Genomic DNA, 57500 nt, shown 5'->3' with positions numbered 1-57500 from the left:
ATCACAATAATACTAGTACTTTTCGTTCATTATTGTTTTACGCTTATTTTAAAAATTATTTTTAACTTTTTAGTTCGATGTTCTTTAAAAGCGTGTTTTTTAGTTTTTTTAAACTATATTTATTTTTCACTTTTTAGTTACATGTTATGATAGTAGTTACTATCAATATCATGGTTGTAACGGGTAAAGGGGAATCAGGGTTCGATTCCGGAGTGGGAGTCTGAGAAACGGCTACCACATCCAAGGAAAGCAGCAGGCGCGTAAATTATCCACTCACGGAATTTGGAGGTAGTGACGAAAAATGACGATATGGGAATCATCCTTTGTAATCGGAATGAATACACTCTATATCTCTTAATGAGAATAAAGCGTGTTAATATATATTTTTAATATTAATTAGATATATATATATATATAAAGCGACTTAAGTACGTAAAAATATCATGCACAAGGTATAGCTGTATTTTGTGGTCGGGCGGCGCGCGGGGTAACGTTGTACGCGAGGCATATGTGGCGGCTGTAGGAATATATATAAATATATACACATACATACTTACATATATATATTAAGGCGACATAAGTACGTAAACGTATCATGCACTAGGTATAGCTTTGTTTTGTGGGTGGGAAGTACGTTTTACCTAAGGTATAAACGGTGGCAGCGGCGGTAGGAATATATAAATATATATACGTAAGGCGTATATATAATTGATGACACGCACGCGTGTACGGGTACGAATACCAAAAATATAACATTATACAGGATTAGTGTTGTCGGCGAAAGGTGAGCGGGGTGGGGTGAATGCGTTATGACGTCTAGTCTAGACGACGAGATACGCGAGAATAAAAACACGTGCCGCGTGGAAAGTTACAAACACACATCACACATCACACATACAAGTGAAACTAATAAAATATAGTTAAAAAAAACTAAAAAACACGCTTTTAAAGCACATCGAACTAAAAAGTTAAAAATAATTTTTAAAATTATATTTATTTTTCACTTTTTAGTTTCATGTTATGATAGTAGTTAATATCAATATCATGGTTGTAACGGGTAACGGGAAATAAGGGTTCGATTCCGGAGAGGGAGTCTAAGAAACAGCTACCACATCCAAGGAAAGCAGCAGGCGCGTAACGTGGAGGTAGTGACGAAAAATAACGATACGAGAATCATCCTCCGTAATCGGAATGAATACACTACATATCTCTTAATGAGAATAAAGTGTATTAATATATAAGTTTTAATAGTAATTAGAATATATATATATTTAAAGGGACTTAAGTACGTAAACGTATCATGCATGAGGTATAGCCGTGTTTATGTGGGCGGGCATGGCGGAGGGAACATTATACACGAGGCATATACGGCGGCAGAGGCGTCGGCTGTAGGAATATATAAATGAATATTAACATATACGTATATACGTATAAATATATATATATATATATATATATATTAATATTAGCGGTGGCGGTAGGAATATATAATCTTCGCATAATATCGCGGCACTTTTGCTGGCGTCGAAGACGCGATGTCCGGCGTGATCCTCGGGCGTCAATAGGTTAGCAGCGTAGATGACGACGGTGCGCGAGTGCGGATCAGTTTGTTGACGATGTTATTTTGACAATGGGAAGAAGACTACGGTATAGCGGCGGGACGTCGTCGGCCGTGCGGCACTTGCTGGACTTTGCACCGCGTCGTAAAACGACGCGGGGCTGTGTCAATTACAATAAAAATTTGTTATATATATATATATAATTGATGATAAGCGCGCGTCTACGGGTTGGAAAATATTGTTCTCTATGATTGGTGAGCGGGGTGGGGCGAATGCGTTACAACAGTATAGTCTCAAGGTCATACACGACGGGATACGCGACATAATAACACATGCCGCGTGGAGTTACAAACTTACAAACGACAAACAACAAACAACAAACAAACAACATACACGTGAAACTAATATAAGCGTGTTAATAAGCGTGTTAAAAAGGATGTTATGTTCTTATTTATTAGAAGTTGCCTAAAAAAATATTTATAGCACTGGTTCAAGGGGGGCCCATATCTCCCTTAAATACACCCTTGGTATACACAAAAATTATTGATATTCTAATTATAATAATTGTGTTTATATTATAGAATAATTACAAAAAAATTCAGCAGGTTATTATACGTGGGACCATGGAAAAAAATTAATTTTATTCTATGTAACTTTTAATTAAAAAATGCTTAACAAACAAAAAAAGTTATTTTAATTGATCCAATGATGAAACTGCACATACTGTTTATAACAGGACTTGAAAAACAATTTTTTAGTTTCAAATACTTTTTCATTGATTTTTATTTCTTTTTGTTTCATTAAAAAAAAAAATATATATATATATACATATATAATATTTTATTTTGATTAATTTAATTTATGCTGTATTTAAATATATATTAAAGAACTTAAATACTATTGATACGTTGCTTTTAACATATATATATATATATATTATAAGAATTGGTCAATCTGTTTAAGATATAAAATTAAAATTAATGATTTTTTTTTTAACGATAAATATAACGGTAATACTAAATAATAAAAAACTTATTTTATGAGGTTTTCAAGTAGAATACAAAATTTGTATTTTGTTTTTTTATTTTTGTAATTTTTCTTTCGTGTTATGTTTGTATTTAATTTTATTATATTTAATTTTATTATAAAAATTTAACCTTTTTTTATTTAAAAATTATGCTTCAACAAAAATCCTTTGAAAACTCTAAAATATATTTTAAACTATAAGAGCTGTTTTAAAAAAGATTAAACTTTTTATTGTATTAATAAAATAGTTTAAAACTTTGTCACACGAAGTACATAATCATTTTAAATGATTGGAAAATTCATTGATTATATTATTCGTTCTGTAGTTATTTGTAGGGACGAATATAGCCTGGCAAGTACTTATCAGCTAACACAATCAGGATATTAGGAAAACCCGTTAAACTTCCTGCATCCCAAAAATATTCTTCCGATCAATATTTCAAACTTCTCTACATGATTGTTTTATCTATTTCTCTCCACCACCAAGATTGAAATATAGTTTAATTGCATTGACTACGAATGTTTCTAAGGAAAGGTGAAGCTCCTATGCAAACTAATAATTAATTATCATCTTAATTTAAGATATATATAAAAGTGTTAATATTTCCTGAACACTTTTAAAAGATAAGTTGAAAAAGTTAATTTTTTTGGAAAGTTATCATTTTGAATCCACTCTTTGTTAAGGATTAGATTTTTATCATATTTTTTTCTTTGGTTACTTGATGATAAAACTACTACTTGAACATTTCATACAGTTTTCATAAAAAGGTACAAGAATTTTTGTAGTTTTAAGGACACTTATTAGTATGTTTTTTCCACTTATATTATACACGTTTTAATTCCATTTACTTAATTCATAATACATATTAATTAGCATAAAGAGAGATGTGACAATTCTATTCAATAATGTAGCTACTTTAAATTTAGTATATAGTATATTGTTGTGATCGGGTTGGTACATAGGCAAAATGAAGAAATAATGCGTTTGATAATTATCAAACTAATTATAATTAGTTGCTATTTATTATATTTAAATATATATTTACACTTATTGACTAAACGACTTTAATGATGTGATACTTAATTAATATAACAGATTCATTGAAAGAGAGTCGTCCTGGACCCTATGACTATATGACTCTTGAATGAGTAGCTGACTATTACTGGCGCGTCGCCTCAAGTGGCGGCGGCCGTAGGCTTAATACATTGAAAAGGGCTGAGAAAGCATCGAATGTTCTGGAAGGACTAGATGCTTGCCTGGTTAATACTTTATATNAACGGTAATACTAAATAATAAAAAACTTATTTTATGAGGTTTTCAAGTAGAATACAAAATTTGTATTTTGTTTTTTTATTTTTGTAATTTTTCTTTCGTGTTATGTTTGTATTTAATTTTATTATATTTAATTTTATTATAAAAATTTAACCTTTTTTTATTTAAAAATTATGCTTCAACAAAAATCCTTTGAAAACTCTAAAATATATTTTAAACTATAAGAGCTGTTTTAAAAAAGATTAAACTTTTTATTGTATTAATAAAATAGTTTAAAACTTTGTCACACGAAGTACATAATCATTTTAAATGATTGGAAAATTCATTGATTATATTATTCGTTCTGTAGTTATTTGTAGGGACGAATATAGCCTGGCAAGTACTTATCAGCTAACACAATCAGGATATTAGGAAAACCCGTTAAACTTCCTGCATCCCAAAAATATTCTTCCGATCAATATTTCAAACTTCTCTACATGATTGTTTTATCTATTTCTCTCCACCACCAAGATTGAAATATAGTTTAATTGCATTGACTACGAATGTTTCTAAGGAAAGGTGAAGCTCCTATGCAAACTAATAATTAATTATCATCTTAATTTAAGATATATATAAAAGTGTTAATATTTCCTGAACACTTTTAAAAGATAAGTTGAAAAAGTTAATTTTTTTGGAAAGTTATCATTTTGAATCCACTCTTTGTTAAGGATTAGATTTTTATCATATTTTTTTCTTTGGTTACTTGATGATAAAACTACTACTTGAACATTTCATACAGTTTTCATAAAAAGGTACAAGAATTTTTGTAGTTTTAAGGACACTTATTAGTATGTTTTTTCCACTTATATTATACACGTTTTAATTCCATTTACTTAATTCATAATACATATTAATTAGCATAAAGAGAGATGTGACAATTCTATTCAATAATGTAGCTACTTTAAATTTAGTATATAGTATATTGTTGTGATCGGGTTGGTACATAGGCAAAATGAAGAAATAATGCGTTTGATAATTATCAAACTAATTATAATTAGTTGCTATTTATTATATTTAAATATATATTTACACTTATTGACTAAACGACTTTAATGATTTGATACTTAATTAATATAACAGATTCATTGAAAGAGAGTCGTCCTGGACCCTATGACTATATGACTCTTGAATGAGTAGCTGACTATTACTGGCGCGTCGCCTCAAGTGGCGGCGGCCGTAGGCTTAATACATTGAAAAGGGCTGAGAAAGCATCGAATGTTCTGGAAGGACTAGATGCTTGCCTGGTTAATACTTTATATACAAGACAAAAGGAGCTTCCGTTCCCATGATTAATATATATACTATTAAATTACACAATTACAATTAGGCAGCAAAAAGTCAGTTCACAACATACCCCCGGAGTAAAACTGAGCAGTCCCTGCAACTAAATCTAACTCAAACTAGTTTTGTACAATGTCTTAGCTTACGGTTGCGCTAGTTACAATACCGCCACATGCGCTTTGATGATAGTATCTTAGCTCTAAACTTACGTCTACGGGATACAGAAGTTTGATACAGTAATGATTGAGTAATACTAATTTTTCCAAAACAATTTACCAATTCATATCAATTCTATTAAAAATAATTACATGACAGATATTTATTTAAACAAATAGTGACCACTATAAGGGCGGCTGTTAGTGATGCTAGGATAAGGATAATAGGAGAAGAAAGTTTCTTAAGGTTGTAATACTTAGGTTGCTGTAACCGATTAATATACACGTAATCACATGTTAAACAAGTTTGGGGACACCCAAGCATACTTTTAGTAACCTTAAAATCTGAATAAGGTAATGACAACAAATTAAATTATTTATATTAAGTCAGTTTTCTCAAAGATAAAAGACAAAGACAAAAATGAAAAAAAATGCATCTTCCACCAGAAATAATTAAAAAAAGAATTATGTCATCCAGTTAATTGTAAATTAAGCTGTAAGACCTAACGGTCAGTATAGCGAGAGGCTTCTGATTTTGTTCGTGCGTAACTGTTTCTAATTAAATTGTATTGATCCAATCATATATAGGATCGAAATATTAAATCACATAGTAACGAAATAGCAAGTGAAAAAGTGAACGAATTAGTAAATCATATATTGAATGAAATAGTAAATGAGTTAGAAAACGAAGTACTAAACGAATTAATACATGAAATAGTAAACCAAATAAGGAATTAAATAGTAATCTTAGAAAAATGGAAAAGGCAGTTTCGATTAAACGTGATGTTTATTGTCACTCTAGTCCCTCCCCGTCACCTTTAGTCGCCTTTTATGACAGGCAGGACACACCGATGGCCTATTCTATACCCTGACCAACAGGGGGCTGGTAAAAAGATGATTTAATTCATAAATTTCTTCAACAGGTTCTTGTGGATCTTAACACTACGTCGTCCTTTTTGAATCGTTACGTTCTCATATTCGAAGACTTCAATCACAATAATGGGCCCTGTCATTTAGCACTGAATTTTACCTTTCGGAGATGGTTCTTAAGTAAGACCACATGCATATCTACGGGGTGAATGGTTTGATCATAGATAATCTTGGTTTTGTGCTTCTGTTTTAAGAGCTTTTCACGTGCGATGCTTTGGCTCAGTTGAAGTTTTTTTTTAGTTCGGCATGAAAATCATCATACTTGTCCCGGAGTTCCACTGCTCTACTGAGAGACGTAGGGACGACTAAAGTACGCCCATATAGCAATTCGTATGGTTGTTTCTTAGTAGATTGATGAACCGAAGAATTGTATGTAAACATAGTGTAGGGTACATAGTGGTTCCAATTACGCTGGTTCTTGTCGACATAGTGGCGTAAATATTCGCCCAGGGTACGATGGCTTCTTTTTAGAGCACCATTAGCTTGAGGGTGGTATGGAAAAGTATTACACTTTTGAATTTTGAGTAGATTGCACGTCTCGCTGAGCACGCGACTGAGGAATTTGGTGCCTTGATCACTGACTAGGGAAAGATGTTGACTATGTATACATACAAATGACACTACGAAATGGTACGCTACTGTGTTTAATTCGTGATTTGACATAGGCACAGAAATTGAAAGCTTAGTTAAACCACATTGCATTGTCAGGATATAAGCATTACCCGTATCCGTGCGTGGAAGCGGCTCAACGACGTCTATGAATACTTTCTCAAAGGCTTCAGTAGCTGTTGTAGAAATTTCCATAGGCTGTTTTGAGTTATGAGAGTCGTGCTTGTTAATTTGGCACGAACGACATTTAGAGATGTGGTTTTCTACATCCGCTTTGATGTTTTCCCAAGTAAATTGTAGTCGAATACGTTGGATAGTTTGTGAAACACCTCGGTGTCTTCCCAAGGTCTATCGTGATGTTCGGCGATGATTGCTTGTTTATCTTCTTCAGCTAGTTCAAATTTATTGTAAAGCAAAACTTTAATATTGGCGTCCTTAAATAAAAACCGAATCATCGTGCGGATATTGGGCCAGTCCGAGTTGTTCCTTCTATTGTTAATACATTGGCATAGCCAATGTTTTGACTTTAAGTTCTTTGCATAAAGAAATAAGATATTACAGTGTTCTGTACATGTCTTCGGCTGTGGGTTCATTCCAAAACTTATTTTTGATTACTAAATATAAGATATATCGAGTGTCGATTTTAACATAGTCGACCTCCCCCACTTGGAGATTTTAAGAGCGGAGCCGATCAGAGTTCGGGAAACGGCGGTTGGGTTCCTGAAAACCCAACCATTTTTTGTTTCATGTTCAGATCTTTTGAAATACAAACGGCGAGATGTACATCTGGAGAAACATCGAAAAGTTGTCCTTCCTCCTCGCGTATCGCAGGGTTTAGTATGACTGACGTGGTGACGATGTCTTGATATTCGTCAAAAGTAATTTGTTTTTGAGGACTAACTGATCGAGATAGCATTACTTGTCCTATGCTGATGAGAGAATCTGCGTTTGTATTAGTCGCACCGGGCTTGTAGATTACTTCATATTGATATTCAGCCAGTTTAACTTCCATCTCATGAGTCTAGAGCCAGGCGCTCTTTGACGTTAAACTGTAATAAACAAAAAGAAATAAAAATATGGTTGTAGTATTTAGGACGGTAGGAGAAAAGGATAGTATTGAGGGACGCTTGTAGTAAACAAAAGTAATTCAGGTTGGAGTAAGGAAGGAAAAGTGATATAGCGCAGGTGGCCAATGAGGAAATAAGAGTCGTAGCGGGCTTAGTATAATGAAGGATGGACAGCAATGGAAAGTAAAAGTGGCTATAGGTACCAGGCAGTGACTATAATAAAATGAAATAGAAAGGGATCTCGGGGTTTGTATGCTTGCGTAAACACGTATAATATATGAATAAGGTGGAATTACAAAGAAGGGTCACTACCTAGCTCCTGTACAGAAACGCGTACACGAATTTCTGGCGAGTCACAAATATCGTATTTCTTTACAATAATATTTTAGTTTATTCTCGATGATCTATATTATTCTAATTGTTTATTACTAAAAATTCTTCAGTAAATGGTTTATTATAGATTTATTATATAAATAAATGTTTTCACTTACCTCTGATTATCCTGATAAGACAGATATTCTCTTGAGATGAATCATGTAGTTGATGTAACAATTATCGATATGCATCGATGTACGCATTTGAAATTATACGGTTTATGTTATTATTAATTCGCATGTAACTACTTTTCTAGTGCAATTCTATATTAAATCTACTCAAGGTGAAACCTACATTTATTATACCTCTTTTTTATGTCTTTTATGTAAAACCCTTTTGTATATTTATGTGGTATAGTCTTTAACCTTGTGTGTGGTGTTTTACACTAATGTATTTATTATTTAATAATTTATAAAACCAATAAAGGAATTCTAAACAACATAACTGTCCTGAGCAATAAATTATTTCCAAGTGGCCTACGTCTTTTCAGTCGTCCAAAGAGTGATCTAGGGTAGATGCGAGCTCAATTTCGGTTCTTTGCACAATAGATTATACTAGTGTCCTACACTCCGATGGCCCGCACTGTGGCAGAGATCAGACTGGCTAGTCAATAACTGGAGAGACACTTAGGAGAACGCTTATAATTAGTTAGAATATTAACTATGATGTTATTGTGCTAGTATTCTGTCCATATCAGGTTGTGGCGCTTCAATAAATAATAGAACACAATGCAATCTAGTCATGTATTTTTTTAGTGTGTATATATATATATATATATATATATATATGTGTGTATAGATAAAAAAAAATAAATACCAATATTTTATGTGTGTTAGAATATTTGTATCACTAAATGTATTTGACCGAAAATAAGATGTATAATTATTTCTTTATAATTATATTTCTTTTAGATCCCAGTGATTACGAAAGGAGCATAAAAATCGTGCAGATTTGATATAGAATTGTAACTAAGAGCGAAACATACACTCACGCACATTAAATTTGTGTATCTTGGTTGAGAACTCCAGAGTTTCAGAGAGCTTTTTTCGGTACTCATAATGGTTTTATCTGTGGAGAACGCCGTTTTTGGACAGTCCTCAGGACGGATGGGTACTTGATGATATCCACTGGTAAGGTCCCAGAGTGGTGTAATATCGGGATCTTCCCAACTGGTCCAAAATCTCGTCGATTCTAGGAATAGGAAATGCGCCTCCCACTATTAGTTCAATAAAGCGTCGGAAATCGACACACACTCGGTATTTGCGTTGTCCATCTTTTCCAGTTTTTTTAAGTACAACGATAAGTGGTGCATTCTGCGAGGAATCCGATGGAAAGATTATCTGGTCTTTTTCCAAATGTTCTACTTGTCGGTCAATCTTCTGGAGGTGGATTTGAGGTTGACGATACGGTCTGATGTTCACAGGCTTGGCGTCTTCTTTTAATGCTGGATGGCTGTAGTGGAATTTAATTTATCACCTTTTAGATAAAATTACGCACTGTCTTCGTGATGCTGTTTTTTTCTTCCAAGGTTAGATGATTTGTAGTAATGGCTTTTATGATGCGTTGGACTCTGTCCCTTTGATCTTCACTAATGTCCGGTATTAAATTAACTACTCGAACTGCCGCGCTTTGATAAATTTCGTATCCTATTTGTGAAAGTTACATTGGTTCCAATTGGATAGGATACTCAGTAGTGTTGATGGCTGATACTAGCATACGCTGTTTGTTGACGATGTTGACAACATTGCCCAGTAATACGTGTCCATCATGCAATGACTTAGAATGAACTAGTAGAACAGTACCTTCAGGTTCTTTCATATAAATTGGTACTATAGACCTTGATCGTTGTGCCAGGATGACGAGTCCTGTGTAAGGGGCTGTTATTCGAGAAGAAAGAGTCTGACATGTGAAATCTATAGATAATTTATTTTCCGCAAGAAAAGGGGTTCCTATGATACCATCTGCGGTATGGGGAAATCATCCTTGACAATTTGAAAAGACATAGACCGTGTGATAGTACCGAGCTGCACCTCCAACACGTTCTGGCCTAGCATATTTCATGAATACCTTCCAGCCGAAACGAATTCGTTTCGTCGACTATTAAATGTTTTTAAAGAACGTTTAACTTTATAATATTTATGTCAGAGCCCGTGTCCAGTAAAAGCTTAGCGGATTGAGTTACACATTGAAGTATTTTAGAGTGACGTGTCCTTTTTCTACCTGGGCTTTGAAGTAGTAAACACATGCAATTGAATTTTCTTGAAGATGCCCTACGGAGCGCCCTTCGTTATTACTTTTTGGTGCTCGATGCATGCTGCTGATTTCGATATTGTTGATAGTTGATTCTTCTTTTCATTGGCAATTTTTCTTTTGCGACAATCTTGAATAAATTAGTTTAAACTAAATTAGTTTGTATTAAAATAACAAGTACTAAGAATTCAAATAATAAAATAAAATTTAAATTAAATATTCTTATACATGAGTTGAAAAAGAAAAACTTTAAATTGAAATATATCAGTTATTCCGAACTTACTATTAAGCACATTTTTTTTTTTTTTTTTTTATATTCGTTAGCGCATCGANTTTTTTTTTTTTTTTTTGTAATATTCTAAAACAAAACAATATGTATGGTTACTTACAGTACGAGATACATAATTACGATGGATTGAAAAAACAATGTTGTTGAAGTTGAATGAATTGGATTAAAGTAGAATAACTACATGGCTTAGCTTTTGAAATTACGAGTGAGTGAATAAAACATCTCCTTTAAATGAAATAACTTCCTTGAAATGACACAGTGAATGAAATTATTTCCTTGAGTTGAAATAGTGAATGAAAATAATCTTCTTTTAAACGTAGCAAAAAAAAAGTTATAATAAAATAAACACTTCTTGATTATTTGCTTTCTTGTTATAGTTGATGATTAAAACGCCGGTAATGATTGGTGGCGATGACGGCCGGATCAGCTGGACTCCTCCGGACAGTGATAAAAATGATACAGTAGTCTGACGATAACGATGGTGTTTCATAAATTTAAAAAACTTTTTTGATAGAGCGCGTACCCAAAGCGTATGGGTAAGGCTACTATATTCTAGAGTGCGCGTTATCCACGGTTTGGATTTTTCGATGAAAAATGTATACACTAGATGGCGTCAGAATTAGTTGTCGCACGTGTAAAATTTCTGACAGTTAACCAGAGACGGATGCGTGTGTATTGTGCTACCCAGATGGCGGCCTTGATTAACGAATACGATACAGCCAGAAACACCGATTCAAAGAACTTTTCGAAATATTGAAATTTTGTAAATTAAAAAAAAAAATACGATATACACAAAAAGTAAAAATAAAAATAGTAATTAAAAATTACTAGAACGCACTGGATTAATAAAATTTTTGTATAACGTACCTCACAGACACGTGGGTATCATGTCAACACTTACTGAAGAAACACGGAAAAATGAAGTAGAATGTTGACTGTAGTTGATTCTTCAGTATAAAATAAATGTTGATCACACCGCTGCCACCAAATGTTGTGACCGGGTTGGTACAGTAGATAAAATGAAGAGATAAAACGTTTGATAATTAGTTGCTATTTATTATATTTAAATATACAGTGACACTTATAATTGACTAAACGACTTTAATGAGTTGATACTTAATTAATATAACAAATTCAGTGAAAGTGATTCAGTGGAGAGTCGTCCAGGACCCTATGACTATATGACTCTTGAACGAGTAGCTGACTATTACTGGCGCGTCGCCTCAAGTGGCGGCGGCCGTAGGCTCAATACATTGAAAATGGCCGAGAAAGCATCGAATGTTCTGGAAGGACTAGATGCTTGCCTGGTTAATACTTTATATACAAGACAAAAGGAGCTTCTGTTCCCATGATTAATATATATACTTTTAAATTACACAATTACAATTAGGCAGCAAAAAGCCAGTTCACAACATACCCCCGGAGTGAAACTGAGCAGTCCCTGCAACTAAATCTAACTTAAACTAGTTTTGTACAATGTCTTACAATAATATATACAATAGTATAACTTTATATATCTCTTTAGCAACTAAGGTACACAATTGCTTGTGTCTCCTTCTGGTAATTAAAACTTTTTTAAGAAGATAGGAACAATATTTGTTTCTGACGTAGGGTAGCTCCCGATTCTTAGTTTTTTCCAAGAACCTCAAGTAATAAATTAATCCCTAACAGTATATAAACGAATTTGCAAATATATTTGTGTGATACAATATAGATTTTATACCGGGAACATCGCAGATCTGACAATCACTTTTATGGCTGTTATCTTAGAGAATCTGTACTGTGACGTATTCCTGGGCCACGACTTTCTAACAGAATAGGAAGTCTCCTACGCTGTAGGTACAATTCAATTGGGCGCGATGCGATGGATTACAGCTTGTTGGAAAGCGAGTACTCGGCACACGCTATCCGATCTATCAACGCTAGACATAGCAGGCGACCCACACACGCGCGAACTATCATCACAGATAGCGAAAAATTGCGCTACGGCTTTAATGACACGGTGGGACGCACAACGCTCATTGAACACACATCACTCACATTACTAGTGCCAGCCCGAGAACAGAGGCTGATACCACCACACTTAGCATCAAACACGGAGGAGACATCGCTTTAACAACAGTAACAACAGCACAGTAGCAGCAATAACAACATTCAAATCAGCAACGGTGAAACAACGACCAGCGGAGAAACCCGTGGAATTGGAATACACGCACTCACCTCATAGATCACCCACAAACAACGTGAGTTTTGTGGCCTTTACTGCGATACGTGGTTACCTTCCCGGCCGTCATTAAGTTGACCGGCAGCTTGGCGGGGGGGTATTTGACACGGCCCGCGTCGCTTCGTTATACACGATGCCCTTGACTCGTGCCACCTTTATCAGCCGTCGTCCTATTATGAGTATTTGACTGACCAACACCGCTTGTCATACGCTACGGTGCAAATTCCAGCAAGTGCCGCACGGCCGACGACGACCCGCCGCAACTAATACGGGAGTCTTCTTACCGTTATGAAAGTGACAACGTTGACGAACCGATCCGCACCCGCGCCCGTCGCCATCAACGCTGCTAACCTTTTGACGCCCGAGGATTACACCGGACATTGCGTCATCGACGCCAACGAAAGTGCCGCGATATTATGTCAAAATTATTATTATTGTGTTAATCTTTTAGGTTTTTTTTATTTTTTTTTGTTAAAATAACCTGTTGTTGCTCATTAATAAACAGCCCACGGGTCTTTACCCTCAAAACCAGTCTCGACCACATTTTTGCGACGTAAGTCGTGTCAATATACAAGTTGTTCCACAGGTTCTGACAAATCCATATACTTTTCTAATGGCGATTTGTCAGAACCTCCGGGACACAATATACTTTACATAAAAAATAAATATAATTTCTTTAAAATAATTTCGTAAGTTAAAAGTTCAGTTTTATGTTTATATAAATACGTTGGTTCAAGTAATATAAACAAAATAATTTAATGGTGATTTTTACATGTAATAATGATTTCAAAAAGTACAACTTTGACAGTTTTTTATTAAATTATTTACTAGACATTCATAATTTTATATATTTTATTGTATCATTTATTTCTTATGTTAACGTTTTACACTATTCAGTGCTCAAAATTAAAGCGTCCCCCGGCGTTTTTGGGATTTCACTTAAAGGGAACGCTAAATTACACTCCAAATAAGAAGAGGGACTCCGTCCCCCCACTTAAACCACTGCATACAAGTTATCTCAGATCTAACAAATAATTCTTATAACTTTTGATCCAATTATATAATTAAATTATTTCATTCTGTTGGTAAAATTCACAAAAAAATATATTATAATGGAATGAAAATTAGATCAAAAGTATATATATTTTTATTGACTTTTCAAATTTTCATGGCGGAAATCCTCTTCCAAAAAAAAATTTTTTTGGAGCATTAGAAACATTTTTACAAATATCTTGTAATGAATTACTAGATTATCGTACATAAAATTTTTAACAATAAATTCATTTCTATCCTTTATGGTTTCTTTCCATCTTGTATTACCACATTTTAGTGATACTAAATAATAATAATTATAAATTAGTAAAACCCAATCAAAAAAACAAAACTCGCCTGAAATTTGTTTATTAATTTACTACCGGGGATGTCAATTTTAAAACCAGGATAATATATATTTGTATAGAGAGAGCAAAATGGATGCTGAATATTTAAATTTATAGTTAGTAACAAAATTACAAATATATAATTATCAGTAATACGATTTTCTTTATTTTTTTTATATTATGATATTAATCAACAAATAATTGTAATAAAATCTGATTTTCAAAAGACGGTTAACTTTTTAATTATGTTAAAACGAGTAAATTGTACTAATTGGTTGGGTACACGTATACTATAAGTATAGGATTTATACCCATAGTTACAGATATAATATTTTATCATAAAGTAACAATCCTACCGAATAATTGTCCTCATTCGTACGCGCCACCTCTATATGAGTCTAATGAGCCAAAATCATTGATATTAAAGAAATTAATCACAGAATTATGATGTTATTATTTATGATAAGAAAAACACCAATGATAAAGGATTATGAAGATAAGGAGGCACCAAATATTAATAGATAAGATCTTATCTAAGAGGATTTACATCCTCTAGAGTTGATCATGTTTAGTTTTAGTATTCAAAATATATTTTACTATGTGTATACTTTTACATAGTATAATTTCTTATTATATTATTTAAAAATTAGACTCTGTTTTTTTTTTATGATTATAGGTATATATTTTTAATTAAATATCGCGAGAAAATTATTAGCCTAGAATGAAAACTCGATTTTCCACAATAGATGTTATGTGCATCGTTAATGAATTGCAAAAGTGAGTAAAAATTATTTTTTTGTTATTAATCTGGCATTGCTTAATGAATGTAAATTAATTTTTATATTTTTAATAAAATAAGTAAACTAAATAAATTGTAACTCTTCAAAACGTTCAAAGAATATTTATTGAATAGATTATAATACTAAGTATTAGAATAAAATTTTTTATATAATAATAAAATTAAGTATCTTAAATTGGATTTTGTAATTATTGTAGATATAAAGGAATGAGACTACAGAGAGTTTATGATATCGACCATAAAACTTATTTATTTAAGCTACAGCTCAATAATGAAAAATGTGTCCTATTATTAGAGTCTGGTATCCGTTTACATGCCACTAATTATGAATGGACAAAAAATGATGCACCAAGTAGTTTTAGTATGAAGGTTAGTTAAATATTATTATAAGTATATTTTTAAAATTAAGAACTGTTTTTTAAATTCTTTTAACATTTAACAAATGTAAATATTATTACATTATTTTTTTATTTAATGTCTTCCTATGGTGATAGTTACCGCACTTCTCACAAATATTTTTTATGTATTTTTATTATGCTTTTTTCAAAATTATTTGAAATAATTTGCAGAAACTATTGGTTTAAAAGTTACAGCTTTTTTTAAGTTGTTGGGGTGGCAAACTAAAAATACCTTCAAAATTTGATTTTTTGTGATTTAAATTTAAGGTAATAACACTTGTTATAAAATGTACTTTTACAAGTGCATTCACAAAAATGACATTATTAAAATATTATTGTATTTAATTAAATGAATTTCGTAGCTAAAATACATTTTTCCGACATCTCTTGAATTTCATATTCTGAAATGAATGTAATAGTGAATTCAACAATAAAAAAATTGAAAACCTCCATATTATAATGCTATTTTAAGAATTAAAAAAAAAACACGATGGTTGGGTGAGGTGGCTGGTAAATTTTATTTGTATCTCACTAGAGACCAAAATTACCGAAAATTTCTGGGAATTTTGGGGAAAAAACAGTTTTTTTCCTGGCATCTAAGAAAAATTGAAATAAATTAAAAGAAATATTTCAAAAATTGAAAGCATAAATGAACATTATTTATTTATTCAAACTTTCTGAAGGCCATGAAACATTTTCAGCAATTGAGAAAGATGTTAATGTAAGAATGGTCCCTTCTAACCACATCTTATGAAATCTTTAATAATAAATAAAAAAAAAATTGCTTATATCCAGTACATTATACTGATAATTTATTAGATCCTAGATATAAAGGTATTATATTTATATGTATACAAGTTATTTGGAATTTTTCCTATTTTTCTGAAAGAAACTTTTTTTTTAAGTTTCTTTCTTGATATCAATTTTTCAGGAAATTTTGGATCTCTAAATCTTAGTTTTACTTATACCTATATCCAACAGTTCATAATAAATAATTATAATTTAATCATCAATACTATAATATTCTCATACTGACTACTGTTAAGATTCTTATGCTTAAATTTAAGTCTTTTGATCCTTTCAGCAACTTCTCCCAGTTGGTCTTGCAACTCCTGGTCTACATCTGCTGACATCACCTTTTTGCTAGTAAAAGATTCATTAAAAATCTCGCTATTCACATTGAGGTTTTCAGTTTCAAAGATTCTTATGTGAAAAGCTGTCTATTCACGTTATCCTGGTGCCATAGTGGATTCTAATGGTCTCTTTACCTTTTGACTAACTATCCTATGATAGGTTAACAACCCTTTTTTATTGGTATGGCTGTGTTAGGACGACTCATTCGCTATTAGCATGTAAGCATGCCTAGGCCTACCAGTCCCAACTAACCAAAGTCATGTGCGGTTGAGAGCAGTGGTATATATTACCATCCCCACTGAGATAACTATGGTTTGCAGGGTTGTTATAACTGTAATCTTTGTATTTCATTTTGCAGTAAAGCTCTCAACAAATAAGCTGATTATAGAGTGTTGCTTTATATGAACTTACATGCATTCATTTTAAGTAATAATTGTAATTGATTTAATAAAATGTGTGTTTTGTGAGTAATTGCTGATATCAGCAATTCAGTATAGTAGTATTTCAGATTACACCATACTGAATAACATAATATTACTTTAACTAGTATTGAAAAACATAACTGGATTTAAGAAGAACACAACAAAAATTAGCTTATTAAATATGGCTATGGACACTTAGTGTTCCCGGGTTTAAAAATTTTTTTATTTTAACTAACATGAATTGCACAGATGTTAGAATACTTAATTGCAAATTACATACATATTACTTAAAAAAAAACATAATAAGTATTAGGATTCTTAATTAAAATGTGATTTAATATTAAGCAAATAATAAAATTTAAAAGCTTGTAATATTTTAACAAATTGTTTCTTTGGAAAAAAAATTGTATATTTATAATAAGGTAAAAAAAAAACAAATTAATTTTGAAATTCATGAGTGGAATGGTAAAGTTGAATGTTGAAAGATGAATGTTTTTTTAAGAAAGTCTTAGAAGTAAATCACTATTTAAAATTAAATATCAAAATTTATTCTTGGTAGCAAAATTTAATAGGTAAAAAAATTAAATTAAAAGTTTAATATATAGTCTTATAAATGATTGAAAAAAATATTTTATAAGGTCAATAATGTTATATAAGTACATTAAAACTTTTTTTATATCAATATTTCAGTTAAGAAAACATTTGACTAATAAACGGTTAGAAAATTTAACACAAATGGGATTTGATAGAATTATTGATCTTCAATTTGGTGTTGGAGAAGCAGCTTATCATGTTATATTAGAGTTGTATGACAAAGGAAATATTATTTTAGCAGATAAAGATTATATCATGATAAACATATTACGTCCTCATAATGAAGATGAAAAACAAAAGTAAAAGTTTTCTTTTTGAATAAAATATATTAATTTTTAATTAATTTAATTTTCAGATTTTTTGTTAAAGAAGTATATCCAAATTGTAGACCTAAAAATCGTCTAAGGCCTCCAACTGAAAATGAGTTAAATGAAGTTTTTCAAACAGCGAAACCATCTGTTAACCTTAAAAAGTTCATCTTCTCTAATTTTCCTAATTGTTTAGGTATAAATTCATTGAATAGTTTTTAAATAAATTAAACTATTGATGTATATTTCTGATATCTATAGATTATGGCAATTGCTTATTAGAACATATGTTAATTACTGGTGGATTTACCCCTAATACCAAAATTGGAATTGATTTTAATATAAATACTGATGTTAAAAAACTTCTATATTGTTTCAATATTGCTGAAATATTTTTAGATAATATAGCCTCATTGAAGAATGTAAGTAGTAATTAACATTTAATAAAAGTGTTCTGCAATAATTTTTTTTGTTACTATTGAATAATTTTTATTGAAAACAATATGCCAAGGCTGCAGTATTTTGTGAAGCCTATTAAATTTAATTTGGTTGAATCCAGTTTTAGTTTTATTAAAAACTAAAAAAAATTTTATGCTTAAATTTTAAATCTAAATAAAGAATAAATATTCAAATTTTGTTAATATACTGGGTGTGATACAGGTGTCTGAAATAGTTCCTGTATCACACAACCCTCCCTGTGGGTGGTGTCCCTCTGCCGTCTCCAGGTGGCGACCGTTCCTTGGGTTTGCTCTCCACGTTTCCTTTTGGATCCGTGGAGAGGTTCTCCTCAACTGTGATCGTTGTTGAGGATGACGATTTCCTAGGTCCCTTCCCCTTACGTAACCCACTTCCTCCCTTCCTTTTCGAGGCAGGAGTGAAGTGGGTCCGTTTATTTCTTATCTGTGCCTTGCCTCCTTTCCCTAGTGGGACTGGTGGTTCTTCAGCCTTCCTCTTCCCAGATTTTTGAGGAGCAGATTTTTTTACATTCTTCTGGGTTGGTGGCTGCTTGGCAACATAGTTCGTGAATCAAACTCTGCCCATTCTAAAATATGGAATGTGCTTCAGTTTATCCAGTTTGACTATGCTCTTCTCATCCCCACATAGGAACAAAGTTTGTCCTTCAGGCCAACCTTTGTCTCATGGTGGACTTTCCAGATCGCCATGTTCAGCCCTGGGTTCAGTTTTGTCAAAATTTCCAAGATTTTCTTCAATTCTTTTGGCAGCCCTGGTATATGAGTGACCATCCGTTTGTACTTGATCGGATTGTAAGCTTCCATTTGGATTTCTGCACTGTCCCAAGGTTTTATTAGGTTGACATGATCAGTGAGCCACTTAAAAGAGCTCTCTTGGGCTGTTCTGATCACAAGTGCTCCATCAATGAGTTTGGTGTCTTTAAACCTTGGTATGTCGGTTCCATCAGTACCCGACAGTATCAAGTCTCCAACACAAGATTCTATGAGTAGCCTTTGCTCTGTGGTCAACTTGTTAGTGGGGTAGCCTGCGAGGACCAGAGCCACTTTTTTATTATCGATTACCACATCCATATAAGTTGGTACCCAATGAGTTTTCTTACATGGAGGTTCTTGACCCTTGTCTTTAGGTTTTTGAGCTTTTCTATTCTTTGACTTTTTCAAGTCATCGGTTCCATTGTCTCCCTCCTTTGGCAGGTTTTTTTGCCCCTCTATGATTGCCCGGCTCCTCTTCAGCTTGCGCCTCAGACTGCCACTCAGTTTCTCAAGTCTAAGTTTTAGACCTTCGATTTTGTTAGCTACTGCTGATCCCAGTTAATCTTGTGATTTCTGGTCTGCATTTGCTGTCTCTTTGCTAATAGACTGTTCACCAAGTGTCCCGTTGTTTGCATTGAGACATTTAAGTTCGGCAATTCTTCTGCGACGAGTCCCCAGTTCACATTCTTATTCCAACAGGTTGTATGATCCCTGTTCGTCTCATGTTCGTTATTTTGTGGTGTTTGTATGTTTTTATCCATATAGTTCCCACAAGTAGTTGAGAAATAAAGGTCCATCACAGCAGAGCTTGATACTGTGATAAGGCTGTATACTTCATGGTGCGCTAGGTGCCATAGAAGATCCCAATGGTCACTTTACTTTCCGGCTAACTACCCTGTGACAAGTTAGCAACCCTTTCATAGCAAGGTAGAACCCCTAAGTTCATTAGCAACTTGGTATGGCTGGGTTCAATATTTGTTACTGAAAAAAAAAAATTAAATGAGAAGTGTTCAAAAGTATTTCTAATATTGTTTTCATGATAGTACATTCCTAGATATTACTCAAAAATACTATTTCTTGATCATTTGACATTAAAATGTCTTGCTCATCGGAGTTCTTTAAGATTCCTAGGCATTTATTTTGAATTTCCCATAACTACCCAATTATACTTAATCAAATATTTTATCTGATTTATTCCTACTTGAATAATGTCTCATTCTACTAGAAACAATGAAAACAATTAAAATAACTTCAAAAGAAAAACAATATTTCATTTTATTGATAAAAAGTTAGAAAAAAAGGGTTACTAAATTTTGTAAAATTAAATATAATTTTTTTTTATTGATTTAAATAAAAAAAAAAATTTCTAAGGTTATTGATGTATTATAATCTTTTATATGTAATATATCTACATTATTTGGATAAAGCACATAACTTTTTTTAAAAATTCTTAAGTTTAAAATAAAAAATAAATGATGTATCACATAAATTGTATTATTTAATTAACAGTTTCATAATATTATAACTAATGTCATGAATAATTTTTTAAATTGTCATGTTTTATAGTAATAGGATTAAAAACTTTAACTTGAATTTTGCTTAAAACCAATATTTTGTTTATAAGTCTTTCGTCTGGATTATGCCTCAATTTGTTATACAAAAAATTTACTTTGAATAATAATTTTACTGTATATTTTGTAGGGTTATATTATACAAAAGATTGATAAACAAGCAATGCCAGATGGAACAATAAAAGAGTTATGTACTAACCAAGAATATCATCCATTTTTATTTGCACAACATCTAAGTTTACCTTCTAAATCTTATGATACCTTTAATGTGTCAGTAGATGAATTTTATTCCAATTTAGAAAGTCAAAAATATGATATTAAATGCATGCAACAAGTTTGTATTAATTTATGAGATTTTTATTAATTCATATTTTATATTATTACTGGTTTATTTTACTATTTTCTAATTCATATGATTTCTATATTTTTTCTAGGAAAAAGGTGCTGTTAAAAAACTTCAAAATATTGTTAAAGATCACGAAGAAAGAGTAAAAAAACTACAAGAAGCTCAAAATGAAGATAAAACAAAAGCTGAATTGATTACAAATAATTTAGATATTGTGGATAATACAATAATGTTTGTAAGACAAGCATTAGCTAAACAGTTACACTGGGATGAAATTTGGGAAATGATTAAACAAGTAAATATTGAAGATGATGGTGAAACTTATGCAATTGTTAAACAGTTAAAACTTAATGTTAACCATGTAATGTTAGAATTACAGTAAGTTACTTGTATATATAATTTAATTACTGTTAGATTTTGTTTAATTATATTGGTTGCATAAATGAGAATTTAAAAAAAAAAATTATTATTTTTTGGATAATTAAAAATCAATTTTTTTTGCTTTAAATATTATTTATTATATCTTATATCTAAGATGTAAAATTATTTGCATTTTTAATTTTTGTTTAAGTCACTTAGAAGAGTCCCAAGTTTATGTAACTTTGTCATATGATTATATAGTGCTGTAAAAATATTTTTCGTTTTTCGTTACCTATTTAAAAGAATTTTATTTTTTTTTATCTTATTTAATTAAATGTTTAAACCTCGAATATACAATTTAATACATTAAAATTTAAATGTATTTTTAAATGTTATAAGATAATAAAATTATTAATTTTATATTTTTAGTGATCCTTATGAAGATGAAGAAAAAAGTAAATTAGTGGACATTGATTTGGGGCAGTCTGCTTTTGGAAATGCTCAAAAGTAATCAAGTCATTCAGAATTAAAATATGTATTATTTATAATATAATAATTATAGGTATTATGGATCAAAAAAGCAGTCTGCTGTTAAAGAAAAAAAAACTATTGATTCTTCTAGTACAGTTTTAAAAATGGCTGAGCGTAAAACCAAGCAAACCTTAAAAGATATGCAAGTTGTAGCATCTATTAACAAAGTTCGCAAAACATACTGGTTTGAAAAATTTTACTGGTTTATTTCTTCTGAAAATTTTTTAGGTATTTATTATTATTTATATATTTATTTTATTAAATCGTAGACTTTTAATTGCTTACTTTACTGATTAGACTTACAGTAAAACTTCTTGTAAACAGTTCTTTATTATCCAGTAATCCTGTTATAAGTATTTTGAATATAAAATTGTGTAACTTATATTTTTATTATTTATGAATAAATACAAAAAATTATTTTTAAGCAAAATAATAAATAATCGAATATTTTAAATATTTCATGCATTTATCATACATAAAATATTTTAATATTTTGTTTGTTTAATGTAATTTTTACTTTTTATTGTTAACATTATTATCCTTGATATCTGAGATCTCATTGCATTTATTTTAAGTCATAAATTATATAATATTATTTACAATTTTATTTAAATTGAAACTTTACTTTTTAATTAGACATAAAAATTTAAAGTTACAAATTTTTAAAAGAATATACATGTATAATATACGAGGGATTAATATTATAGGTAGATAATTGGTTTTTTATGAATTTGGTACACATTTACAGAGTGTTTATTATCAATTATGACTTTCAATAGATATGCTTTCTTTATTGCCAGTTAGTGTATTTATAAACTTACAACAAAGTGCCTTACTATCATTGATATAAATGCTGCGTATCTGCGAATATCGATGTCATAAAAAATTAATTAGCTACCCGTATTTATAATTTCTTGTGCATTATACATGTATAATAACTTAAAAATATGAATTTTAAATTTTTTAAATTTTATTTCTAAGAAGCGAATAAAGTTATGTTAAATATTCAAATATCATTTATTATTAAAATAAATATATGATAATAATTATTTTTATTCTGTAAATAATTGAATGGGTTATGAAAATAAAATCACACTTTACATTTCTTGATTTATTAGCTATTAATTACCTTTTCTAATCATTATAATTTATAGGGATGTAATTTTTTTTTTAATGATAATATACATATTTAATTAGCATAAAAAATAGAAAATGATGAAATAAGAAAATGCCTAGTTAATAACAACTTTTGGACCAATACTTCAGAAGTTATTCTCCTTTTTATACCTTAACAAGAGGAAAAGTATGAGAAAGAAATGACTAGTGATAAAAATAACAACACCCTCGTTTCACCTTCAGACACCACTATAAAATGTTAATAACTTTTGCAATATTGGTTCAAAAGTTGTTATCGACCTGTCATTTTCATAATTAGATTATTTTATAACAAATAAAAGCTAGTAGTCAAATAGTATATATAAATATAATTTTTTTTTTTTTAATAGTTATTGCTGGCCGAGATGCTCATCAAAATGAAGTAATAGTTAAAAAGTATATGAAGGCATCTGATGTTTATGTGCATGCTGGTTTTAGTGGTGCAACTACTGTTGTTATAAAAAATCCTACTAGCCAACCAGTTCCACCTGCAACATTGAATGAGGCTGCTATAATGGCCATTTCCTACAGGTACATCAATATATTTTAGTTATGATAAAATGTAAAATGTGTAAAATTAAATTGAATATTGAAAGGCAATATTATTTATAAAGATTTTTTTAATAGACAGGGTGATTTACTTATCATAGACCACTTAAATAATCCAAAAATTAAAATAATATTAATAATTTTTTGAAGTAAAACTTACTTCTTTATACATGGTTTGAAAAAAAAGATTATTGTTTATCAATGCTGTAACATTCAGGTGTAACAGACGGGTTCTATTGTTTATTAGCTTTACAATCACAATTCTAATATACATTTATTGAATAATAAAATTTTAACTGTATACTTAATATAATAATGGAATCCATTTACGTTTATGTTTGTGGAACAATAGAATTTTGACTGTATACCTAATAAAACAATAAAATCTGTTTGTCACTAAAGGGATGGTTTGTGATATGCGATTATCATGTCAAAGGGTTTCTATTGTTTGATGAACGTATAAGTTTAATAAACATGTACATTTTATAAATGTGCGCGTTTCATAAACGGTTACGTTTGCAATTAATTTTAATAATATAAATAAATATTTTGAATTTTAAATTCATACAACTTGATTTTTAATACTAAAATATTTATTTTTAACTAATATATTACTTTTTAATAACAATAATTTATTACTAATATATATAAATTTATAATTTGTAATTAATAATTATATAAATAACTTAATTATTCAGATTAAAAAAAAAAAAAAAAATGCACAATTCCATACATTTTAAATTAATTAATGCACTTTTAAACAATAATACTCTGTAATATTCAAAAATAAAGGGATACATGTATTTTATATTATAACTTAATTAAATATATTTATTTTTATAATTATATAATAAAAATTATAAGTATACATAAATAATTTAAGTATAAAAATAAATAAATATAAATTATTACTTAAATCATTATTCTTATTAAAAAAAATAGTAGCATGTGAGGTCGTAGCACAGTGTGGACGTGCACATAGTTGGGACAAGTATAGATGATATCTGACAGTGATTAAAATCACTATCAAAAGAAACCCTTCAATGTAAATCTGTAGATACTGTTTAATTTTAAGAAAATGGTGGATTATTCCAAAAGCAAAATGAACTCCTATTTCCTTGTTTATATACTGATTACAAGTTTTATGATATATAAGTTTAATATATGAATAAATATTAAATGAATTTAAATTTATGTATCAAATATTTAATAAATTTGTTCAATTTCAATGGCCATTTTCACATAGAAGATAAGGTGTTGGTACAAACTATTTTTTTTAACTTAGAGTACATAACATTAGCTTTAATTCAACATATGTATTAAAGACGCAGTATTTCTGGAACATTTTCAAAAGTTAATTTTAAAAAGTTCTTTTTTTTTTTATACGTATGTTTTAAGTTTTTAACGCACCTATATAAGAGAAAATTGTCCTATTTAGAAAAAAAAGTATGTTGGATAAAAGAGGTATACATAAAGTATTTAAAAACAAAAATTTGTGTTGATCTGTACGTTTTTCAAAAAGTTATAGCAATTTAAAGTCACAAAATCGAAGATTTTAACACAAATATAGCCTTTTTTTTTAAACTATGGTAACCGTTTGCACATAGAAAATATGTCGTCGGGACAATTTTTTTTTTTAATTTATAGTATTTATAGTATAACTTAAACTTTAATTTATCATTTGTTTAAAGGATGCAGTATTTTAGGAACATTTTTAAAAGTTAAGTTGAAAAATAGACTTTTGTGAAAAGTTGCTATTTTGAATCCCCTTATGTGGGCAGGTTTTCGACCAGTAATTTTCTTAATTACATAACTTTCTAATAATAAGCTTGTGTGTTGTCATTTGAAAAATGAAAAAGTTGACAGCCTTATAAGTTTTAAGGAATGAATATAAACAATTTTTTATGATTGATATATTGAACTATAAGAAACCAATAAAATAGTTATTAATATTATTTTTATTTCTCGATTAATTAAGGGTTTCATAATTTGTAAATTACTCTGTATATTTTTTATTATGTTTTATAAATTTATATAAAATTTTATTGTGTAGTTTAAATTTAATTAATATTTTAGTGTTTCTTGGTCTATGAAAATAAACATACAAAATGCTTATTGGGTAAAACCAGAACAAGTTACTAAGACAGCCCCAACTGGAGAGTACTTAACAACTGGTAGTTTTATGGTTCGTGGTAAAAAGAATTACTTACCAGCAACTCAACTTATTCTAGGATTGAGTTTTCTTTTTAAATTAGAAGATGGTTCTGTTTTTAGGTAATGTATTTTAAAAGGAAGTATTTTATATTAACATTTAAAACTATATTTATTTTGGTGTTGGGATAATTGTTTGCTAAGTACATTCAAAGTAAATTTCAGTTTGAGTTTTAAATACAGCTCTGTTTATACCTAGTAAAAACTAAATTTTATTTTGGATTAGGCATATAAATGAACGAAAAATAAAAGGACAAGATTTAGAATGCTTAGTTCCTATTGAAGAAAACACTGAGGATCTTGAAAATGTATCTAGTGATGAAGAATGTGAAAAAGGTAAGAACACTTATATTTTCGCATTTATTTTTATTTTATTTTATTTTTATTAAATATACGGATAAACCCTTTAAACACATGTACACATTAAACATATCAGTTATACATTAATTGTACAAATATGATAAATAATAAATTAACAGCTATTCAGTTAATTATAGGCAAAGAAGAAATGAAGGGTCAACGTTGGTATTTGACATCATATGTGTAATAGGCTCATTTTTAAGGTAATTAGTAGAAGCGAAAGGAACATAAAGAGGAGCAACAGATCGGGAATGACGTTGAGGAACTCTAAAACAAATTAAAAAAAGCAAATAGGGAGAATCAATATTACCTTGTAATAAACTATTTAGAAACTTAATACCCGAGATCTGTCTACGCTCAGCCAGCGAAACCAGCCCTAGTTGAGAAGCAACTGGTCCATAGTTGTGGGATTCACAAGGGATATTCAATCTAAAACTAGCATAGCTCATAAATTTACGCTGAACCCTTTCAAGTCTAAGAGAGTCATTGAACTCATGTGGATCCTAAATTACGGCACCATATTCAACTATAGGGCGAACAAGTGCATAATAAAGCACCTTGTATGATAGACCTAACCGAAAATCCCTACATAATCTTAACACAAACCCCAGAGTTTTAAAGGCCTTACAACAAATATGCTCAATGTGGGGTTTAGAATCAAGATCACTACTAGAATAAATCCTAGATTAGTTACAAAGTCATTAGAACATAAAATCTCAGTAGATCCGATATGATAAACATGTTTGACAGGTGACTGAATCTTGGCAAAAGTCATGGTCTTACATTTAGACGCATTAAAAGGTAGCCCTAATAAATTAAACCATTCCGTGAATCGATCAAAATCACTCTGTAATAAAATACAGTCATCTAAGGAGGATATACGAGAGTTGAGCTTAATATCATCTACAAAACATAAAATCTGGCTATTGGAAAGTACACTTAAATAGAGAGAATAGGAGCAGAGGTAAATGACTTTCTTGAGGAACACCGGATGTAGCAGGATAGACATTAGCTTTACTCCAAGCAATTTGACCCATTGGTAACTGCAAGATAGGTAAGACGAAAACCAGGACAGGAGAGGTTCACCGATTCTGGATAAGTTAAGGACCTGGATTAGGGAATTGTGATTAACTGAATCAAATGCCTTGTTAAAATCCGTGTAAATGGTATCTACCTGTGTTTCCAAATTAAAAGTTTGGTATAAATAGTTGTTAAAGACTAAATTACAGGTAATGGTGTTATAAGATAATAAAATAAGAATTTTATTGATCGAAGGTTGTATACAATGCAAGACCCACAATTAAAAAATTTTGGAAATGTGAGGCTGGATTGAAATTGGACGATAGTTGGAAACATTGGGCAGTTCACCGGACTTGTGTACAGGGGTAACTGAGCTGAACTTTAATATAAAAGGAAAGATTCCTTCTTCTAGTGAACGCTTAAACAGTGTCCAGAGGAAGAAAGCTATAATATTTAAGAATATAGTTGATCTTATTGTTTTTGTTCTCCTTATCTGTACATTTATGGGTGTTGAATATCTCTCAAAAGTTAATTTTTGTATCATTATCTAATAAAACAATTAAATTGAGAAAAATGAACATTTGAACATTAATAAGAAAAAAAACCAAAATATAATGTCTTAAAATTTAAAAAGGTAGGCAACCTAATATACGCGTGCCCTTTTATACATGGTTAGCCAATGCGCAAAATACTTCACAAGAAAACTATTTATGTACAAAAGGGAATAATTAGAGAATTAAACACAATTATTAATGTACACGGGAAGAAGGAAATAAAATTTATTCAGTTTTAGTAGCACTTATGGCCGTTTTGGTCTAATGCAATTTGTCTAAGACAAATACTTAAAGACTAAACAATTAGTATACAACTAAATTTAAAATTAAGAGTTGATAGATAAAATTATATATCATCATAAATCTCTACGACCTTGGTGGCTGTGTAGTTGACTATGGTGGATTTACATAAATAGACTGAATGTATTCTCCACGTCAGAAATATCATAAATAAACAGAAAATTACAAATTTATAATAATACTGTTAAAGATGACCAGGAAAGTTTGTGTCATGTAAAGGGGTTTCACCACAGTAAAAAACTCGATATTTTATTCGCTTTAAACATTTAATATTTTTAATAATTACTTTGTGATAATTATATTTTGAAACAATAATAAATTTATTAAGTTAAAATAAACGGCTCATAATATTATTCTAATAATGATACTATAGCGAGCTGAAAAACAGCACAAGAATAAAACAAACCAACTAAGGCAATAGTTACCAAATAACACAAATTACAACAATATGAAAAACAACTTTTCAACTAAGGAAAATAAAAGTTGCAATGCTGCGATCGACTTATAACTACTATATGTTTTTAGTTTTAGTTATTATTGAGGTGGACATAATGCCCATGCACTCTGACCTGTTGGTCCATTGTGCGCACCTCATACCGAATTGTCTTGATTCGGTTTACCCATCTAAGTGTTATCACCAAAGTGTTAATACATTACCAACCATAAAGTCACCTCTAAAGATGACCAAAGAGTCCTGTCTTTCTGGCGAAATTAAGTATCTCTCTGGGTTTTAGGTTTTTAATATCCTCTTTTTCAGGAAAAGGTTTATTCAAGTAGTTTGATCTTAGTGTGGACAAGGCTTCACATTCGCACATGATGTGAAATGAGTCTTCCTCTTCTACTCCACACTTCTTGCACAATGGTGATTACGATACCCCGATTGTGTTAAGTTGTTTAAGCAGGTGACCATGTCCTGTAAGTAGACCAGTCAGGGTGCTTATTTGATGTCTAGTCATGCTATTAAGATCACCCAGCAATAAACCAGGGGTCTTGATAAACATTTCAGATTGTCTAGGTACTACCAAGTACTTCCAGATTTTCCTGTGTTGTTCTCTGCACCAATTCTTGGGTAACGCTTTGAGCGATTGCTCAGTGAGCCCTACCACTGGTTCTGGTCCAACATAGGTGTTCTCTGCTCCTTTCCTGGCTAGAAAGTCAGCATTCTCATTTCCAGTGACACCGTTGTGTCCCGGTACCCACGCTAGTGTAACTTTGTCGAACCTCGATAGTGATTCTAAAGTTTCCCTGCATTCGAGGACCAGCTTTGAATTCACCTGATCGTTACAGAGTGCTTTCAAAGACGCTTCACTATCACTTAAGATAGTTATCTTCCTATTTTTGTATACCAGCAGGTTCTGAGCCCTTACCAGTATCGCCATCACCTCTGCTTGGAAAACAGAGGGTGTTGTGCCCAATGANAGACGGAGGGGGTTGTGCCCAATGACATACTGACATTTATTCGTGGCTTTAAACCCCAAATTCCAGCACCTACCTTTCCTGATTTTTTGGATCCATCTGTATATATCACAAATCCTCCTTTGTCAGTCAGGTGGTTAATATTCCATTCTATACGTGTAGTGATCTCAACTTTGTAGGGAATGTTATTCTTAAGAACCGGTTGATATAGTCCAAGGGGTATTCCAGAAAGCCCTGGTATATCTCTTTTAGTATTTTACCATGTTCTGTTGTATCACTCTCCAAAGTCCANAACATGTTCTGTTGTATCACTCTCAGAGGAGGCAATCCAATTAGTGCGACCGTTGGTGTAGTTCTTAATGCTCCAGTGATGGCCATAGCAGCCATTCTCTGTATGCAACTAAGTTCTTTTCTAGCTGTAACGAGTGCTGTTCTGTTCCATCAGACAAGGGCACCGTACAATATCATAGGTTTAATCACTGATGTGTACAACCAATACATAACTCTTGATTTAAGACCCCATGTCTTTCCCAAGGCTCTACTGCAAGTCCACAATGTGGTCATTGCTTTTTTTGATTCTTGACTCAACATGTGATTTCCATTTTAGCTTACTATCCAAGATAATACCTATGTATTTTACTTCCGATTTTAAGCTAATTTCTTGTCCATTTAGAGTAAGAGTGTCAAGACTGTCTAGTCCTATTCTCCTTCTAGTGAACATAACAACCTCTGCTTTNCCAGTGAACATACCAACCTCTGCTTTATTTGGATAAACAGATAGACCGTACTTACTACACCATATCTGTATAGTGTTAAGTCTCTGTTGTGCTAAGTCTATAATAGTGTCTGGGAATTTACCCACCACTGCTATAACCAAGTCATCCGCATAGGCTTGTGTATAACAATATTTGTTTAACTCTCTAATAAGCAAGTCCAATACTAGACTCCATAGCAAGGGGGATAGAACCCCGCTTTATGGACATTCCTGTTTAACACTCTTGATTACTTTGGTCTCATTGAGCTGTCCCAAAATAGAGCGTTCCTTAAGCATGGATTCTATCCACTTAATAATAAGTGGTTCTATTCCATGCTGTTGTGCAGATTCACACATAGCATCGAAGGGAGTATTGTCAAAAGCCCCTTCGATGTCCAGGAATATACCTACTGCATACATTTTATTCTCTACAGCTTTCCCTATCTTAGTAGTTAAGCAGTGTAGAGCTGTATCAGTAGATTTCCCCGTTTGATACGCATGTTGGTTTTCATGTAAAGGGTTCTCCTTGATGTACCTATCAATAAGTTTCTCCATAGTCTTAAGAAGAAATGAAGTAAGACTTAACTACTATATGTTAATAAGATGAGCTATTTACAGCTATAATTTCATATTAATGACCTATTAACATGGTGAATAAACAATCATCTTTATGATTTGTGTTTAAGAAACATCATTGTAACTTTTAAGATTATAAATAGATAAAATATATTGAATCCAAACTAAATTTGACATTATTGATTTAGTTAAAAGTCAAACTTGAAGTTCCAAATATTAGCTTTATAACACATCGATTAAATTAAACAAAAATAATTTTTAAATGATCATATTTTTATTTATTAAAGTTTGTTTATTTTATTGTGATGATTTTAAATTTGCTGATTATTTTTTCATTTGTATGTTATAGATATTGAAATGAGTATAAACTTACTTAATAATAATAAGTCAAGTGAAGTACTGAGAGATGGTGAAGAAGATGATTATTCTGATAATTGTTTACAAAATAAATTACAAAATGATGAAAAGTAAAGTTTTTCTTACTTTTAGTAGATATCTGCTTTTTTTAAATGATTGGAATGTTTTAAATTTAATTAAAAAAGAAAGAATTAAACAATTAAACAATGAATTTATTAAGTATTTTGATGTCCTAGTTAATTTAGCTTTAACAAAATATATAGTCTATGTATAAGATAATAACTTATTTTTTCTAATTTACAATATACAAAAAAATTTTGCTCAACACTGTAAATTTATATGTTCATTAATTTTTTTATGATTTTTTAGTACTTTCGAGAGATGCTGCAACAGCGCTAGATAACATCAATTTTTGAAAATATATTTTTTGATAGTATATTATATGGTAGAAGTTTACTATTTTACATAGATACAAAAAATAGGAAAATTATTTTTGCTTTATTTAAATGTAAAATAAATAAGTTTATTGTTTCTCCTGATAATTTAAAAAGTGGAGTAAATAAAAACTGTTATAAGTCTTGGGTCACAATATAGATTGAAGAACAAACTTAATTTTTCATATTAAAAGTTAGAAAATGAGGAAATTAAAATTAAATTTTTAATAGTGTGAATAAATACCTTTTAAAGTAGTAAAAAATATAGTAATATTCTCTAATAGCCAAATATTATAATTTTAATATTAAATTTTTTTTAACAACAATCTTTCTGTTGTATATTTAAATTGAGTGTAATGTATAAAATAACAAAGAAACGACTTTTGATTATACAAGAAACTATAAGTAAACAAGAATGAAGTTAGCATTATTTAAAAATTATACATTTCATGAATGTTAAAAATAATGAATTTAAATGGAAATTAATTTTTCTGGTTTTAAAGAATAATTTTTATTTTTTAGAAAAGCTGAAATAACAGATTCTTCAAGCTGTGGAGAGAGTAACAATGAATCTGTAAATGAGTCAGATGAAAAACACGAGGGATCAGCAGAATTAGAAAAAATAGAAGTGGTTGTGAAAAATGATCAATCTTTAGTTATTGAAAGTTAGTCTAAGTGATGGATTCCATAAAAAACATATTGAAATGGAGTTCAGGGTTATAATTGGCCTATTATATTTATTTATTAATTAATGAATAAATATTATTATTATGTTTTAATGTTTTTACAGATTCCTTGAATAAAAATGAAAAAAAAAATCATCAAGTTTTGAAGCGTGGACACAGAGGAAAGCTAAAAAAAATCAAAGAAAAGTATAAAGACCAAGATGAAGATGAGAGAGAATTGCGAATTAAGCTTTTGCAGGTAAATTTGTGAATTTACAAAACGTTTTCAAATTTATTTGTAAAAACATAGATTTACCAACTATTCCTAACCATCCTTGGTTTTATAAACTATCACTCCTCCGTTCTATGTAATATCTTTTTCTCAGCTAAGACTTAGTCATAATCGCCTTCCTTTTCATGCTTATTGGGTCCCTTAATAATTGCCTTAAACATTACAATGAGTACTCTGCGATTTTTCTCATTTAATTTTTGTCTGTCTTGCTTTAAAAATGAAATGCTTCATTTTATTTAGCCATTTATTTTGGCATAGTATCTCCCCAATTAATTGTTAAACTATTTACAACTCAACCTCCCCCAATATAATTTCACTAGTTTTTTCTTTTAAATATGCAGCTGTTTTTTTAATTTAACTATATATTGTATATTGTGACACCAAAAATGTATCTGATTTTTTTTATATTAAAATTTTATCATGTAGATAGTCCTGAATAACGATTTGTACTTTTTTTCAACTTAATTGTTAAGCTAAATTAATACTTTTCATTTAAAGCAAATATATATATATATATATTGAATTGTAAAAAGAAATATTTAAATATGTTATTTTTCCTATTAAAAAATTTAACATAATTAAAGTTTATAATTTTCTTCTTCTTCTTCAGCTTATTGCAAGCTATTTAGGCCCATTGCTGCTAAAAAAAAATTTCTCTATTCTTCACTATTTTCCATCAATTGTATAGGATCATCTACTCCCAGCAACTGGGATTAGACATCCTCAATTTAAATCCTACAAATTGACTTCCTTAATTGAATCATATTTAACTTTCTGATCTTCATTCTAGTGCATCTTTCACTTTACTCTAAAATCTCCAGACATGACCTAGCTCTCTAAAAATTTCTTTAAAATTTGCATTGAATCTTATTTTATATTGGTCTATTTCTTCATTTTTATGGGGTCCATTTATTCTTCTAATGAATTTCCTCTCAAAATCTCCAGTTTCTTTTCGTCCTCGTTTATGATTTCACATGAATATAATAAAATTGGTCGAATCAGTACTTTATATAGTTGTTATTTTTAGTTTTTAGAGAGTATTTTTGATTTAAATACTTTGTTAAGTGCAAAAATATTGATTTCCTGTACTTACACGTATATTTATTTCTTTGTGATAATCAATCTGACTGTTTATCTCCAAAACTATGGTATTTGAAAGTATGAATTCTTTCGAATGTATAGTATCCTATTTGTATTCTTTGTTGTTGATCTAATTAACTGTTTCTTTTTGCAATCATAAATTCCTTTTTTTCAATTTAATCTTAAACTTATTTTTTTTGTTGTAGTTACGAACTTAAGAGTTATTTCTTTGCTCTCTTGTTCTTTTGGATCAAATATTACGAAATTGTCCACATAAGCTAAGAATACTTGTTTTCTTCCAAGAATGATTCCATTTGCGGTTTCAACAACTTTTCACACCACACTTTCCTGGTTTAGAAATGCAATATTGGTGATAAAGTATCTTCTTAATTCAAACCAACTATTATTCTGAATTCTCCTGATTATTGTCTTCAAAATTTTACTTGACATCTAGTCTTTTCAGTTCTATTTTTTACCATCTTGATCAACTTTAACGGAATACTCAGTATTTTTAGTTTTTTTTATAAGATTGTCCTGTTAATTAAATAATATGCTTGTTTGAAATCGATGAATATTAAATGTTAATGTTTTGTAAATATTCATAATGTTACTCTATGAGTTGTCTTAAAGTGAGTATCAGGTCTTTTGTTGATTTCCCTGATCTGAACCCACATTGATAATTACCTTTAATTTCTTCAGGGGAAGGTTTTATTTTATTTAAAATGACAAATGAGATTTTGTATCCAAAATTTAATAAAATTATTCCTTTGTATTATAGCAGTTAATCGGACTCCTTTTTTGTATATAGGACATATAACTCCAATTTGTCATTATTTTGGGATTTGGTAATGTGATCAGATATTTTTTATAAACTCTCATATTTTTAACTTTAAATATTGTTCACCACTTTTTAATAATTCGGCTACGATTATTTCCTCTACCGGTGATTTATTATTTATTAATAAATATTGCTATTTCGACTTCTTTTATTTTTGGCATTTCTATTTCTTGCTGTACAGACTGTACAAAGCTGATTATCCATGATGATTAGATAATTTCGCTGACTTGCATTTTTCATAGAACCATAGTTTTATTTTTTATTTTTATTTTTATTATATCCTAAACATTCTTCCGCTGCAGACTTTATTTTTTCTTCTATTATTTTCCGGTGTTTTTGATAACTTAGCTCTTTTGTATTTCCTGTAAATTTACTAAAATCTTCGGTTTACTTCTTTATGACTTGATTCTCCTTTGAAATCATACCATTGTTTTTTTTTTTTGAGATTTTGCTCCATTTAGATGGAATCTTCACTACTATTTTAACTTTAATTAAAAAATGATCAGAATGATCGCCTACTCTTCTATAACTTTTTACACATTTTAATCTTTAATGGAGATATTCGTTTAAAGCTACTATAACCAGACATGACCTACCATTTTATACAAGTGATTTTCTCGTGTCTATGTCACTGTCTNTAAAGCTACTATAACCAGACATGACCTACCATTTTATACAAGTGATTTTCTCGTGTCTATGTCACTGTCTATTGTCTATGAAGAATAGGAGAAACAAATAAATTAAATTATAAATACAAAAATTTCACTCAATGTAATATTTAAATAATTATTGGTAAAAAATAATTCAATTTTATATTTAATTGTTTAGTCATCAATGAATGAAGATAAAAAACTAAAACGTTCAAAAAAAAAAGATAAGAAAAATAAAAAGACTACTGATATGAAAAATAAAGCAGCTGGAATAAAACCTGTTAAACCACTTCCTATTGTTAAATCTATAGCAGCCCAATCAATTAAATCTACTGTTAATGAGCAAAATATCAAAGAGGCTAATTTTAATGATAACTCAGAAGATGATGATGATAGTAAACAAACTGACCCAACAGAAACTCAAATGTTAGATTCTTTAACTGGGGCTCCACACATTGAAGATGAGTTGCTTTTTGCAGTTCCTGTAGTAGCTCCGTATAGTGCTCTTACAAATTACAAGTAATGATCTTTTTCAAGTTCTCATTTTCTTTTATTAACATGTTTTATTTTAAATTAAATTAATTATTATTCATATTAATTACATTGTAATATAAATTTTTTAGCTAATAGCTAATATTATGTTTTTTATAATCTGTTTTATATATTTGAATAGGTATAAGTTAAAGTTGACGCCAGGAAATACTAAACGAGGTAAAGCTTCAAAAACTTGTCTTAATTTATTTTTAAAAGATAAAACTGCAACGACACATGAAAAAAATTTAATGAAAAGTGTTAATCTACAAGATATAGCAAGAAACATACCAAATGGTGTAAAACTATCTGCTCCGTCATTAAGCAAAGTTTTAAATAAATAAATTGTTATTTCTTCATTAATCATTTTATTTAGCTTTCAATATTTGAAGCTAATATAAATGTATAATATTAATTTAAAAATAAATGTCAACTCCAACTTGTTTATTGTGATTATAAATTATTTTTTTTATGTGCATAAATATAAAATAGATGTATATTATGTATATTGATGTGGTGTAATGTCTTGTGGCACAATGAAATGTCCCGAGGATATTGTATGAAATTGGGTCAAACTAGTAAAGGGTTATTGTATTATGGGCGGGAAGTGGTTAGGGGAATTTTTTAGTAAAAATGCAATCTATTATTTTCCTCATTCCTCTACTCTGTTATTAAAACTTTATATTCTAAAAACATGTTTGTTAACAGAGCTTACTGCTCGTCGAATATTCCCCCTTCTACAATTTCTATAACAAAACCGTATCGCACTCTTTGTTTCCACCGATCTTGGTCCTGTCTAGTTCATTTTATGTTAGTTCGTTATATATGAAATTATGAAATATCTTTGAATAAATATTGATAACATTTAATTAATTAGAATTTGTTCTGGGATTGTTAAAAATGTAATAATATACTTTTTTTACTTTTATCCATTATGTATTTCTAATTATTTATTTGATTTAGTAACTAAAATTTTAAGTTTTTATTTTTGGAATATTTTTACTATAAATTTTAATACAAAATACGATCGTACAATTAATTCATTTTCGTCAAAAATACTCTTTTCCATTTTTGGACATTGAAATAAAATAATTTTTTATTGCATTTTTTTTACATTCAATGAAAAACAAAATAACAACAACAACAGAAATAAAAATAATAACAAAAACAATAAAAATAAAAATTACAAAAACAAATATGAAACAAGCTAATTTGGCAGTATAGTTCCAACCCTGGACCTGTACTATCGTTCTAGAGATGGAAATTACGAGTTTAATATACATGTATACACAGTATTCAGTAAGTAAAGAAACGGGTATCTATTGTTATCTATGCAATCATACATAAATATTATATAATGTATAATTTTTGACTGAAAAAGAATTTAAGAATCCTTCTATGAACAAAAGCCGGGAAATGAATAGTCATCAAAATAACAACACTCGCGTCTTGACTCTATAAATCACTATAAAATGTTAATAACTGCTAAAATACTGGTTTAAAAATTGTTATCGACCAATCATTTTCTTAATTAGACTATTATCAAATAATACACTAGTTAATTGTGTATTCTACTATTTGAAAAAATTAAGTTGATGTCCTCTTAAGGTAAAAAGAATGAACAGAAAAATACTCATGATTGATGAATTGAAAAAATAATAGCCAATACTAAATTGTTAGGCTTTTATTGAATGTTACGGTCAGGCCTGTATTTTAGATTTTTGCTTGGGGTATTAATATTAATGAGCAAAATAAAGTAATTTTTTGTTCCATCACTATCAAATGGTATTCGCCCCCAAGAATTTTTGCCTCTTATAACCACCCCTAAATATGGTCACGTCGTTTTGAATAATTACTTATTTTGTCACATAGGCAATACTTTATAAAGAAAATATTACGTTTTACCTAAGGTAAATAAATTATAATGGATATATATATATATATATTTGTAATAAATAATAAAAATATAGTTTATAAGAAAATAAAAAGTCATCAAAACATTGAAACAAAAAACGGTAGCACAGTGGGGTCGAGGCACAGTGTGGACGAGGCATAGATGGGACAAGTATAGATGATATCTGACAGTGATTAAAATCACTATCATAAGAAACGCTTCGATGCAAATCTGTAGATAGTGTTTCCTTTAGAGAAATTGGTGAAATATTTTAAAAGCAACATGAACTCTTATTTCTTTAATTATATCCTGATTAGTAGTTCTTTGATTTTAAAATATAATATATGAATAAATACTAATTATAGTTTTTAAATTTAGTATGAAATTGTGAGGCCAGCTATGATGTATGGTTAATAGTGTTGGGCGGTTGATAAGAAAGTAGAGCAGAGAATAAGTGTAGCAGAGATGAGAATGCTTAGTTGGATGAGTGGAGTGACTAGAGAAGATAGGATAAGGAACGAGCATATAAGAGGAAGTATAGGTGTTGCGTCAATCGTGGATAAGATGACAGAAAATAGACTTAGATTGTTTAGTCATGGTATGAGGAAAGAAGAATCGAAAGCTGTAAGAACAGTTATAGAAATGAATGTTGAAGGAAGAAGAGATAGAGGAAGACCAAAAAAGAGATGGAGGGATGCTATTGAATGCGATTTGAGGACAGCTGATGTGAGCGTAGAAGATGTGGGAGATCGTGTCAAGTGGAATCTTAGGATAAGGGTGCCCGACCCCAAGTAGTTGGGATTAAGGCAAAGAAAAAGAAAAATATTACCAGATATTCCGGTGGCAATTGACATAATATGATTGTTATTTCGGAATGTACAATTTAGCGTTTAGTTGGGTTTAAATAATATAGCGTCAAATCAATTACCTACTCTATCGGTTGTATCTCAATATACACTACACTTTAATGATACAATAAATAAATAAACTCACACATACACACATATGCATTTATAACATTGTGTCTAATGTAAGTATAACATGATAAAAAGTAACCGTAAAATGAAAAAAATGGAATATAAATTTTATTACTCATATTAAATGTAATGTAACTCGAAAAATATTTGTTTAAATGAAAAAATATAAGATTATATTTTTATTTATAATTGTCTTTTAAACAACTTTTGTGCGAAACTTTTTTTTGTAAGTTAAATATTTTTTTTTGAGAAAATTAAGAAAGCTCATATTTTTGAACTTTTGCGAGGATTTAAAAAAAAAGCTCAATTCCAATCTTGAGGACTATTAGTATGTCATTATACATATTTTAATTCAACTTTTAAAAAAACAAAATTTTTTCCGCAATTTTTCCTTTGTTGACTGGCCTAGATGTCAATTTTAAACTTGTAATTGAGCTAAAAGTTATGGTAATATATTCAATTTATTTTACTATAAACTTTCATAAATCTTTATCAAAAATTTTTCATCAACTTTAAAGAACCAAAAAAATAGGTTAAAATTGAAAATTTGGACTGATTATTTTTAACATATTAAAAATCAAATCAGTAATAATTTGAAAACAAATTTTTTTTTCTTTTAATTATTATTTTATATATATAATTAGTAATAATATAAAAAATTAGAAGTGATAGAAATAGTCTACTTGCAGATTTGAAAACAACGCGAAAAGTTGATTTAGAAAAGTATATTTTTGCTTCTGATGAAAGTTCCTTGTAGTCCAGTGCATTTTTTTATAGTAACAAACAGTTTTTATTGAAAATTATTGTATCAAGCCCTTTAAATTTTTATACACGTAAAAGTAAAGCAAAATATAACTTCTTTATTATTTTTATAATTTCTCCGTTTAAATTACAATATTAAATATCAATTTCATACTAAATTTAATAATTATAATTAGTATATATTCAAATATTATATTTTAAAATCAAAGAACTACTAATCATGATATAATTAAAGAAATAAGAGTTGATGTTGCTTTTGGAATAATCCACCAATTGCCTAATTAAAACAAAAAAAAAAAAAGTTTGTTGGGAATTTTTTCTGCTATTCTGCAAAATTACTCCTTCGTTGACTAGAATGAATCATTAAATAGAAAATTTTATGAGAATTAAAACAATGTTATTTTTAAGATTAATATGCAGTCAGAAAGTTTTATAATTATTATTTATTGTAAATTTATCAGAAAAACTCATTATTTTTTGCATTTTTATCGTAATAGAACACTTAAATAGAAATCATAGTAATCATTTCTAAGTAATTTTTGATATTTAAAAAGATTCTACTATTGAAATATCCAGAACTGAATTAATTTTAATGATTTACTTTAACTAAAAAAAAAAAAGTTAATATTTTGAATCCCTCTTGTGGGCAGGTAAAGGGTTAGATTTATAAAAAAAACCAAATGATAGATAAAGACATGCATCTAAATAAAAAAAAATATACTGATTTGGTCATTTTTGATAAAGTTATAACAATTAACAAAGTTATAAGTTTTATACACTGGACTACAAGGAACTTCCATCAGAAACAAAAATATACTATTCTAAATCAACTTTTCGCGATGTTTTAAAATGTGCAATTAGACTTTTTCTATAACTTCTAAGTTTTAATATTATTAAAAAATAGTTTTTACATATAAAAAAAAATAATTAAGAACAAAAAAAATTGTTTTAAATTAATACTGATTTGATATAATATTTAATATTAATTTGATTATTAATAAGTTAAAAATAAGGAAAATGACATATTTAACCAATTTTGTTAATCGTTTAAAGTTGATTGTTGTAAATGTTTATAAAAAAAAAAAAAAATTTATTTTACCATAACTTTTAGCTCAATTGGTAAGTTTGACATTGACATAATTAAATAGAAAATTTTATGACAATTAAAAAAATTGTATCGTTAAGATCAATATGCAGTCAGAAAGTTTTATAATTACTATTTATTGTAAATTTATCAGAAAAGCTCAATATTTTTTTGCATTTTTATGGTAATAGATAACTTAAATAGAAGTAATAGTAATAATTTCCTAGGAACTTTTGTTGTTTGTTGAAAAGATTCTATAATTGAAATATTGAGAACTTAATTAATTTTAATGATTTACTTTAACTAAATGTACCAATCAAAACAAAGTTGTTAAAAAGATTTACTCAATTGAGTTTATTATAAAATTTGATTATATTTGTAAAAATCAATTGTTAATTCAGGAGAAAAAACAATCATTTTTTTTAGAAATGATTTATATAGCAACACGTTAGAAAAAAATTTGAATATTATAGTCTAATAGTAGCACACACAAACAGAGTAATAAAATTATTAAATTACAAAGTAAAATGATTTAATTTTGTAGTTGAAACCTATCATATCAAACTTCATTCGTTAATAAATATTTTGAAAACATTAGAAATTAATGATTTTAATTGTCTTTATGGAGACGATGTAATAACTAACTGTTTAATTGATAAATTAGAATTTTTTTTTCAATTTTTGAGAGTAATATCTTCAACTAGATACGAATTGTAGTAATTTGACGTATTGTTGAAAAAAGTAGGTCAAGTTAGAGCAGAGAAAATAAATGATAGTCACAAAAAAATATCTTCTCGGCTTTGCATCGAAGCGAAAACTTAAAATATAGTAAAATAATTTTAATACGAATAAGAAATTTCTTCTTGCAAGGGGCGACTAAAGTGATGGGATCCTTGATCTTTATTGAAGTTATTGAATCTAAATGTGATAAAAATCAAACGAGTTAAAATTTATACTAACTTAAAAAGAATTAAGAAAAAATGCAAAAAATTCATTGCCATATGCGGGTTGGAACCTCGTACCCCAAGCGTGTAAAACATAAATTTTACCAACTCGGCAACCGTACGTTGCTTCCGGCGGTTGAAAAATTGGCTATTTAAGCTAGTTCAAATTTCAAAGTTATTTTTCTCGACTTAAAAGAAACAAACATATTTAAATAAGTTTAACTATCTATACTATATCAATTTTAATTTATATAATATTTATGAAAATCTGTACTCCCCTTGTCAGGTATTTTAAAATAAAATAAAATACAAAACCCAGAATTTTAACACAAAAATAGCATATTTTTGCATACGGTAGTCATTTTTACCATGAAGACAAATCCAGAGGTCAAATTTTTTTTTTTCACATTAAAGTATATTACATAAGCTTTAATTTAAGATATATTTAAAAGTGTCAGTATTTCCGGAATACTTTCAAAAATTAAATTGAAAATATCGTAGTAACAATACGCATGTTTAAAGTTTTGACCCCCCTTGTTAAAGGGGTATGATCCGATTTACAAAAAAAGCGTGCCAGATGAAAGGGGTATATAAATATTTATTATAAAAAAATAATAATATTGATCCATACATTTTTCCAAAAGTTATATAAAATATAAATTAAATAATATAACATATAAAATCGAGATTTTTTTCACGGAAATCGTACGTTTTTCTTTAACTTTGATGTCCGTTTTCACCACGAAGACAAGTCCAGAGGTCAAATTTTTTTTTTTCAAATTAAAGTATATTACATAAGCTTTAATTTAAGATATATATAAAAGTGTCAGTCTTTCCGGAACATTTTCAAAAGTTAAGTTGAAAAAGTTCTACTTTCTATACGCATTTTAAAAGGTTTGCACCCCCCCTGTATAAAGGGAAATGGTCCGATTTTAAAAAAAAGTATGTCGAATGAAAGAAGTATATATAAAGTATTTATCATTAAAGAATAAAGTTGATTCATGCATTTTTTAAAAAGTTATAGCAACATAATGTTAAAAAATGTAAAATATAATATCAAGAATTTTTTCACAAAAATAGCATATTTTTGCATACGGTAGTCATTTTCACCATGAAGACAAGTCCAGAGGTCAAATTTTTTTTTTTCAAATTAAAGTATATTACATTAGCTTTAATTTAAGGTATATATAAAATTGTCAGTCTTTCCGGAACATTTTCAAAAGTTAAGTTGAAAAAGTTAATTTTTTGTAAAAAAGTTACCATTTTGAAACCCCATCCTTTGGGCTGTTAAAGGGTCAAATGTTCACAAAAATATATAAAATGATAGGTAATTATTTAAGGTATCTATAAAAAAAAAATTATATTGATTCGGTCATTTTTAAAAAAGTTATGGCAATTTTAAGTAAAAAAAAATGAAAAAATATCGAAAATTAGCGATTTTTAAATTTGTAATTTTTTGGGGGATTTCCCCCGTTTACGAGGAACGAGGGATTTTTTTTCAATTTTTGAGGGTAATGTCTTCAACTAGATACGATTTGTGATCTTTTGACATATTTTTCATCAAAATCGGTTCAGTGAGAGCTGAGATTGAGCGTATACAGACACAAAAAAAAAAAAAAACACATCATAGTAAAATTAATACCTTCTCAGCTTCGCATCGAAGCTAAAATTCAAATATTAATAATAAGCTTTAAAAAAAACTAATACGTGAAATAATATAATAAAAAATAGATCTATGATCTATACATTTTTCGATTGTTGTTTGAAATTAATTTCACATATTCAAATCGACTAATTTAATTTTTATTAAGTTTTAATCTCCCCTTTTGTTTTTTTGAAACGAATTTTAATTTTATTCCGTACGCTTTTTGAGACTACATTATTGAACTATACATTTTAATGCAATTATATGATTGAAAATTGTCTATTAAAATTTTTAAAAATAAATAGAAGGATGCGCCTTATAAAATTGTTCATTAAAATGTGAATGGAACGATTCACAAAAAAAAAAAATAGTAAAAAGTTTGATTAAACGAATAGCAGATAATTGTTATAGGGTTATTTTGGCAAATATTTTAATCAGTGGTTCTCAAGCTTCTATTTACAAACAGGTATAAACTATCGGTTTGGCGGAAATTATGAACGCCCATTTTTTTTTCATTCATTTAGGATTAAAAGACATAAAAATTTTTAAATNTTTTCATTCCTTTAGGATTAAAAGACATAAAAATTTTTAAATATAAATCGCTATTACATTCGGTGTGTAGCTGCGAAGTTATTATTTTTACATTTCCATGTTTTCTTTTTATGTTCATGTATGCCATCACATTCGATCCTGCTAGACCGAATTTGCTCAATGATACGTCAAATGTTATCAGCTCCATAATTTTAAAGAATTTCCCTCAGTATTGATAATAAAGAGGAATATCCTAAAAAATTACAGTTGTCATAAACAGTCAATGCTGATATTTTTAGTTTTCACCAGTAGTTTCAATCAGTATATACAGTTAGTTTTTCAAGAAACAAGTTGTATTTATATTATCTTTCATTTTTAGCTGAGTAGTTATTAGTTTACTCTGTTAGTTTTTAATTTATAATGAAGTCGCTTTTTCTAAACTGAATGGATTATTACAAAATAATTATTGATGATACTTCAAACATTTATCTTGCTGGTGACAATGTTTTTTTTGGAAAAATAAATCATTAACTAAGGTATTGTGGGGCTTAAAAATCATATTAAATATGTTTTTAATATTGTTCCAAAAATCCCTTTGTTTAAACCTATATTAAATTAGATGTAATAAATTTTTACTGCAAGACCAAAAAAGAATAATAATCCGAAATCACAATTTTTTGTAATATTAGAATATTTTAAAGTGTTTTGCATAACAACGGAACTTCTATATTTCTGGTATGGATGTTCTAAGTATTTTAACAAGTACTTTACGATTAAAAAAGAAAAATATTCCGATGACTTGTCTTTTATTAATAATTGAACTCTAAAGTCGATAGTGACGTAATTTTTGGTTGATATGATAAACAGCAAACAACATGCATCATGGCACCTCTCCTTGTATTTCTCTAGTAATTTCATATATCAATATAGAGAATAAGTAAGGGCTTAAAGCAGAAACTTTGGTGCATTCTTACTCTTACCCGAACACCTTCTGATACTTCTCGTATGCTTTTTACCCTGGTACAAGTGCCATCATACATATCTTCTATCATATTAATGTACCTTATCTGGACTCCTTTTCTCATTAATGCCCACTTTAAAACTAATTTAACCCAATTTAACTATTTGAATAATCCTTCGAGCAAAAAAAAATTTTAGTGGCAATATTTAAGACAAATACCTTACTTTAAACATATTTTTTTTAAAAACCTTAACATTTATCAAAGTACTGAGAGTGGCATAATCATTGTATTATATTATTTTATTTTCAATTTTTATAACATTCCAGATAACCCACCTTTTCAAACCTACACCAAATTAAACATAATACAATGTACTTTAAAAAGTAAAACTATCCAAAATCTTAATTTCTATGAGTTATTAGCCATTTACGCAAATAATAATTTTTGAAAAGAATATCTAATTTTATAACATTTTGCTCGGCAATGGAATATTTATATTATTTTAAATTACTTCTAATTAAAGTTTGTTTAATGTAAGAGTTTTAGGGCCAGGTGTATTTGTTAATAAAATTTAAAAAACATACAGACAATTTGATAAAGATTAAAAACGTTTATTTAAAGTAAATTAATTGATAATTTCTAAAGTAAATTTTTATAAAATCATCAACGCTTTCAAATTTAATAATCAAAGAGAAATAATTTATTGATTATTGTATAAATGTAAAATATATTTATTAAAACATTTTTGGTTAATAATTCATAAAAAAATGTTAACAAAAATTTTAATCTTCGTTACCACTTATCATGCATGAAATTTAAAAAACCTGCAAAATAAGACAGACATAAAAAAACTATTTATTCACAATGAATAATAACAGATATTATTAATTTTTGACACTAGTATCAAAAATTAAAACTACTAGAAATTTTAATATTTTTTACTGGTATCAATAGGAAAAACCACCAAAGGAATTAAAATATCTAATCTAAAAACAATCTTTTTGGTCGGCGTTATAGGGGGCGTTCAAAACTTGAAACATTGTATAAAAAATAGAACTTTTTCAACTTAACTTTTGAAAGTGTTCCGGAAATACTGCGTCCTTTAAACATATATAACATTAAAGCTTATTTTATGTACTATAAAATAAAAAAAAGAAATTTGTCCCGACACCTTATCTACTATGTGCAAATTTCTGTCGAAATTTTAAAAAAAATGTAATATTTGCGATAAAAATCACCTTCTATAAGGATGTTTTTTGTACTTAAAACTACCATAACTTTTTCAAATATTAACAAATCAAAATAATATTTTTTTTATATTGAAACCTTACGTAATTTCCTTTTGTTTGATATCATTTTTTTTGAAAATGTAACACTTTTTCTGCTCACAAAAGGGATTTAAATTAGTAAATTTTTTACAAAAACTAACTTTTTCAACTTAATTTTTGAAAATGTTTCGGAAATACTGCGTCCTTTAAACATATATAAAATTAAAGCTTATTTTATGTACTATAAAATGAAAAAAAAAAAATTTTTTCTGACGACCTATCTTCTATGCGCAAATGGCTACCGTATTCAAAAATATGCTATTTTTCTATTAAAATTCTAGGTTTTGTATTTTATTTTATTTTAAAATATCTTATTAGGAGAATATATTGACTTTCATGAATATTATATAATTTAATTGACATAGAATAAAGTTCATAAGACACAAGAAATTAAACTTATTAAATTTTTTTTACTTTTTTAAAGTCGAAAAAGTAATTTTTAAATTTGAGTTAGCTTAAATAGCCAATTTTTTAGCTTCGATGAGAATTTTTTATATGAAAATACTAATTTTTAATAATATTAAAACTTAGAAGTGATAGAAAAAGTCTAATTGCAGATTTGAAAACATCGCGAAAAGTTGATTTAGAATGGTATATTTTTGTTACTGATGAAAGTTTCTTGTAGTTTAGTGCATTTATTTATAGTAACAAACAGTTTTTATTGAAATTTATTGTATCAAGCCCTTTAAATTTTGATACACGTAAAAATAAAGCAAAATACAACTTCTTTATTATTTTTATAATTTCTACGTTTAAATTACAATATTAAATTATTGAATATCAATTTCATACTAAATTTAATAATTATAATTAGTATTGATTCATATATTATATTTTAAAATCAAAGAACTACTAATTAGGATATAATCAAAGAAATAAGAGTTGATGTTGATTTTGGAATAATCCACCAATTTCTCTAAATGAAACACTATCTACAGATTTGCATCGAAGAGTTTCTTATGATAGTGATTTTAATACTGTCAAATATCATCTATACTTGTCCCATCTATGCCTTGTCTACACTGTGCCTCGACCCCACTGTGCTACCGTTTTTTTTAAATCTAAAAATAATTTTAATTAATGAATAATGATAATAATAATAATCAGTTTTACATCCATCTTATTCCTGAACTTAACATGCTACAGAGGGTGGTAGCTCTATTTCACATGTTAGGGAGTCAAATATGGTTCTTGACTAATGATGAATAGGACGCGTATTATGGTCGACTTGCACCAAAGACTAAATATTACCAATAAGAAAATTACAAGAAAAATCTTGTTGGCACCTTGGGGATTAATTTCGGAACCCCGTTCGCGGAAACATACATTTCTATTCACTTGTTCAGACCAAACCCCTTATATTAAATAAAATTGATGATGAAAAAATAAACAAATTAAAATAATCTTTTACTTGGTTGAGAGACGCATGATAACAAAAATATTAAAAATTCTGAAAAAACAATTAACTTTCTAAAAAATGTATGGATCAAAACAATTTTTTCAAGAGTAGTATTTATATACATCTTTCATTCGACACACTTTTTTTTTAAATCGGACCATTTCCTTATATATAAGGGGGGTTCAAATCTAAAAAATGCATATAGAAAGTAGAACTTTTTCAACTTAACTTTTGAAAGTGTTCCGGAAATACTGACACTTTTATGTATATCTTAAATTAAAGCTTATGTAATATACATTATTATGGAAAAAAAAAAATGTCGGACTTTATTTTGTCTTCATGGTGAAAACAGACATCAAAGTTAATAAAAAAAATACGATTTTTGTAAAAAAATTCTTTTTTATATTCTTAACTTTATAATGCTATAACTTTTTGAAAAATGTATGGATTACTATATTTTTTTTAAGATAAGTATTATTTATATTTATATATTTATTTATTTATTTATTCATATATTACACTTCTAAATCATAAAACTTGTAATCAGAATATAAAAAATGAAATAGGAGATCATGTAGCTTTTGGAATAATCCATTAATTTTTTTAAATTAAACACTATCTACAGATTCGCATTGAAACGTTTTTTATGATAGTGAATTTAATCACTGTCAGATATCATCTATGCTGGACCCAACTATGCCACGACCCCACTGTGCTGGGTTTTTTTGTTATTATTAAGTACACAACAATACACAAGACGGTTCGGTACGTTACACAAATTCATTACCATTGTTTATTGTTATTATTTATCAATATAAATCAATATTGTAATTAATAAAACATTATCTATCATGAGAATTAAAAGAATATTTTATTTTTATAATATTTCCGCTCACCCTACAACACATTTTTATTTACTTAGTATAGAAACACCGAATATCACTTAGAATTTGTATTATATTAATTTCACTTCGCTGTGTAATTAGAGTTTCAATTAAAGAAGAAAATATAATTTTCTAGGAATGTCATAATAAATTTTAGTGAAAACAAGTATTAAATGCTTTTTTACATAAAGTATATAACCCAAATAAAACTTTAAGTTATTTTATTTTGATAACAGAATATAAACAATTAATTTTTTGTTGTAACTAGTATTCATTAAGCAACCCAATTATTAAAACTATTATTTTTTTTTAATTTAAAAATGTCAATAATTAATAAGGTTTAGCATGTGAACCGGTAAATAATAAAACGACATATCTTACAATATTATTGCTGTTATATCGTGACATATCTAATAGAAAATACGTTCTAAATAAGGATATTATTTTTATTTTTAAGTAATTGATTGAACTAGGATAAGTATAATCACTTGTAATATAAATACTACACAGAACGTTATTTAGTCCTATTTGTGTTATTGTTTATGAAATAGAAAATACCACTTTATAATATAATCATGTAGTTTATTTTAAGTTTTCCCAATCCATTCAACTATTTACAAAATAAAAGTAATATCATAAATATTTTTTTTTTGATTATTTAGTTTCAAGTACTTTTTGGTATAATGAGAACAAAAGAAATCCGTTTACTTACTTATTGAATACTGTATATATTTACAAACATAAATGTTCACAATATTACATATACACAGTGTGTCCCATTAGGTTATGTTTATCCCTATGTTTATGGCTCATAGGAATGTCAACTATATTTTTTTTTACTGGTAACATACATATTTATTAACTTATAAAATAGAAATTGAAATGAGATTTAGAAAATGCCTAATCCAACTTTTGGCTCATTTTTGCTTAAGTTATTACCATTTTAAAATATATACAAACAATAGAGTATTAATTTTTCGAATATTTTATAACACTAATTGGCACAAGTACAGATTTTTTTGAAGAGAATGGATAAAAAATGTTTTAATATAAGCACTTCAAAACCTTTTTCACTAGGCGGTGTTTGTTTATAGGAAAATGATAATCCCTTGTATTTTAATTAGAAGGTGCTATTTGATTTCACCTAATTTTTTCGCCCGTTCATTATTTTTCATTGAAAGAGGAAAATCACGAACATGAAAGATGAATATTCAAATTTTTATCAAAATTATTTTGATATTTTTGTGTTTAATAACCTTAATTTCCTCTATATATCTTTTTAAAGTAATTTTGAAAATTAAATAATTACTCATTTTACTGTTAAGGAATTCCATCATTGAATTGTATACTGTATTGTCTTGATGAAGGGCCGTAAAAATCTTTTTCAAATTTTCAAGAGTTAATTTATTTTTGCCATTAGAAGTAAATAAATTATAAACATTAGTTAATTCGATGATTTCATTTTGTAATAAATCATTCAACAAAATTTTAATGCAATCATTTTATGACATTATTATACAGAGTGATTTTTTTATCATAACCCACTCAATTACTCGCAGAATAATAATAATTTAAACCTTTTTTTGTTTTATTATCTTTAGTTACACATTATTCTTGAATTTTTAACTATGTAATACTTTTTAAGTTCATCCCTTATGCCTTAGAGGGGGGTCAACTTTGATTTTTTAAATGGTAACACATATTTTTAATTTAATAAAATGTTTGAGTTTTTAATTTAATAGTAAATGGCATTTGAATTTTTAATATAACTTAATTCGTTTATTAGATATAATCATTTAAAGTTTCAAATTTTTGAGTTAATATATAGGTATAATACACAAGGGATTACAAATACAGGTAGCTAATTGATTTTTTATGACATCGATATTAGCAGGTACACAGCATTGTTATTATCAATGATAGTAAGGCACATTGTTATGAGTTTATAAATACACTAACTGACAATACAGAAAGTATATCTATTGATAATCATAATTGATAATAAACAATCCGTGACTGAGACAGCAATGTCATAAAAATCCAATTAGCTACCTGTATTTACAATCCCATGTGTATTATACATGTATATTAACTCAAAATTTTGAAACTTTAAATGTTTATATCTAATAAGCTAATAAAGTTATATTAAAAATTCAAATGCCATTTACTATTAAATTAAAAACTCAAACATTTTATTAAATTAAAAATATGTGTTACCATTTAAAAAAACAAAGTTGACTCCCTTCCAAGGCATAAGGGCTGAACTTAAAAAGTATTACATAGTTAAAAATTCAAGAATAATGTGTAACTAAAGATCATAAAAAAAAAAATGTTTAAATTATTATTATTCTGCAAGTAATTGAGTGGGTTATGATAAAAAAATCACCCTGTAGATTATTTATTGTAACATCATAATTTTTATTTTTAGAATTTTTGTTAGTTTAATAAACTATGTGACATAAAATTATCTTCAATGTAGAATCCTGAAATGTTTTTTGTACGTTGTGTTTATTCTGATTTAAACAAAACATATTTTTATATTATTTTTAAATGAAAAATAAGCTGTATAGAAATTTAGTATTGTGAATAAAATTATTTTATTATATTAAAATAATTTAACAAGACACTAAATAGTTATAGTGAATATTCAATTTAATGCAACCATTTTAAACACTTATTCGAAAAATGTAGACTAGCAATTTGGTATAAAAATAAATTCTGATATTATGAATCACATAATTAACTGAAAAATAAATAAAATTTTAAGTTTTTTTTTTGTTACTTTTAGAAACATAGTTTTTCCTAATTAATCAATCATAAATTTATATATAACTAAAATATTAACTGATCGATAACAACTTTTGTACAATTATTTCTGAAGTTATCAATACTTTTATACCTAAATAAGAAGAAGAATGCCGTTAAAAAATGTCCAGTGATAAAAATAACAATACCTCTACATTATCTTTAGCTATTAAATTAAATTTTTAATACATCTGAGATAATTTTCAAAATTCGATATCGATCAATTATTTTCTTAATTAAATCTTTATGTAAGATATAAGCCTGTTAATTATATTTGCCATTTATAAAAATAAATTTGAGACTTATAAGAGATGAATATAATAAATTACTTCATGATTGATAATTTTAAAAATGCATGTAACTAACAGAATAAAAAAAAAATTAAAATTTTTAAATTGTATTTATTTTTCGGTTTATCCAGTGTTTTAAAATAATAGAATCACTCTTGTATTATTAGATTGTATATTTTTGTAGTCCAGAGTATTAGTGTTTATGAATAAGTCAGAAATATTTAGATAAATCTAAGTCATTTATTAGGAATATTAATATTAAGAGACAAAACTAAAGGAGAGCTAGGGTGGCTTTTTTCTAAATCGACAAGAAAATACAATTTTTTTTAAAATTTATTGAGAGCCAAATTAAATTTTAAAAGTCAGCCAGTCTGGGTCTTAACTTTCAAAAGAGATAAATATTTTGTTGTGTGCCAAAAATTACGAGACAATTTTTACATTAGGAAATTGATGTTTGTAGAGTTTTTACAGAGCTATAAAAAGATTTAAGCTTCAGTATACTGTAAGAAATAATCCAAAAAATCCCATATTTCAGTATATTTTTAATACACACCTTATTATACAAATAGTAGTGTTATTTTGACATAATGTACTGAAAATTTTGTTGACAAATATACATTTTTAGCATTACTTATCCAAATTTTTCTTTACATTGTATACGTTAAAAACTTCCAATACATGTATGTGAAAATTCGGATTCATATTTTTTTAGTACTGTAACCGTACTTCGAATATAATGACATAAATAGCGAGAAATTGGTAATGTGATACTTTGTGCTTAGTAAGCCCTTGAATTTGTTTTTTATTAGTAATGCCTATATTTAAAAATGAGCACTTCAAAATAAAGTCATTAAAACTCATTATGTGACAACATTCAAAAATCAAAGAACTGATATTGAGGTCCCTTAAGGTTAAGCTATGACATGCGAGTATAAAAAAGTTTCCGATATGTGATAAAAAGTAAAAGACTTTTATAAAGATCAGCCACACGTGTAAAAAATTTTTTTCAACTCAATTTTCAAAAATGGTTTGGGACGTCTGATAACTTTTACCTCATAAATTTATAGCTTTTGAAGTGTATTAGAATATAAAAAAGTCCATGTATTTAGGAATTGTACCGCCTGGGATACTTAATTCTGCTGCCCCCAATTGTTTATTTTGCTCATTAAAAATTATTACTTTTTTTAAATGAGCAACAAAAATAGTCTGTTTAAAGACTGTTTTTATGTACCATATTATATATATATATATATAAATTTATACGTAAGTATGAAATGAATGTAATGAATGTAATAAATGATAAATTTTAATGAGCACATATGTTCTTTTTAAATAGCACTTGTACCTTTTTTGCAAAAACTACATAGTAATGTTGTTTTACGACGGAAGGTTCTAACTTAAGCTCGAATAAATAAATAATAATTTTTTTATTGTAATATCTAAATAAAAACATGACGTATAATAACTAAGTGAAATTATAAGTCTTATTCAAATTTTATGTACAAAATAACTTTATAAAAATTAGTTGAACTAACTCAGTTACAGAAATAAGTTAACCTAATAATTATCCAGGGATATCACCTGGGCGTTTTATGAAACTTTTTAATAATTTAATGGTTTAATTTATGGTTAACACATTCTATCTTTAGAGATTCAATTAAAATTTAAGAATATTAACTTGTGCCGCCCTCTCTATAATATTGAAAAACAAAAATTTAGGTTTAGCTTAGTATAAGCTAAACCTAAATTATAATAGTAAAAGTATTAGTTTTAACATAATGTGTTTTTTTATGCCTGTCCATGAAAAATGTTCAGCTCTCAATTCTGGACCAATTTTAATGATTAATACGCTAAAAGAATCCTATTTTAACCTAATTGAACATATTGTCAACAAAAATTGGAAAAAACTGTAAAGTTTTAGAAATTTAGAAGAAAATCTCGAAATTATAATGTTATAAAAAATATAATTTTCAAATTTTTTGTGGGCATTTACAAATTGCTATAACCTTTATTTAAAAATATTGATACTAATAAAATTTTAATAGGATATAAAAATATAATAAATTTATTTTTAGTATAATTTTTGTAAAATTTCAATGAAAAACCTGTGTATAAGTTTGAAAGAGGCTATCCGCAAGTCAATTTTTTTTCAACTTCTCACCAATATTTAATTAAAGCTTCTGAGTTGTACTAAATTATGAAAAAATAGTCGCAAAAATTGTTCTACTATGAGAAATTGGCCGTTAAAATAAAAAAAAATTACAATTTTTAAAATAAAAATACTTAATATTCAATTAAGCACATAATTTAACAAAAATGTTAACAAATATATAATTTAACAAATTTTAGTGAAATTTTAAAACATAGAAATTATGAAATTACAAATATACAAATTATTGTGAAATTTAACTAATTCACATCGATGTGTTTTTATGATAGTGATGTTAATCACCATCAGGTATTATCTATAAATGTCCTAGCTATGCCACAATCCTGTTATGCAGGGTTTTATTGAAGGGAATTTTTCAGGCGATATTATCATAACGAAAGAAGTTTCACTTTATCTGCTCGTAATCGTAACACGCGCTGTTTTTTTAAATAAATATTTAATAAATATTTAATTTATTAATTTAATAAATAATAATAAATAAACAAGTCGTTTGGTTTTAATTGAGTTTGTTCCAGATGATCTACACACCTTGTAGTATTTTCGATATTTTTTTCTTTATCGTCAGTTATCTGATATTATTAAAAATTAGTTAAAAAAATAAAACTTTAATTAATCTTTTCTCAATTTTTTTGTTATTTATAACATTTTTTCAAAACCAAAATTCTTAATAAAGATTTTTTTTTAATTGAAATGTTTTATAAACTATTCAAATAATGAAATAATGATGATTTATGTTGCATAATTATAAATATAGTGTTTTTTGACGTTCTTTTTTATATAATAAGAGGACGAAATGAAGATTTCAGAGTAGTTATAAATAATATATAAAAATATATATTAAATGAATTATTCAAATTTAAATTGATTAGAAATTTTATTAAATTTGTAATTAATGCATATGAAAAATAGTATCCTAATAAAAACTCTGCGTGAATAAAAAAAAAGTTCAAAGCAAAAATAATAAAATTGAACAGTAGGCTAATTATAAAGCAAAAGTTCAAATAAAATATGTGTATATATTATATATATATATATATATATAATATATCAATAGCATAATTAAAAACTTATGTCAGTTTTAAGTATTAAAAAAAACCAGCACAATGATGTCGTGGCACAATAAAGACGTGAACTGGACCCAAGTATGGATCCAATATAGGTTTAATCTGACAGTGATTAAAATCACTATCATAAGAAAGGCTTCGATGCAAATCTGTAGATACTGTTTAATTCTAAGAAATTTATGAATAATTACAAAAGCAATATGATCTCCTATTTCCTTGTTTATATACTGATTATAAGTTTTATAATATATAAGTTTAATATATGAATAAATATTAAATGAATTTAAATTTATAATGATTATAATGATTAGTAATTCTTAGATTCAAAAATATAATATATAATTATATAATATACAATTTTTTAATTATATATAATATAATTTTTATAATAATTCTTGTCAAATTATTATTGATTCTTATTTTTAATATGTTATAATTAATAATTTCTAACCTACTATTTTTCGTTCTTTAAAGTGAAAGTTTATAATAAAAAAAAAAAAAAAATGAATTTATTATCATAATTTTTAGCTCAACTTGCAAGTTTGAAATTGACATAATTAAATAGAAAAAAATTGTATTGTTAAGATTATATGCAGTCAGGATATTTTATAATTACTATTTACAGTAAATTTATTAGAAAAGCTCTATTTTTTTTGCATTTTTATCGTATTAGATCACCTAAATATAAATCATAGAGATAATTTATAATTAACTTTTGGTGTTTAAAAAGATTCTACAATTGAAATATACAGAACTGAATTAATTTTAATGATTTACTTTAACTAAAAAAACTAATTAAAAAGAAATAGTTAAAAAGATTTACTCAATTCAGTGTATTATAAAATTTAATTATAATTGTAATAATTCATTGTTAAATTCAGGTGAAACTAAAAATAATTTTTTTTAGATATATGATTTCTATAGCAACATGTTATCAAAAAATGTGGAATATTATAGACTGTTAGTAACACACAAATAAAGTTAAAATATTAATAAATTACAAAGTAAAATTATCTACTTTTGTAGTTGAATACTTTTATCATATCTAATTCGGCAATAAATACTTTAAAAATATTAGAAATTAATGATTTTAATTGTTTGTATGAAAAAGCTGGTTAAGCTACTTTTTATTTGAATATGGAATATTTTTTCAATTTTTAAGGGTAATATCTTCAACTAAATACGAATTGTAATGATTTGACGTAGTCTTGATAGAAGTAGGTCTAGTGAGGGTTGGCAAAATAAATCGTAGTCACAAAAAAAGTACATAGTAAAATAATATTCTCACGGGAGACTATAGTGATGGGATCCTTTATGTTTATTGAAGATATTGAATCTAAATGAGATAAATATCAAATGATTTGAACATTTTATTCTAGCTCAAAAAAAAATTGCAAAATATTACAGACGGATTTGAACCTCGTACCCTATGCGTGAATGACATAAGTGTTACCGATGCGGCAACTGTTCATCTCTTTCGTGGCATGATAAAATTAGCTATTTAAACTAACTCAAATTTACAAGTTACTTTTTTGACTTTAAAAAAGCAATAAAATTTAAATATATTTAATTTCTTATGTCTTATGAACTTTATTCTATGTCAATTAAATTATAAAATATTAATGAAAGTCAGTGTATTGCCCTTATAAGATATTTTAAAATAAAATAAAATACAACACCCAGGATTTTAACACAAAAATAGTATATTTTTGAATACGGTAGGCATTTGCGTATAGAAGATAGGTCGTCGGGACAAATTCTTTTCTTTCATTTTATAGTACATAAAATAAGCTTTAATTTTATATATGTTTAAAGGACGTAGTATTTCCGGAACATTTTCAAAAGTTAAGTTGAAAAAGTTAGTTTTTGTAAAGAAGTAGCAATTTTAAATCTCCCCCCTTGAGCAGGTTAAGCGTTAGATTTGCCAAAAAATGATATCAAATAAAAAAGAAATATCTAAGGTTTTAATATAAAAGAAAAAACCCAGCACAGAGGGGTCGTGGCACAGTGGTGACGTGGCATAGTTGGATCAAATATAATGATACCTGATTAAAATCACTATCATAAAAAACGCTTCGATGCAAATCTTTAGATAGCGTTTAATTTTAAAAAATTGGTGGATTATACCAAAAGCAACATAATCTGCTAGTTCGTTATTAATATCCTGATTCAGATAAAGTATGTCGAATAAAAAAGGGATTATTAAAAAATATTATTTCTCATAAAAAAATTATGTTGACCCATACACTTTACAATAAGTTATAGCATTATAAAGTTAAAAATGTAAAAATAAAATTGAGAATTTTCACACAATAATAGCATTCGGTAGCCATTTTCACTGAGAAGATAAAATAAAGTCCGAAATTTTTTTTTTTGGATAATAAAGTAAATTACATTAGCTTTAATTTAAGATATATATAAAAGTGTCAGACTTTCCGGAACATTTTCAAAATTTAAGAAGTAAATTTTTTGTGAAAAAGTTGTCATTTTAAATCCTCTCCTGTGGGCAAGTAAAGGGTCACAAAAAAAAAAAAAAATGTACTAAATAAAAGGTAATAATATCGTGCATCTATATAAAAAAAAATTATATTAATTTGGTTATTTTTAAAAAAGTTATAGCAATTTTAACTAAAAAAACCCAGCACAGGGGGGTCGCGGCACAGTTGTGACGTGGTATAGTTGGATCAAGTATAATGATATCTGACAGTGATTAAAATCACTATCAAAAAAAAACGCTTCGATGCAAATCTTTAGATAGTGTTTAATTTTAAAAAAATGGCGGATTATACCAAAAGCAACATAAACTGCTAGTTCCTTATTAATATCCTGATTAAGATAAAGTATGTCGAATGAAAAAGGGATTATTAAAAAATA

At 27.8% G+C, this 57500-nt stretch overlaps 1 protein-coding gene across 1 annotated transcript; it reads left to right on the top strand.

The window, feature by feature from the left end:
* Nucleotides 1-15004: 15004 nt before the first annotated feature.
* LOC126897497 (ribosome quality control complex subunit NEMF homolog) lies at nucleotides 15005-36334 on the top strand. The gene is made up of 17 exons (XM_050671154.1): nucleotides 15005-15233; nucleotides 15453-15624; nucleotides 17900-18102; nucleotides 18159-18307; nucleotides 18373-18533; nucleotides 21039-21242; nucleotides 21343-21632; nucleotides 22044-22121; nucleotides 22177-22373; nucleotides 23651-23831; nucleotides 25926-26123; nucleotides 26287-26396; nucleotides 31390-31507; nucleotides 32354-32496; nucleotides 32622-32755; nucleotides 35535-35875; nucleotides 36030-36334. Exons 1-17 carry the CDS (start codon nucleotides 15178-15180, stop codon nucleotides 36229-36231), a joined length of 2937 nt encoding a protein of 978 aa, XP_050527111.1. The 5' UTR covers nucleotides 15005-15177; the 3' UTR covers nucleotides 36232-36334.
* The last annotated feature ends 21166 nt before the right edge of the window (nucleotides 36335-57500 follow it).

Source organism: Daktulosphaira vitifoliae, unplaced genomic scaffold (genome assembly GCF_025091365.1).
Source record: "Daktulosphaira vitifoliae isolate Bord-2020 unplaced genomic scaffold, ASM2509136v1 Scaffold_2, whole genome shotgun sequence".
NCBI classification, from domain to species: domain Eukaryota; kingdom Metazoa; phylum Arthropoda; class Insecta; order Hemiptera; family Phylloxeridae; genus Daktulosphaira; species Daktulosphaira vitifoliae.
Note: the sequence above shows the minus strand (reverse complement) of the source record. Positions and strands in the feature narration are given on the sequence as shown.

What these genes read in the sequence shown, in the direction of transcription:
- LOC126897497 (XM_050671154.1), top strand. Translation starts at nt 15,178, where the DNA reads ATGAAAACTCGATTTTCCACAATAGATGTTATGTGCATCGTTAATGAA. An exon ending in ATCGTTAATGAATTGCAAAA is followed by an intron (nt 15,234 to 15,452) that starts GTGAGTAAAAAT and finishes TAATTATTGTAG; the next exon opens with ATATAAAGGAATGAGACTAC. An exon ending in TTCTTCTGAAAATTTTTTAG is followed by an intron (nt 22,374 to 23,650) that starts GTATTTATTATT and finishes TTTTTTTAATAG; the next exon opens with TTATTGCTGGCCGAGATGCT.